The sequence below is a fragment of the Anopheles maculipalpis genome, chromosome 2RL (assembly GCF_943734695.1).
Source record: "Anopheles maculipalpis chromosome 2RL, idAnoMacuDA_375_x, whole genome shotgun sequence".
Classification (NCBI taxonomy): Eukaryota; Metazoa; Arthropoda; class Insecta; order Diptera; family Culicidae; genus Anopheles; species Anopheles maculipalpis.
Genome location: NC_064871.1, coordinates 83,487,628 through 83,548,575, shown reverse-complemented (window position 1 = coordinate 83,548,575; position 60,948 = coordinate 83,487,628). Strand labels below are relative to the sequence as shown.

The window sequence follows — 60,948 nt, the reverse complement described above, 5'->3', positions numbered from 1 at the left end:
TTTGCTTCATCAAACGCTACTAGATTAAAAATTCGATTTTTGCCGCCTGAAAGTATGCAACAGCTACGAATTTTCTTTAGCTTGTAAATAATGAAACTTTAGATTGCATACCTTTAAGTGCTTACTGTCGAAGCGCACTCATAGGATGGGGCTTTAAGAGAAATAATATTATTATTTCCTTATTTCTTTCCTAGAAAACGCTTCTGCAAATTCCATTCTTCTCCTAACAATACAACAAAAATGCATAAAAAATGCTATCAATATCGTAAAGCACGCCCTAAACTTCCTTCAATACATAATGTGCTTTTTTCATTGTGGCGTTTACTAGAATGAATTTAGAATTACAATTTACTGCCTAAAACTCTCCCGTTTCGCAAATTTTCGGTTTGCCCCTTGCAAGCACAATAGCCACACACGCGCACACACACACACGAGCCAGAAGTACTTTTAGTATGTGCCAAGAAGGAAAAATGATTTTGAAAAATCCCCAAAAACCTTGAACCCTAACCTAACGAACTGTATTATTAACGGTCTTCATTTTCCACCTCGCTTGTAAGCACCCTTCACGCGCATCGCAGGCGTAAAGAAAAATACATCCGTCCCCAGCCCTCCACCGTAATACATCATGCGAATAAAAGCTGCTCCATTCTCCAAATGCCATTAGGTAGACAGAAAATTGAAATCATATTCCGGTTGCCATTTGGCAATGACACCGGAGCGTCGTGCGGCCTGGTGTGACACGGCTCGGCAGCGACCACAGCGACCCACCGAGGCGCGCCTTTTAAAGCCTGTCGTTTTATTTTCTATCGCTCTTTTCGCTTTCATTTCGCATTTCTTCAAACACTTCAGCTTCATTACAAAGTTCCACGAACATACGAAAGGAAGGGCAATGTTCCGGGGACTGGGTGGGGTTGACTTCCAAGAATCTCACCCAAAGGAGGCATGGTACTACCAGGAAAGGGAAAAGTGGCAATAACAACAACAGCATCCCGCGATGCTTCGACGAACGCCCCCTTTATTAAGGTCTCTTCTGTTCGTCCTCAGGTATTCCGCCATCTTTTTTACGCAATTTTTTTGTTTGTTTCGGTGTGTTTGCACGTTATACTTGTAATTTTGATTTTCATTGCCCTTTTAAATTCCATCTAACGCACAGGTTGGCACGCGTAGGCGTTAGACATCCCCCTAGCGAGAAAAAACCCCTAAATGGTTGCAATCGGCGCCACAAATTCCTCCAACTATGTAACGTTGACGCGATTTTTAAAATAAAAAAAAACTGTTAGCAAATCTAGCCATCGGAATACCGTTGCGTTACTATGGTAACCGAATCGAACTGCTAACGTGATCCGAGCACGACACAAAATACGACCGGAACGCCCGGCACAGGCTAATGAACGTAAACAATGGCGTGCTGTGGTGCTGGTTTTCCCCAGCTAAAGCCGAGCTGTATTGGAGCTACTTCGGGAAAATAAGGGGAGCGAGCAATTCTTGCAAGCTTGCTCCAAACCAACCCCTCCAAGGAAAAAGCCGGTGGGGAAAAAAGCTATTTTCCCCAACCAACAAACTGCTCTAGTCTGACCTTATGCACATCACACGCACACGCACAAAGTAACAATAGAAGAAAAAAAAAGTGCTTTCGAAACCAATAAAAACTGCACATTAATACCTTAACACCTGTCTGCAGCTAGAGGCACGTGATACAAAGGGAAAAGCCACACAAAGGGTGTGAGAGAAAGAAAGAGAGAAAAAAACTGCACGCTCATGGACAGTTTTCCATTCCGATTCTGACACTTTATTATTGCTTTTGTGGTCATCTATCGCGTGGTTTCTTTCGTTTCAAACATTTTTTTGTCATGCTGTTGTGGTGATTCGCGTCCAGAGCTTTATTGTTGTCGGTATGTGCCATTGTTGCGGTCGTGTAAAATAAAGGAAGACATTAAAAGTGCATCATTAATTCCTCTCCACCTGGCACACCCGACGAACTCTTCCTCGACCACGCTTCCCTTTAGGGTTTTAGACTTCCATCGACGCGAATAAAGGAAAACAATGGTGATAAGATTGTTATTTTATATCGGTTTTCCATCGCGTCTTCAACGGCAACGGTAGGAAGATGCAAGTAGCGCCACGTTGACCTTGAAGAGCATCGAGCACAGGACGAACGGGAACACATAAATTATTCATAACCCGGAATATTAAGCACAAAACCTGTAGCACCCTCTTTACCTCGATAACACACACAAACACACACCTTTCGACACCTAGCTGAGTCCATCTTCCGTACACATTTCACCCGTTCGTACACTATACAAGTCCCCATCTACTCAGTTTTTCCCTTCCAGATAGCAACACAACAACACACATTACTTTCCTTGAACGACCAAAGTGGGCAAAAAATGGGGTAATTCGTATTTGCACCTTCAAAATACAAAACAGACACACACACACGCTCCGATGCTCTTCTTTGTGCTGTGTGGAGAAATAAAAATTTTACTGAGGAAATGATTAAAAAACTTTTGCAACGTTTCGTTGGCTTATTACAATCCGGGCTGACGATGTAAGCCCATACAAAGGCTGCATTGCAGATTCGGAAAGGGACGACATATCTACAACAAACGTGTTGTGTTTGTGCATGTAACGACCTGGATGAGTCTTTCTTTTTTTATGAATGGTAAAATAGGGGAAAACTCATTCAGACCTCCCATACAGAGCAACTTTTTGTAACTATTTTAATGAGCAACAGCACTACGGTTTCACATCATGCACAACGGGAATTGGAGCGGATCGTCCTAATTAACAAATTTGGCTGTTTCATTTCAAGGACCGTTTCGCTGCAGAATAGCACAATGTTGATCAAGCAATGTTGATTGGCAGCAAAAAATTGGACTGTAATCGAATTGTAACTGCAACTTTGCAGCCAGGTATTCTTTGTGGCTTTGTTGTGGCTGGGAGCGTTTTGTAGACTACGCCTGAAAGTATGCAACAAAATCGGATTATTTGCGGTAATTTTAAGTTATATACTAATTTGACCTAGTTGATTCTGGCTTTATGAGAATGACACCAAACAATCGTACTCAATGTTAAAATACAATGCAGGATGCGGATCTCAAAGCAAGCTGGATAAAGGGAATCTTACGTTGGCCATCCTCATTAGATCTATAGACATCGACGGACTAGGTCTCAAAGAATGGCAATATCTGCCAACTAAGGCACTACAAATTAAGGCAAATTTGTATTGAAATAAACTAATATAAAAATGTAGAGAAAATTTGCTAAAAATCCGATTACATGGCATCACGTGGGTAACAAAAATCGGACAGTTAGCGATCTTAGACACAATGTGATAGAAGGCGTCCCAATTTCTACGCTGCTTAGGGGGATTTAGTCGTGCTTAGTGCTTAGGGGAACGAAGTGGGATTTAGTCACTAGTTTGTACTAAATCCCACTTCATTTATTAACTGCCGCTACAGAAGCAACTACTGTATGTTCTACTTTTTCTCAATATAAAATAACACATAACCCGACAATTATTTTTAATATTAAAGACGTAAAATGTATTCTCTAGCCACTCCGTTAAGAAATAAGTCACTCGATATATCAACAACCGTCTACTAATCACTATTACCCATTACTGGTAAGTTTACGAAAGTGAGCCCAGACCCTTTTGACCCTTTTCGCAATCAAAACATCCCCCAGAGATTCATCGCAATCGAGGGCATCATGATGCCGGTCAGGATGGTCGATATCAAGTTGACGCTGTGATTGTCTAAAATACGTACCCCGCTGATGTGACGCACGTGCTTGCCTGGCCTTTCCACAATCATGCCCCGTTCGTTCTGTCCCGAATACTGCAGCGTTGCACCAAGCAGTGAGTCTACCAGCGAACCCAACAATCCCGCCATACCACCGAACACAATTAACGGCCACTGTTCCGGGCTGTTTTGATAAATGTTCGTCTCAACCGTGTATCGGATGGTAAGATAATAAACCAAACCGATCAACGTCCCTCCTAAAAAGCTCACCACCAATCCAACGAACGAAACAGCTCCGTTTGTTCCGCGTGGAACTCGCTTCCGGCTGGTGATGAGAAATGGATCACCACTCCCAATAACCGTCCCGAGCTCACTAGCCCACGTATCTCCGTTGCAGCATGCGAACGATCCCATCACGGCCACCCCAAGCCAGCTTGATCGATAAAGATTCACGAAATCAATCGGCCGTTCACCGTACCCACAGTCGAGCAAATAGAGCAGTGCCAGCTGTGTCGCCATGCCCGCATTACAGATCACCTGGGCCCAGTTACGCTGTCCACCTTCCTTAAAATCTTCCTCAAACTTTCGCTTTGCATGGCCCCGAAATTTGGTCGCCCGGCTCGAGCTGAAGAAGAACGCCGCCAGACAGGCCAGGAATGCGTGTGATGCGATCGAAAGTATTACCGCACACACCAATCCAAATGCGGCACCGGATTTATTCACACCTTTGCGCTTCAATCCGTACACCATGAGAAGTATCGGGACGAGCACGGAAAATAGCCAACGGGTCGGTGGAATAATGCTATCTGGAAGGTGGGAAGAGACCGTTAGTACAATGAATCGAACTTAAACCGGGAATGACTTCGCTCACAACTCACTGGAACCATCGCTTGCGATCTTCGAGTAGGCAACATTGCCGATCCACATGAACATGGACAGTGGTACGGAGAGACCGCACAGCAGCAACGGTAGGATGTTGTAGATCGTACTTTCCTGCATGTTGTCGCTCGATTGTGCTGGTAAAGGGAAAGTAAGGTAAAGAAAGTTCCACCTTAATATAAATGCATCCTAGGGTTTGTGCAAAATCGACTCTGCCGTACGTACTTCGAGAAACACTCCATAAAACACCTAGGACGGTAGAGTGTGAACTCCTTTATCTTCGCGAGTGTTAGCTTAAACTCAATTATTTTTCACCCACCGCACACGATACGCAATGTTGCATAAAAAATATCGAAAACGGCAAGAGAAAGTGGTGTTGTTTACTTTTTTCTGTGTTTTGATTTTCAATCCGCTTGGACTTTGGCATATTGTTGTTCGAAAAGCGTCCGTTTGGTGCTGTTGTTGTTCTTGAGCGTAAATAGTAGCGTTCTCCTGATTATACGGGAGCGTTTGTTTAAAATCTACTGGTTTGTAACTGAAATTAAATTTAAACATTAAAAAACTATTCAAAATTATTATTTTTATTTACAAAATTATTCATATCCGAAAGAACCAATTAAGCAATTCAAATAAATAATAAATTAAATTATTATTCCACAAATAAATAAGCTGCAGCAAACAAAATCTCATTTCTCACTATAGTGAGAATCACAGGAGCAAAATGTCATTTCTCACTATAGCGTTTGACGTTTAGCTGATGACGGCAGTGTTTTTGTAAATATTGCATCGTACACAAATTTCACGATTTTGCAGGCCAATTTTACGGTCACAGGCAAATTTACAAAAACGTACCTTTATTCCTCCACACGAATTGCTAAATATGACTGCAAAGTGTGATAAGAATTAACTTTTTTGTGAGAACTGTCGGGAAAAAACAGTGTGACTAAGCAATAGTTCCGATTAATACCAATAACACTACGCGATACTACGACGACGGCAACAAGGTGGCGAATTTCACCGGATCGAGTACAACGGGTGGAAAGATGAGAAGAACGCAAGGTGGCTACAGCTACCAACCACTACCACAGCAAGCTCCGGGGCCCAGCAACGCCAGTCACGATGCACTGGAGGAGGAAAACGAGCGAATGGCGGAAGAACTGAAAGGGAAAATTGGTGCCCTGAAATCGCTCACGATCGACATCGGGAACGAGGTACGGTACCAGGACCGGCTGTTGCGGGGCATCGACGAGGATATGGACCGGACCGGTGGCTTTATGTCCAACACGATCAATCGAGTCGTCCGGTTGGGTAAGGGTGGCCACCGGAACTATATGTGTTACATGTTTCTCTTTGTGTTGGTTGTGTTTTTTGCACTTTACCTATTACTGAAGTTCCGATAATAGTGAGTGGGTCTCTCGTGCGTGTAATCTGTTTCCTGTCTAACCAACGATACGAATGTTATATTAAAGTAATTATGAATACATGTATCCTTTACTATAAGAAGAAAACAATGTGAATCTTTAATGCTTCTTGGTCTACTTTTCGAATGTTTTTTTTTTTGCTTCAATAATTTGCGCTCCCCTCGGTTAAGTATCTATACATAATTTATTTTCAATCTTTTGCATTGTGTGCCCCAATATTGGCCATTACTTCCACTTAAAAGAACTTAACTAAACATCTCTTAATTAGTTTTGCCTTTTTACACAACTTCATCAGAAAACGAAAGATTTTTCGGGGGTTCTACACTATCACGAATTTACCGCCAATTGATACAAGACAGGTCCGTGTGTTAAACGTTAAAATATTTTACCACTGCCTTTTTGCACAATAGAGGGGAGAGTAGAAAAACGTTGCTCTAGCTCTAAATCGATTCAAACTCTGTCTTGAATCATACTATGCACAGAGAATTCTAAATGTAAAACACGCTTACCAGGAAATATGACACAATGTGAAAGAAAATGCACTTTTTCGGTGCACTGTACTGCAACTATCGCTCCTTGTCCCTCCCGCCATGTTTGCCTTTAGACGATGCCTAGATTAAAATAATCAATTACAATTATTCCACTAGCAAAAAGACGGAGACTCCTCGGAGTTTCTATACACCTACACACACCAAGAGTGTTCTCTTTACCAAGCTGCACTTTGCATTAGATGCAATCCCCGCATCAAAAGAGGAACACGCTGCATTAGATGCAAATTTGAGCTTTTCAAACCCTCCCCCGGCTTGAAAGGGTTCAACCTACCAACCAAAAATACCTATTTGTTTTGCTGCTTTATGTTTTCTCTCGCTTTTTAAAGTTACGCTTCGAAGCGCACCGTAGGATAATGTCCGATACGTGTGGTTTGTGTTGGAAAATTTTCATTATCTGCGTGCGGGCTTCATTGATACCATCGATGATGATTTTACTTCGCTGCATATTGCCCTGTAAAGCGAAGGGAGGAAGAGGAAGCAAACGCGATCGGATCAGTGATCATTAATTCGTTTGAGATAGAACAAAAGCGAACTTACCTTTAATAGTTCATTGATGCGTTCAACATCGGATGATAATTTAACTGTACCGCCGTTAGTACTACTATTACTGCTATTGCTACTACTGCTACCGCTGTTACTACTACTGCTGCCGTGGCTGCTTTCCATTGCACGTAACATTTTTTCCAGCTTGCCGTACGCTTGAGATTCCAGATCGCACTGTAATAGTAAAAAATCATTTAGCTCAAGGAATTCGATTTCAGCGAACGTTGAGCCGCTTACCAGATCCTCTATTTGTGCGCTGAGATGATAAATCTTCCAGCCGTTCAGCTTCTGAAGAATGTGTGATTGATTGGCAATGTCCATCACCGTCGGGCGGCGTTCTTCCCGCTGCTTTACGTCCGTGTATCGCTGGAAATGATTGTTGGCCGATTTCCACGTTTGTTTGTAAGACTGCGAAGGAAGAAATGGAATTTATTGAACACGATTATTTTTCTATCCGATCCACAATTGTGCTGAGCAACGAAGAGATGTCACTATTATTAGCAGAACAAAATATGACCGAAAATTACTGAAGGACTGAAAGGGGGCAGGACTAAGGGAAAAATCTACCACCAGAGATAACGGAATTCCATCCCCACGGACACAACCCTCCTATACTTATAGATACGCACCTGCAACAGACTAATGTTGTGTGGTTTTCGGAGCGTTAGATTTTGCTGTCTTGCCGCCACCACCGAAATGACGGTACTGCTCATCTGCGAACTGGTAGCCGATCCGGAAGAAGGAGGAGGATCCATCCGCACGCTTTTACTGTTGTTCATCACCACCGTCGAACCAACGCTATTACTGTTGTGCTTATTGGTGTGAGGAGTGGAATTGCTTATTCCACCACTGTTGGTTCCCGTTCCGACCGTTCCAAGCACCACCAATCCGGAACCGCTCGTATCCATCCGTTCGTCGTTCAAATAAGGATGTTGCTGCTGCTGCTGCTGCTGCTGCTGCTGACTACCACCACTAACGGTCGTATTCGTTGAGGAAGTTGATGAATTTGTGACCACCGACGACGATGACGATGAGGACGAGGATGAAGAGTTGGATTTAACAGATGACAAATGATGATGGTGCTGATGATGCGCCCCACCGTCCGTCATCGGGAGTAGTTGCTGTTTGCGCGCTTTTTTACGGGGTGATTGTTCGTAACTTCCGGCAGGTCCTGCTCCATTACTGCTACTGCCACCAACTCCTCCAATCGAAACTAAGGATGATGTGTGATTAGACATCGGAACAACCGAAAGTGTTGTGCTGGTGCCGAGGGATGTGGGGAAACTTTCCGTACAGTGGAGGGAAAGAATTTCTCGAAGTTGCTGTTGCTGCTGTTCCTGTTGTTGTTGTTGTTGTTGTTGTTGCTGCTGCTGCTGCTGCTGGAAGAAGGGATGATCATCCTGGACGGGTTTAAAGTGTCCATCACCCGACACTGCATTGCTGGCACGGTTTGCGTATGCTTGTGCACGCAACTCTTCCTCTTCCTGCTCGTCCAACCCAGGGCTGGATGTGGCACTAACGGTCGTTGAACCATCCGTCGATGGTGGCCGTGAATGGTGCAGTGGAGATGCATTAGCTAAATCTCGCAATTCCGCCACTAGATGATGATGTTGTTGCTGCTGCTGCTGTTGTTGAAGTAGCTGAAGTTCGGAACGTTCCCGTTCAACAGCCATTAGTGCTGCGGTTAGATCTTTCCCAACCGGAGTCGCCTTCATCGGACCGGAAGTTGTCTCCACAAGTGTTCTCTTGCGCAAAATGCTCGATTGGGGTGATTCCTGTTGTTTGCTGGTCGCTGTTACAACGGCTGCACCACTCGTACCGACTGGAATAATTGGCACAATACTGCTCGTACCTCCACCGGAACCACCGGAACCTCCGCCGCCACTTGAAACAATAATCTGTTGCGTTTGACCGTTACTATCGATGAGCATTTGGGAGTGATGGAATCGTATCGGTACGATCTGTGCTGTGGTAGCCGAGGAGGATGTACCGCCGGATGTTGGCTGGGACACGGATGATACGGCTGCTACTACCGGAGCCGTTTGTACGGATGCGGGAACAATTCCGTGTACTGGTCCGGTAGCAAGAGTTGCCGTTCGGGTACCGGCAGGAGCAGCTTGTACGATCGCAAACGAACCAGTGGTGCCATAGGGTGTGAGTGTTGGATTGGCTCCCGCTGGTGCTACCGTGACGACTGTTGTATTGCCAGCATTCGCACCAACACTCGCAACACCACTACTGTTGATCACACTGGAAGAAGCCGGAATTGAGAAGACGGGACCACTGATCGCACTTGCGGTTGTGATGGTGCTGGAGGATGCTGATGATGCGGCCACCGCTTGCACAAACGTGGATGACGATACGGGTATGCCGGTGGAAGAAATTGTTGCAGTTGAAGAGGGAACGCACGTGGCCGGTGAGGATGTAAGACGCTCGTAGTAAAACGTGGACGTTGGTAGGAAAGTGGTAGCGGATGTTGCTGATCCAACCGTACCACTGCCAACACCACCCCCAGCTCCCGCCGGTCCAGACGAAACAACGCTCAAGGTGGCACCGGATGCTCCGCCAGCTTTACCAACCGTTCCGGATAAACCTGCCGTACCGCCTGGACGTGTCTGTATGTAGAGCGAAGGGCCGGCTACACTGCCACTGCTCGCAACGGAATAATGTTGCGTGACATTCCCACCACCACTGCCGCCCGATTCCATCGTAACCTGTGGCGTCACTTTAGCAATCGGTAGTACGGACGCAATCGATGTGGCTGTCCCAGCTCCGGTACCAGCCGTCCGTACAATTCCTCCCGTAACGATACTGAGCGGACTGTGAGTGCCAGCGCCCGCTCCACCCACATTCCTAGCACCCGTGAGTGCCAGTGGCAAAGGGATAACTGTTCCGGATGTTCCCGATCCACCACCAGCTTGACTTACAGTCACAATCTGTTGCTGCTGCTGTCCGCTACTAACAGCCGCTGACACAACCGTCGGTTGGCCAGCATTTACGTTAACGATCTGAGTTATCTGCCCTTGGTGGGCTGTTTGTGCGGCGGGATGATTTGCAGCAATTAAATTACCCGCAATAATGGCGGTGGCGGGAGAACCTCCACTACCACCACCACCACCTCCGGGGCCTGCACCACCCGTACTGACGACTATTTGCTGACCGGATGCAGTTTGGAGTGTGGTTGTGGTCGTACCGGAACCGGAACCACCGGTTCCACCACTTCCATCGTTGCCGGATGCTGCTGTGGCGACTTGCGTTAGCTTGCCGACCTGCGCGATCGTTATGCCGGCCGGTTGGAGGGCACTCGGTGGCAATCGACTATTGCTCACAATCAGCGGTTGTATGTTGACCAGATTCGTTGTCTGGAGGCGATTTACGATCTGTGCCGTGCCGGTGCCGGTACCGCTCGGTGGGTTTTGCACCTGGATGATGCGTGCCGGGATGGCATTCGAAATGGCCGTTGCACCGGTTCCGGTTGCTGTGACGGTGCGTTGTTGTTGCTGCTGCTGGCTGTTGGTCACCGTACCGACCGTTCCCGTGTTCGAGGCGATCGTCGTCAGAACCGTCGTGGATGCTAAAACCGGTGAGCGGAAGTTTAAGCTGCCCGTGCTCACACGAATACCCGCCGTTGGTAAGCGTTGAATTGTTGGGCGAATACCGGTCGTTACCGTCGCTTGGGGGCGCTGCGGGGAAAGAGTTGTGGCCAGCGCCAACCGCTGCTGGTTCGGTCCTATCGTGTACTGTTGGGCGTTACTATTGTTTGTGTAGAGTAGCGTCGAAACTTGTCGAGGACCCTGCAGCACCGCCGAAAGTGTCGCTACCAATGCTTGCGATTGACCAGTTCCTGTTCCGGCACCACTCGAAACTACCGTCGATCCACCACCGGATGCGGAACTAATCGCAACCGCCTGCGCTGTACCGCCAGCTCCACCACCTCCAGGTGTAACTACCGTCGTTCCTCCACCAGCACCACCCGCTCCGCCCGTACCCGTCACAACACCCGGCACCTGATGATGGTTAGCGGACAGGGTGGTCTGTGTGACGACACGCGCCCTAGGTGTACCGGCCGCCACCACCTGTTGTCCCGCACCCGCCGCCCCAGCCACTCCTCCTATACTGCTCGCCCGAAACAACGGGGCGGACATTTGAAAGTTCGGCACAAGTGTCGTCGTTGCGCTGCTGGTCTGCGAAATAATCGTAGCAGCTGCTCCGGTACCCGCGGTAACGTTACGCGACGGTACAACGGTTTGCGGTTGACGCTGTACGTACGTGGTCGTGCTATTGTTCGTTCCCACCTGTATCGGTGGCGTCGAGATGCGAATCGGACCGTTAATGGTGGCACGGGACGTTGCCTGCAGGTTTGCCGCCACAACCGGGGTAGCGGAAACACGGTTCGACACATGGTACGAAACTGTGGTGGGTGTGGTTTGTGGTGCACGAGACACGGTAAGCGAGGCGTTCTGGGTCACGGTACGGGCTGCTGGTAGCGTACTGATTTGGGTACGATTCGTTGCCGGATCTGCAAGTAAATGGTTGGAAGAGGTGAAAACTTTTAAATTTTTCAATTTACGTTTGGTGGGGGGAGAGGCGAGTGAGGAGGGGATTTAAGAGCGGGCGCTTCTTCTATATTACCTTGCTTGATGGTGGCTGGTTGACGATAGAACGATTGCTGTGCGGCACTGCTCGGTATTACGACACGCATCTGGCTGCCCGGTGCTGAACCGAACCTATTGGCAGGAAGGAAAGTAAAATGAAAAGAAAACCTTAATGAAAAATGCATTTGTAGGATAGCGGGATTTAATACCCATTTTATAGCAAGCAAACATACGAAGGACGAGTGTAAGTAATTTCGAAAATCGACGCAAAAATTGGACTAAAAATTTTCTGTACTGAATATAGTGGTTTCAGCTGACTAACCTACATGCAAAGATTGTGCAGGGTTTTCCAGTGCGTATTACTTCATGTTCGGAAGTGAACAAAAATCTTCTAGCTTAAAAATTCAATCAAAGAACGCCCAAAAGAAAGAGCCTTATATATTGTTGCTTTTGCTTCATATAAAACTATTTCAAATTTAAACAGATCATAATTCATTTAACGAATCTGTCTATGTTTCCGCGGGAAAAGACTTTGTTCAATCTTGTGACCATTTCCGTTTTGTTCCATTTTTCACCACACAAATTATTTTAAATATTTAATTTCATAAAATTAATTAAAATCTCTGAATCTGAACGGGCCACAGCATGTGGCCTAGCAAACCATATTTGAAAATGACAATATTTTTTTGTTTAATAAAAAACCCTGCAAATCTACTGCAAAATAATAATAAAAATAAATGTCTCGTTTGATAAGAACAATTTTGCACTTTCGAGAATTCGTTCTCTCACTTTCTCTCTCTCTTAGTCTCATTGAAGAATGTGGGAGCATCGGGAAGCGAGCGATGTGTGCGTGTCAACACGGGCTAACAGCTGCCATGGTGTACGTGTTGAACTGCTTTCCATCTCACGCACACTCTCGCAACACACACGACCGTGACGCGATTCGTGGCGGCCAAAATATGCGCCTATATCTACTTCTCGCGTGGCCTAGGTTCTGAATTTTGCAATATATAAACTAACCTGTACGTCGTAGTCGGCATCGTCGTTTTCTCGGGTCGCACCAAAACCTTTGATGCGGATGCCAAATCGATCGGAATCGTTGTGGTGGTCACCGTTGCTCCGCCACCACCACCGCCAACGACAGCAGTTGCACTCAGCTGACCTCCTCCCGTTCCGCTAGCACCTACGGGGAGCGCTGTGATTGCTTTTGTTCCACCGGAAAGGTTCACCGTTCCGGAAGATGTTGACTTATCTCCGCCACTTCCTGTCCCTCCACTCACACCAACGGATCCACCATCCTGTGTGCTCATTCTTTTTTGTGGGGTCACCAGTCAATCTCCCCAACACGAAATTACCAAAACCAAACACGCACACGGGTTTTACACAACCTTCTAATCACTATTCTAGCCAAAACGCACAATTTTCCTGCAATATCCGCTTCCGTACTAGCAGCTAAAAGACACAGCGACAATCCGCGCGCGACACACGCTAGTAAATAAAAATTCTTTCAACGTCCCAACGTCGATCTCACGAACACACACACTCGCACACTCTCTCTCTCTCTCTCCCAGCACAGCAAAATTCGATGCTTGCACATACACCAGCAGATGTCGTTCTCGCGTATTATTCGCAGCGGGTGCTTTCTTCGTTTGGGCACACACAAAGCACGAAAAATGCAACCGCCTCCCCCAACCCCTTTGGATGAGGAAAATTTTTCCTCCCCGTTTTTCTTGACTGTTTTTTTTTTACTGTTTTTGGCCAAAAAGGGAAAACGGTCTAACGGAACAACTAAACACTCACGCATATGCACACACACACAGGCACGCACTGCGGGCTTCAATTCCTTCGCAACTATTACACCATGTAGCTTCCGGTTTTTTCCTGGTAGCAGCACCGACGCAAAACGGGAAAAATCACTTTCTATTCTGCTTTCCGCAAATGGGGGAATGGGGCTAGAAAATTTCTTTAAGAATTTGGGAAGCGATTCACACTTGCACATCACTTTCCTCACAGCACATGAAGAAACGCCGTACTTTCTTTACCGTGAACAATTACTTTACTTTCCTCCGACATTGTTCACTGCTGCTCTGGAGTGTGTTGGTTGGTTTTGAATGCTATTTAGGGAATGCAAACGACATGTCCCTCACGATTCTTCTACATAATATCGCAACAGCAAGAGACGTCCGCTTCATTACACTGACTGAAAGCGTTGGTTCCATTTGACGAAAACTCTACCGTACACACACACACAACCGCACTGTTGGACGAAACCATGTCAATAACATTCTGCACAGTGGGACACTTAATCTCTTTATTTATTTACTTTATTTTATTATTATACAAAATATTCTTTCTTTGCTTTATTTTCTCATATTACATGGTAAATATTGTACGTAAATTTGAAATATATTAAAATAACGGTACTATTTGATCGAAAAAAGGAATCAAAACTGCAGAAATTAAACTAATACAATGTCATTGTCATCCAAGCGGCTCTACATGCTCTGTTCATTTGAAAGTAATTTTGCACTGTCTATGCAATTTTGCAAAATTTTTGTAAATCTTGCTTTATATTTTAGCTGTTTATTCAGTTTTCTTTTGAAAAGAATAGCTTTCCATTATATTGTTGTCGTAAACACTTTTTTTTTTACTCAATTTTCAACAGATATCACGTTCTACTCAATTCCACGTTTAAGCGCAGTGCGCTAGCAATTTCAGTTTTTATTGATAAAATAAACCACCATAATTTCGTAAATAGTTTAATTTGTTTACTAACAAAAATCACATGGAACTGCTACTCGGGTTACACTTTAAGAAAAGAAACAATTAATCTTCCTCACATAGTGTCCATCGCTGATGTACCGCTCGGTTCCCTTCAGTGCTACGCCAACGCCATTGCAAATCGGTTTTGATAGCCGTGGTTTTGTAAAGCTGTTGGCAAAAAAGTTTCCCCAAACTATCTCCTTAACATTCAAGTAGTCTTAAGCAAGGTCCTAAGGTCCTGCTGCGTGAAGCAATATCAAAAAACGAACATTCGAACATTGCGGGTGCCTAGCAAGCAGCTGTGTTTTCAAGAGGACGCGTTCTCCCGCAGAAAAGAAGCGAAGACAACATTGCTCTTTCGAACAATACAAAACACAGCCGGGAGAAGGATCGTTGTTGAATGTGCGAACCCGTACTAAGAGGTAATTGCAATTGCACTTTTCCCCATAGCAAACATGTTCTCGAGTCTATAATGCCCCAGGTAATTGCAGGTGTGAAGTGAAAGTGTGTCCCGCGTGCTTTGTGTGACAGTGTGATTTGTGTGTTTTGAAACGATTTGTCTAGAAGATCCAGAGACACAAAACTCATCCCGAAACGATGGATGCGTCTAGCTTTGTAGTCGCTTGCATCAAAGAGGAACCGGTAGAGGAAAACCCCGATATGGAAACGGAAGACATCAAGCCGGATTTAGCCAGTCTGGTACCTTCCGAACCGACCAGCATGATGGTCCGGTCCGAAATGGCAGGTAAACATAACAACGTTGCCGCTTGGTACGTTTTGGACGGAAGGACGGACATGCCCGGTATGTGTGTTTAAGAAACAATCGACGGTGCCCTAATTATCAGCAACAATCTCATCTGATGGTGGTGTTTTGAGTGTCGAAAATTTGTAATCGAAAAACACACGCATTTTTTGCTAGTCTCTCTCTCTCTCTCTCTCTCTCTCTCTCCCTCGGTTTGACATTTCGTGACGTGCAGTGTGACAATTCTCGCGACCCTTTGTAGCAGGAGGTTCTATTTTTAGCGCTGTCAAGCGCATTTGCGCATTTGATTGCGTTTCAGTGTGCGGAAGGGATTGTTTTCATGTGGCTTGGTTGGAAGTCTTTTTCCTCGCAAGCGACAAGTTGGTGGTTCGAATCTGAATATTAATTATGCTCCCCAAGATTGTGGTTACTTTCCTTACTGGAGTGTTGTAGTGAGTTGTATTTATGCCAATCAGCTGGTGGGTGAACATCTAGCAAGGTTTTGTGTGTGTACGGGGAGGAAAACCAGAGTGAGGGTCGTCCGAAACAGTGAAGTGAGGAAAGTCTGCGTAAGTTCGCCCCAAGCAAGCGAGGTTCCACGTGTTTTCATTTTTGTTTTCGTTCAACCACACCGAAAATTGGTTGCGTTTAAGTTTATTTTTCCGTCGGAAAACGCAAGGAAAAGGGAGAAGAAAGGTCTAGATTCGTATACCCCCACGCAGTAGGGCCCCGCGTTCTAATTCTATTTCTCGTCATTAATCCACAGCCGGCAAGGTGCTTGTTTTGCTGTTGCTACTGCCTACTGCTACCTTCTTGCCCGCAGTTCGTTTTTACGTCATAGTTTACCGTTGCACGACCCTCCAAAGTCCCTCCAGTAAAACAGGGCCCTCCCTGAAGGAACACACACACACGGCACAGTGATAACACAGCACGCTTTGGCTTGAAGAATATCAAAGCGACAACAGCCGCAATGTATACTGAGCCACAAAAAACACAACAACAACAACCGGCTGCAATCACAAGCAGCGGAACAGGTAGCAGCAGCAGCAGCAGCAGTACGCGTTTTCGCCGACAAAAAATAGTTCCCGCAGTGGTGGCTAGAAAAATCGGTGCTAACAGCACGAAAAGCTCAGCAAAACTCACTTCGTTTAAGGAAAGTCCGAAGGAAGCACCTAGTCAAGATGAATCCAAGCAAGTCACAACTCCTAAAGAGGAGTTGGTAGCGGATGTCATCAATTTGCCGCAAGTGGAAGCTGCACAATCGCTCGAAGTTTCATCAGCGTGCCAAGCCGAAGAGTCCCGCAGTGTTTCAGTAAAAGATGATGCACGACAGGATGTCGCCTCCAGCAATGCCTCCAAACCACCAGCCGCATTCCGACGGATAAAGCCAAAAGTTGCGATACCGCAGACACAGAAACCGGTCAAATCTATTTTAAAGAAATCAACACCCATCAAAGACAACCCTACCGAGGCGGCGAAGGTCGAACATGTGCCAAAGGTAGAATATACACTGGCAGCACAAGAGAACAGTAGTGAAGCTACGGTTGAAACCAGGTCCTTCGATCCCACTAGCGAACAATTCTTACCAGAAGATAAAAATCAGCATATGGACGAAATAGTACGGAAGGATACCAATATTGCCTTAAGTCCAACACAGCAGCCAAACTTATCACCCTCTGTTCCAACCATTCTTGCTACATCACACGAAAATGAAGAAAACCAACCAAAACAGGTGGCAGAGCAGAGTAAATCGCCGTCGCCTAAAGATGGTGTATCGGGTCCAACAAATAATGTTCCATCAGTGTCGATTCTTCCGGCTCTTAACAATGCTACAAATCCCAGCAATGCAACAAATCTCACTGTCACCGCTACCAAAACAATAAAACGTAGGATTAAGTTGGATGGTCTTGCGCCGCAAATAGCGGAACTGCTCAAAGGTAGCATCGGTAACAAAAAGTCGACCACCGGTATATCAACGCTAACTAAAGGGAAGAAGCTAGCTGCTGCATCTTTTCCCCCAAGTACATCACATGAGAACGAAAAGAACCTGTCCAATAAGATGGTTGTAGAGCAGAGTCAACCGTTGGTCGAAAATAATAAAACTTCCGATTCAGCTGAAGTAGATAAAGTATCCGTCCAAGAAATGCGTATCGATAACGTACCATCAGCTTCGCCTCTTCCGATCACTAATGTGCCACTTGTGCCATCAGCTAAAAATGTTCCCAGCAATGGGACTAATACCGGTGTTGCTCCAACAAAAATTATCAAAAGGGCCTATAAGTTGGGTGAAATAGCGCAAATAGCGGACTTACTCAAACGTAGCATCGGTAAGAAAATGACCACCAGTAAGCCAATGCAAGGGCGGGTGGCTGCTGTATCGAAACCACCGGACCATAAAGAAGAACTGGAAAATGTATCGTCGTTTCCAAATGTCTTGGATGCAAACCAAGATACCAAGTCATCGGAAGTGGCTGTCGAGGAGAATAAAGCGTCGGTCGCAGAGAGCGTATCGTGTCCAGCTGCAGCAGATAAAGCCGTAGTTGAAGAATTGCGTCTCGATAATAATTCACCCCAAGCAACGATTGTAGCGGATTCTGAAAAAATAGCATCAGCAGTAGCCACCAATGTTCCCGTGCTCGAAACCTGTGGCGAGCATAATTCGCCTACAGAAACTGTCGTTACGAAACCACCATCACCTACGGTGCAAACTCGATCAACAGCACCAGCAGCAAAAATGCCGATTATCGTTGGACAAACGTCCGGAGGTAAACAAATTCAAAAGGTACTTAAGCTTACGCCCGAGCAGTGGCATCAGGCACTGAAAAATGCTAAAAAAGGAAAAGCCTCATCGAAGGCTAAGGACAGCAGTAATGTGTCTGCTCCGCCACAGCCAAACGCAATGCCAGGAAGTACTCCAATTGTGCCTCAAAATGAGTCTCCGATAGTGGCATCAGCAGTACCTGTCAACTCAAGCAATTCGATGGAAGGAAGAAGGCTGGTAAATATTATTTCAAACATAGTTTTGCCTCCGGTAAATGTGCCCCACAGTTCGGACAACAACCTTTTAGCGAATTCTGACGCTTATTGCTCTTTGACTGGAGTACCCAGCCAGCCGAATATTTTCAGCGTGTCTGATGATGCAGTAGCTATAAACATTCCTATGACACCACCCGGCACAACACCAACATACCCGAAGCTGATTATTCTGCATCAACCTGCACCAGCTTCGGGTTCATCGCCGTCTACAGGAAAGTCCAGCAGCAGGTTAAAGTTACCACAAGATTCTTTTAGCGTTACCGTACTACCGAAGCACACCGTTCGGGCAGGACATCCACCCTCATCCACTCCTTCGTCGCAGAAGAGGCCCTTACCAACACCGGACGTAACCGTGCGACAGATTTCCCCGAAAAAGATGCCTTACGCTAGTGCTGCTCGAGTCCCGTTGCCCACACCAATCATTTCAGTCACCGTCACTCCGGCAGCCAATGATGAGGGAAGTAGCTGTGCTTTGGCCAACAATCACCTTAACGTACCAAATGATCCTCGCATCGTTCCCAAGATTGTAATCGATCGCTGCGATACGGCTGAGCCCGACGACAGCCAAGCATCGCACTCGTCCACCTCCTCGTCATCTTCATCGTGCCAGAATTCGGTTCCAAAGCATCAACCGAAGAAACTTACCGATATCTGCACAACAACAGCACAAGCTAAAGATTGTTTGGTCAGCTCGGTAATGGGATGCTCACCCGACATCCGGGATAAGTTACGTGCAAAGTCGTTACAAAATTTGAGGAAGAAAAAAGAGAGCGAAAACCGGGGACAATTGCCACGACAATATGCTGGTCCTGCAGCGAAGCACCTGCACCAAGGGAGCAAGGATGCAAATGTACTTCAACACATCGAAACATTTGGTGATGGAGACACAACTGTTAATCCTACGAAAACGGATGGTAGCGCCGGTACTGATTTAGCACTCAGCAATGTCTCCAACATTGCTTCTAATGCCACTCTACATTCTAAAACTCCCAACTTAGATGTACAGTGCGTGATTACTGAGGTGGCCGGACAATCTGAAGCAGCAGTAGCAGCAGTTCCATCGAGTGTACCGAAATCGGATAAACCGAAAAAGGATCGTGGACCAGCAACCGCAAGCAACTCGAAGCATGCTGAAACACAAGAACTCAGTGCTCCAAATAACGGCTCCTTACACTATGATCAGCAGCATGATGAGCCATTGGTCCAAAGTGGTTGCTCCGATGGTAATGCGCCGTTAGCAGGATCAACAGTCTCTCCCAATACGCAAATCCCCCAAGCTCCGGTTGGTGATTCGATTCGTGAGGAGAAAAAGGATTGTGAATCGAATGCATTTTTCGGATTTTCCAGTGCGTCCATTGATCGCACGGAACGAGATTTTGAGGACAGGGCACGCACCATTGATTTGATGCTAGCAAAAAGACAATCCGAAGAAGGTACGAGCGAGAAAGAAGAAACAAGCGAACCACCTTCCCCCCCTATGAAGGAAACTACAGACGATTCATGCTTTAACACGATTGAGATTACAGAAACGGCAGTACCTTTAGTACCTGATCAAACTGACAATACTCAACAAATAGAAGAACCTCGGGAAGTTGGCGTGAACCTAACAGAAATCCAACCGGAAACAGCTTTGACCGACAACGGCATTGGGATATCGGGGAAATATCGCGAGAATATAATCCTGACCGAGATCACACCGGAAACGGCAGCAAAGGACACTATCCTGGTTTTATCGAAAAACCCCCTGGGGAATGCGCACCAGACAGAGGTTCCACCAGAATCAAATCAGCACAACAGCGTCAGGGTGATACCGAGCAGTGATGAAATGATTGAAAATGAGCAACAAAATGACATGCGTAACATATCTGCTGAGAAACTGAAGGACTGTTTGGAAGCTGAAAACTTCGAAGAAGAACTGAAAGCTCCAGATCCTGTCTCTCATGATCCCGATTTCCGAGTTCCACCAGCGGTACACCACGATTGTCTTTATCAGCCAGCAACCGGAGTCGATTTGATCGTCGCAGTAGCTGCAATGAGGCGTGATAAGCGTATTTTTTCTGTTGATGATTTTTCGGATCGGGAGTATGAGATTGGCTCGAGGGAACAAGCATCTGTAAAAATTCAACCCTCCTCAACACAAACACCATCCACTTCATCTCGGTGTGGTGGTATTCCGCTTGGCCATAGAAAGGAACGGAACAGGCGTAAAAGGTGGAAAGACGAGCTCATTAAACTGTTGTGGAAGCACGTGAATCATGAAACTCTCGTAGCGGATTTAGTGAGTCAAGAGAAACGACGCTTCAATTACCAGTCGTCATCCGATGTGGAATCAGAATCGAATGAGCAGTCAGAATCGGAGGAGCTTACACATTCGTCTGCTGAATCAATGGTGGAAGAAACGATTTTAAAGCGAGTTCTTGCTAATGTCAAGAAACCGGCAGTCGAATGTGGCCAACAACAAACAACACAAAATGACCAAAGAGATGAACTGGAGCCAAGTACCACGTTCGTCGGTGATAAATCTACAGAAGAGAGCAATGAAGTAGTGCCCTCCTGTGAAAGCTTGTCCGGTCGATCGGTTGATCCTGTAGCACAAAGTAATGAGCCATCCTTCGCTCCGGAGCCCATTACTACAGTCTGTGATAAAATCGAAACGAATGTCAAAACCTGTGATACATCGAGCAGTGCTGTAGCAGAACTGAACAATACTCACACCGAACAAGTACAACTTGCACCTGTTAGTAGAAAACGTCGACGCCTGCTGTCCGAAGGGATTAGACCTTTTGCAAAACGAAAACCGCTCGTACAGAAAAGATCAAAGCTTAATAGAAGGGCAGCGATCGATCAGTCGCTCCGCTGGTACGGTAGTTCGGATGGTTCGTGTGACGAGGTAGTTTCGGATTGCTCTACGGATGGATTGTCGACGGTAGAAGTAGCGACAAACAGTAGACAGCCAGCAGCGTCAGTTGAAGCAAAAAGTCTTCCGTCCGAAGTTAAAGAAGAACCGGGCAGAAGTAGGCTAAGCAGAAGAAGATACTCGAGCAGTAGCAACAGCAGCACCGCCGGGAATAGTGTCAGTCTCAGCCGGGAAGGTCATCTGTCCGCTAGGGAAGAATCAAAGTCAGGCATGAGGCGCAAAGTGAGGCGCCGAAAGAAACGAACGACCACTGATGTTGGTACCGTCGATAGCAATGTCCGTCCTTCCACGTCCACTAGTAAGTAGCACCGATACTGATGTAGTCCTCACAATTGCTCCTCCCCAACATTGCTTCTCCTCCCACACACATCAAATTCTAAAGCTTCCAACCTAGATGGACAGTACGTGATCACCGAGGTGGCCGAACAAGCGAAAACATCGCGTGTACTCGACGTTATTAACGTGAGGAACAATCGCATTGTCAAACCCGCAGAAGAACAATCACCCGCCGAGGTGAGAAAAGATGTGCCGAAAAAAGGTCGTGGACGTGGAACGAAGTCGAAGCAGGCAGAAGCTCCAAAGCTCACCGTGTCAAAGAACGATACGGGCGGTAATAACAGTACGTTAAACAATGATCCTGAGGATGAGCCGTTGGTCAAGTGTGGTAACTGTGGTGGTGATGTGGTAGCGGCAGCATGGGACGATCATGCCAACTATCACAATGGAGCAGCGTATCGGGTCGGGGTCGATGCAACGCTGGACATGAAAGACGTTAAAGCGATCTCGACGGCAATTTTACGCTTTATGAAAATTCACAACCGCAAAGAGTTGGCCTGCGAACGGTGCGGAATGGTAAAGAAGTCGGGACTGGGGATGGCATCCCATTACATCTCGTGCGGGCTTACCGAGCTAGAGCTGGAGCAGAGCAAAGCGGCCTGTGTGCACTGTGGACGGAAGATGAAAGCTGTGAGTCTGCTGGTACATCAGCAGCAGCACTGCCGGGTGCTGAAGGAGCAACAGCGTCAGCTTGCTCTCGGCGAACGGGACGCTATTGCTGCTGCTGGCGATAAGGATACAAATGCAAGTGGCCGGAAGAAGCGAAAATCGGTTGCCAGGTAGCTTACTTCTTGTACCGATGCAAGGCTGCAGTGAAGTTTGCTCATTCTTTGTGTGTATGTTCATTTCTAGCGCCGAACGAATGATTAAAAAGATGTCCAAGGAAATCAATGAAGACCCGATCCGTGAGGTATGTCTGGTACAATTCGAATTGTTCCGAAGATTCCTATTACTATTGTTATTACTACTTTCTATTAATTTTAACCCGAGTTTGTCATCTTCTTCCCCTCTGTTCAGTTGATGGTGGAAGTAACAGCCGATGGAGTTAGCAACACCATCCTCCAGTGCTGGCAGTCACATCTGAAACAATCGGATGCAGCCGTCTGCGATTCAAACGGCTGTCCGTTCTTTGGCATGACATCGGAACACATGCGCCGGGAGCATAGTACTGAGGACGGATCCGCACGGAAACCACTGTACCAGTGTGGCAAATGTACTTACATGTCAACGAATCAGGAAGGGATCAAGACACATCTTACCGCCGAGCACCCGCAATTGATGCGAGAGATTGCAGCTCAACTGCGCCAAATGCCGCATATGACCAGTGGTAACGATTCCGATGCTTACGCCGGGTATAGCAGCACCACGGATGATTATGATAGCTTTGCGCCAGAGGATGAGGATGAAGGGAAAGGCACCAAAGGGGGCAAAGGAAAGAAGAGCAAATCGAAGGCGAAAAAGACACCAAGTAAGGCGGGCAGTAAGATCTCGACGGAACTGTTGTTGGATTCTTCTATAGTTTCGACCGGCACGGAGGAAACAGATGTGTACAAAGAAAGTAAGTTTAAACAGGTTTTGTCCGTTTTATCCGTGTTCTTTAAAAAACACGCCTTTGCTTTTGTTTTCTTGCTGTATCTTCCTACAGTGGTCCTCCAAGAGTCGATTGAATTCAAGCAGGATAAGCACAAGTATCACATCATGTCCGCAAAATGGACGCAAGAGTTCCGCCGGACACATTACGTGACACGGTTACTTTTCGCCGACTTACGCCCGGACCTGGACACATCGTATCTCCGATCGATTGCTTTCCTCCATAGCTATCTGCCACAAACAACACACTCCATTCGGTACGTGCAATGTAACTCCGGTCAATACGATCCGGGATACACGTCGGAAAAGTTCGCGCATCGGTGGCAGCAGAAGGCAACGTTCGAAGGTGAAGCCCTTGGATGCGAATCGTTATTCTTCTGCGGTGGACCAGTTGTATCACTCGACTGGTTACCATTGCCGGACGAAGCTGGGAACGATTGTGATCAGTTTCTGGCAATTGCTTGTAAGCAGCGGTACGAAGAGTATTACAGCTGTGATCAACTCGCCCTGCCCCGGTCACAAAAGGGTTTGGTACAGATCTGGAACGTTGGTCCCATACAAAACATTGGGTAAGTGTAATACGAGCTGGAAGGAGTTGTGCAATTCAAATTTTTTAAACCATTTTTAAAACATTCACAAAACGGTTATTTTTGCATTTATTCTTTCTGGGACTGTTTAATAAATAATCAGTAATAATAAGCGCAAAATGACATTGAAAGCAAGGTTCAAGTATGAACAGCTTAATGTGGGCAGCAACGCTGGTCCTAATTTCCGCCCTATGTTTCTGCGATTACTGGAAGGAAAGTAGCTTGCAAATAATTATTATATGTATAAAGATCTGCTCTGCTCTGCAGTTCATCAGTTGAGTTTTGAACCTGCGTCGTCTGAGGTAAAAGCTTGATGAGCGCCTTCAGCGCGTTTGCATGGTGCGCTATGCTTGCATGCCGCGAGTTGCTGCTCAAATCTGTATTTGACAAGGGCAATGGTGATCTCCTCTTCATCGCAATTGGTTCATTATGGAAAAAATGTTTAAAACACTTCTTTTTAATAAATATTTTAAACATTAATATAATTTTTTTCACATCTTACTGTTAACAGTACCTCCCAGAAACCCGGGTGTAATTCATTTTCAAAATCAAATACATTTTTACACACTTAATTTAGTTTTATAACTTTTTTGCACGTTTAAATGTTGATAATTGGTCATTCATTTCTTCACACGCACACGCCTTTTTTATCTTCTCATAGATCATCGAAGATTACGCTTCGCTGTCCTCAACTAGCGTTCGCCATCGCATGTGACTATGGGCCCATCTGGCAGGTAGCTTTCTGCCCTAGCGGATGCTATAATGATGCCGCCCAAGACCTTGACCGGCTAGGACTGCTGGCGGTAGCCGGTTCGGACGGGGACGTCCATTTGTACGCATTAAGCCGAAGCATGGCAGGAAATGAACACGATTCGTCGTCACTTCGAATTTTACCACTTCGACCAGCATTGCTACTATCGCTTAGTTTCTCCATTGATCCGCACCACGAACCCGCCTCCGACTTTACCGGACGGAGCGTGCAACGGATTTCGTGGTCGCGGGAAAAGGGACACAACGTACTAGCGGCCGGCTACTCGAATGGTGTCGTGGCAGTGTGGAATCTATCCGTCAAATCACCATTGCTCGCCGGGACGAAAAATGGTATCCGAACACTGTTGCCCGTGCACAAGATTCTGCACTCTAGCAGCAGCTCCATAACCGCACTGGATCTACACTACAGTTCCGGCTCAAGGTTTCTAGTGGTTTGTAATGCTGACCGCCGGCTGAAGGTGTACGATCTCGGTTGCGGTCTGTACCAACCGTTAGAAACGTTGAGCATGGTGGTGCGTAGTCGAATCTCGGCCATCCGTTGGATGCTACACTTCCCGGTGCTGGTGATCGCGTACGATGATGCACTGTATATTGACCGGTGTGCGTACAGTGTGCACCAGCCGCGTGATATTGGTTTGCGAATGTTTAACATATTTACGGTGGGGTCGGAAATGACCGATCTTGGTACGAACGATTGGCACAGTATGAATGCGGTGGCGACCAGTGGCGGTGATTTGGTGGGCCATCGGCCGGTGCCGTTTGTGCACGGTATGAACTACAAGAAGCTACCTCAGGTAAGATGGGGATTGATTCAACGCATGTTATGTTGAAGAAAAAGAAGAAAATATACAAAAGGGAAGGAAGAAGTGGGGTGGGGGCGGTGAACATGAAAAACTGTTGGATGAAAGGCTGTCATAAAAGAGGAGGAAATGTATGGTGTGAATATGATTATAAATGCAACATTTAGCTTTTTTTAGCATGGAAAACGGTATTGATGAAGAAAACAAACAAACCGGGGGGAAAGAGAGATTCAGAAACTAAATTCTGTTCAAGGTCAGTCACTATATCTTTGAAAATTTTTGAAGGTTGTCGGGGAATAGGAATCGAACTCGGGTCTGTCAGCACGGCAAGCGGGTACATCACCGTGTTGACTATTTAGACCAGTTCGATGAGGGGTGTTAAATACTGTTTAGTTCTAATCTCGACATCTCTTTTAAATTATTAATGGGAAAGTTCCATCGTTTTCGGAACGCAAGGAACGCCTGGTAGGTAGTTCAACGAAAACAGAAAAGTTCCACAGTGTTTATCGTGAATTAGTGGTCAGCCTAATATCCCGGCTGCATGACTAAACCGTGGATCAAGCACAGCCATTAGAGATGATTGCAAGTTTTTCAAAAAATAATTCCTCAGTAGATTTTTTAAATAAACAAACAGTCAAGCCGGGATGAGACAAAGAATAAGGAGGAAATGTTCATATAATTTAGTCATCACAAGCGATGTTTTGACAATAAGGCATTGTACCGTCATAATTAATTGTAAGCGTTGCTATCGTAGTAATATAATAGTGTAAAAGACATGAAAAAAAGGAGTTTGAGTGCACATTCTCATACATTCAGAACAGTAAAATGTAGATGCGAAAACCCTCTTTATGATTTTATTTTAATGTCCTTTCTGAACGTACGAAACAAACCTAATAGGTATGGCACGAAATTCTCATTACTATTCTAAACCTTGTTTGGGCTTTTACATTTTCTCAGATTTTAACGACGACAATCCCGCTAAAACTGAACGCGATTGACGATTCTGTTGACGTTTCGTATTATGGTGCGTTCGCCAAAGAGTATGGCATTATATTTTCTGACACTGATAAGGTTAGTGTAATTGGATCAATTTGTACTATATTCAATATTATATTTCTTTAATTTATTTATGTTTTTTAAAACATTAACATTCAAACCTCAATTCCTTTTATTATTGCCAACTTCAGGTTCCCACCGCTATGGACACAACGGCGCTGCACTTGAAAACGTGGCGTCGGGCTAAATTCAACCATTATCCTTCTGTGCGCCTAAACCAAATCCGATGGAATCCAAACTGTAACTCCTACACATACTACGCCATCGGCTACCAGGCAGGATTCGTGCGCGTACGAGTGCTACGAACCTAGAGTGTTCCCCTCAACTTCGTCTGCCAACGCCATTCCATTGCATATTTTTTTTAGCTTAAGTTTTAGCAACAAATTTTTACGTTAATTAAATGTAGTGTTTTTAATTGGTAATAAAAACGAAAACATGTGTGTGTGTAATTAATGTCCAAACTGGGCTAGCATTTTAGGACGCAGCACCCTCTTCCGGGTCGCCACCCGTTTTTTCGGGTGAATTCTGAGAGGAAGAGGTCGTTTCACCTTCCTCACCGGTAGAACCTTCCCCGATCGTACCCAACTCTCCCTGCCCGTCGGCGCCCGGTTCAGCTGACGGTGTAGTCGAGACGGCTGAATCGGCAGCGGACGATACCGACGTGTCACTCTTCTTGCCGCGCCGTTTCTTTTTGTGCTTTTTCTTCTCCACCTCACCGGTTTCATTTTCTTCCTCAACAAAGTTGTAGTTCGGTGGAAATAGGGCGGCACACTCTTCCTGGCCCTCGACCGCGTTTTGGCTAACGTAGCAAGGACCCATCGCGGTCAGGGCAAGCATCGCGTGGCTCGTTGCCTTCGACACCTTCATGATTAGCTTGTCGTTAACGTTCGGACGCTTGGTCATGTAGCGTTCGGTTGTTTTGGCAATCAGTTCCGCCGTTTTCGGATCACCGGTGCTAAAGTATCCGAAAGCCATAACCTGCGTTTTGTACTTCTCGTTCATCGCTACCTCGAGCACGTCCCGCTTTTTGTACGCATCAAACACCATGCATATGTGGGGTGGTTCCGGAACCGGATCCGGTGGTAGAAAGTGCTCCGTCAGCTGCGGGTGTGCATGAGAAAGAAAAGGCAAAGAGATAATCAATTGGTACGTCCCCGAAACGGTACCTAACAAGGCTTACATGGCGAAACAGTAGATAGAACAAGGCCGCATTTGCACGTCGATTCGTTGGAGTCCACACGCCCGGAATGATCAGCCGTGGACAAGTCTCCTCATCGAACGTTTCCTTCGAAGCGTTCTGGGACGATTCGGACGAGTTCGTTGTCGCGATCGAACTAGCGCTCTTTTGTGGCGGCAATTTCGACACCATCTTCCACGTTCCATCGTTCGCATTGTACATCAGCTCGAGTGGTTCGATCATGCGAGGTATCACCTTCTCCACGTTACCGTCCGCATCCAGCACCTCGACCGGTTCGGTGATGATCTTCACAAACGCACCAATCACTTCCTCCGGCGAGCGTGTTTCACCCTCGGTAAGCTTCCACACGTACGCCTGAATGTCTTTGTAGTAGATCTGCTCAAAAACATCATCCGCAAGGCGATTTTCGCACTCGAAATGGAGCACTTCCAGCATTTTTGGATTTAGATGGACCAATCGCTTCTCTTTCATGTGCAGATCATGCTTTTCGGCGTGATCGTGCAGCTTCTTGAACACATCCTTGTGTACGTGCGGCATAAAGAGCGTAATGCCCATGTCCGGGATGTTGGTCATGATCTCGTCCGTCACGTGCGTAATGTAATCGAGCCGCTTCTTGGCGGCTGCTTCCTTCTCGATACGGGCCACCTCTTCTTCCCGCTCTTGGCGCACATCTTCCCGCTCCTGCTCTTCGGGCGTGAGTTCCCAAAGTTCGTAGTAGGAGCGTTCAAGTTCGCCCGCGCGACATTTTAACTCAATATCCAGCTCCTCGGTGATGAGATTGATCAGCTTCGGTACGTTGGTGCCGAACATCAGGTTCACGATCTTGCCATGCTGTTTTGGAGAAGAATGTGATGCAGTATATGTGATGACTTTAAGCAATCTTGAATTTCCTTGACGGAAACCCCCCAATTTTTACGAAAACGGAGAACACAAACATCGTAACTCTGAAGCTATTAGGGAATATATTTTTATGATCAGTCACGGCAAATGAAAACAACGACCGGAAAGTATGCGGTCCAAAACAGCATGTTATTGTATTGATTTAATTGATTGTATTGTTCCTACTTTATTAGTTTGCATTCCGAGGTTTTGGTTGCTTTTGCATGATGTCCACCAGAATTTAGGACCAAACCACCAAGGAAAGGAAAAAAAATTACCGTCCCCGTGGAACGGCTTGTGATGTTGCTGCACGCTGATTTCGGTCGTCCCTAGTTTATGGACGTTATCGTAAACGTCTTTTTATGTCCTCCGCGCTCGTACGCGCTTAAGGATAGGATGGAAGAAAATATTTACTTTCCCTCCCATCTCCCCCCTCCTCCCCAAAACATGTCTGTATCGATTAGTATTGGGAGCAGCAGCGGCAAGTCATGTCTGCCACATCACCCGTACCCGCTGGTGGTGACCGGATGCGTGACCGATTTCGATAAAAATTGAAACGATTTGTTTGCGAAAGCGTTGGGTTTTGTGGCCTGTGGTTCGCGTGGTAAAAATAGACCCATTCTGCCATTTTGCACTGCTGGCCGGGTTTCGCTACGGTACGGTGGGTGTGTACGTTAATTTGTAATTTTCTCCTCCATCGTTCGTGCCTCAATTAAAATGGGAGTTTTTTTTTTGTAATCCACCTTCTAAACATGCCATGACAGCCGCCGAACTGATGCCGATAGACCTGTACCTGACCTTCAACCTTTTCACTGTTGCAACAAACAATCTTTACAGCCTTACCTTACTCGAGCCGCCTATAAAAAGAGGCGGAAAAGCTAAATCAGGTCAAAGTCTGACGGGTTGAAAATTGAAAATGAGAAACTTTTTGGTTCCATTACTTGCTGCTGACTAGTTTTTGTGTTGCATATTGCATACATTTAGGCGCATTACAGCGACCATGCATTTACGATCGGTATTTAAAGTAAGTTGGGTTAAACTAGTTAAACTATAACCTCATCAATATCTGTTAGCATCATATTCAGCGGTCAGCTTTAACTTCCGATAAGAACCTTGGGAACGGATCGCGTGCTGTGTCAGCAGCTTGGAATGCATTTCTTTACCACTCGTCGAAAGAAAGGGCCATAATATAGTCAACTCTGTGGGACAGTAAACCTGTCGTTACTGATTTGCTATTCGACGGGCAAGTTGTGTTCAAGGTTTATGTGTTCAGACCTAGGTTTCAGCTCTTGCTTTAGTTCTGTGAAGCGATTTGGGTTGGTGGGCTTGACTCAGACTTTGAAGACTTATGGTCATAATTTATCAAAATTTAAGAATTAGATGAGAATAATGGAGGCGACTCCACACGGCAGGACCGGAGTTGAAATTCCAACCCAGAGAGAACTGATTAAAGAACTAAGTAGTATCAACAAGTATAGTAAGCCATTCGAAGACCGGCATGATTTAGTAGTTGGTTAAGCCAAAAATATGAAGAACACTTCGTTTTGCTTGCTTAGAACCTAGTCGATTTTTCAACTAATTTTCTTGGTGAATGATTTGCTCTCAAGCAAATTTAATTCTCTCGAAAAACACATCAAAAAAGCTCTTTTTAAACATTTTCTTAAATAAGTCCCATTTTACAACTTTCACTTACCGAAGCAAACAGCCACGTCGGTTCACTTTTGTTGCGGAACCGTTTCAGCGCGCCTATTTCGTCCGATTTGCACTGTACAGAAAGCAGAAATTGAAACTTCAACTACAAGGAACAATACCAACAACAAAAAAACACGACTTCTCAACATACGATGGCCAGCTGCAAGTTGTCTCCGCCAAGTTCCAGCTTGATTTTCTTCAAGCTTCCAATCATGCCTACGCACGGTCCGCACCATTCCGTGTACACATCCATAACTGTTGCGAAAGTAAGGTAATTTTTAGTGGGAGTTTCATTTTTTCTTCAAACGCAACCCATAACCTGCTTTTACTAACCAAGCAACCCGTCACGTTCAAGAAATTTTTCAAACTCATCATCCGTACTGATCTCCGTCTGGAGCTGCTGAACTCCTCCTTTTTTCGCCATTTATAAAGAACTTACGACCAATATATGGTGCACAAAACAATTTAGATAAAATGACTAGAATTTAGGTTCTGTTTTAGGTAGATTTTCACGACAACATTTACTTCCGAAAAGAGATTTGCACAAAAAATATCGACCCCCCCGAAAAAGGAATGCCTGTGTCAGCACGTTCCGAAAGGTTAGGCAAGACTGAGACACGTCGCAGCAAACAAACAACGCATTCACAGTGCAACCAGCAGGTCGGCTCGACCGTGTGTTGCCTAAGTAACGGTAGCTAAGCAGTTTTTACCCCGTAGCAACTAAAGCCCCCCCTTTCGCCTGATCATAGTTTTCGGCTTCCGTACACACTTGACAGGTTGCACACCGTTTGACAGTTCCGGTAAGCTACCAGGCGTCCGCTTTTTGTTTACGTCGTGGAAGCATAGAACAAATGGTGTGGGTTAAGAATGGTTTGAAGCAACAAGAAACGATTTCACGCCACCGAATGATTGTTGTATGTGCCTGGTTTCGTCGCATCATTCGACCGCTGCACTGATTTATGAATGCAACACGAAACGTGGTACGTGTCTGCGATCGGTTATTGTTTCATCAGAATTTTCGATGCCGCAGTACAACTTCAAAGGCTTTTCGCCAAAGGGTGTTGATTTATGGTTGAGGCCGGCACGTTCTCACACATTTGGAAGCTCTGCGGTGTTAGAAGAAGACCGAACAGAACATGTGTGTGTTTAGCTAATGTTGAGGTATTGATTCGAACGGTTTGAAAAAAACGGCAACTTGTTGCGCTATCTGAGCGAGTTTCTGCGATTCATTTATTGTTTAAGATTTTCAAATAGCCTCCCAATAGTTGCCACATGCATAAAAAGGTACCACAAAAATGGTGAAGTGGTGTACTTATCTAGGGAAAAAAGTGCGTTTGGAGATACCGAAGGAGAAGCCATCTTCAGTGTCCTCGGCAAATCATTCCAAGATCGCAAACAATTTCAAAAGAAAATTCTCTCTAAATAAATGCATGTTCAAAGTCAGGGATGGATTGTTGAAATAGGCTGCCTTTAAACAGAAAAAGGTCAACAAAAGTATGTTTTGACACTTACATAGTTCTTAAGTGCCGACAAAAGACCGCAAGATGACGAGGCAAAAATTCGATACTTTTTTCTTAATTTAAAAATTTATTATTCAATTCAATTTGATTGGAAACAGAATCTTTCACCGTATAATTAAACAATGCATATGAAAAAGTTGCCTTTTTAATGCTTACGCTATGTCACGGTACTCCTTGATCATGCTTAGTGAACAACCTCCTAACGACAGTTAGCTTACATGTGCGGCTAAAGCTGACATAGGGATGAAAAGTTGGATTCGAACTTTTTGAACACCCTGGGCTTTTTAAGAATTTCAGCATTTCTTTTTGCGCCAAAAACGGGCTCAATCTACGCCTCTTTTGTACAAGAAAGGATTCAAAAATTTAAATCAAACGTTAGAAAATTTAACAATAAATGCTGTACTGAAAATTTGACACCGATTTTTCCAAGCGCCTAAAACTATGCAATCCTGGTACGTAAACATGTTTTCCACTAGAAGAAATTAACGCCACCCTCAAACCAAAGGTTCGAATCTCGATTGAATTCTCATTTTAAAATCTACTACCTGTAAGGGGCCCGATCCAACCTTCCACCTTCCCAAAAACGTTTTCAATAGCCTTATCAAACGCGTACCCCTTCCCGCCTAGAAGCTTCCGCACCTTTTGATAACGCGTCCGATTGCGTTTGGGTGGGGAGATGCAATAAAAGTGATACTTTGCCCGATTCGGCTGTCGTTTTGGTCAATCAAATGGGGTGAGAAGCAACCCGAATAGGCGCATGATAAGATGTTTCGATTGTTTTGTTCAAGGCACTGGGCATCCTACCCTTTCCTGGTGCTTCCTCAAGGCGCCAAATCATGGGCCGGTCGATGTTTTGAGCAGTTCGAATTTAGCCGGCCAGTTTTATCGATTCGCTGTGGTCTCGAACGTACCGATCTTAGACGGTTTTTTCGTACGGTATTCGAGACCTTCACGAGTTAAATCCCAGTTAGGTTTTTATCTTTTTGTCCCCTGCCGGTCATTTTCGAGCTGATCACACCGGCATCTCATCTCTGATGTGTTTTTTTCTTCTTCCTTTCTTCCTTTTCCATTCGATCCAATCTGCTGATCGGAGAGGTTTTGGTTGGGGTGATTATCGGTATCGGTTGCACCTTTGCATCAGCGGTTTCGCTTATTAAAACTGTTGAGAACATTTCAAATTGACAGTTGCGATTTGAATATAAACTTTGTTTTTCCACGAGTTTTGAGGGGGAGAATGTTTTATTCCAAAATGCGCTCCTATAGACATTCAACTTGAGTAATAAACACCTCTGATTACGGTAAAGAAAATTTGAAAACCCATAAAACTACATTGAATTGACACATTGAATTGACCCACATAGCAGTGTGACGGAACTGAATACGGCCATGCAGCGGTACATGCGCTCAACTGTTGTGAGTTCAGTGATAAAGAGTGATCGGATGCAGGAAGCTTGTTTGAAAAACCTGTTTCGCATTCAGCATTCGCAAAACGTTTGCCCTTCAATGCTGTCTAGAATAGAATTCAAACACCAGTCTGATTGACAACGCTCGCTACAAACGGGGGATCACTTGCAGGTTCAAAACGGTACAGTACAGACGTTCATTAACAGTGAAACTTTGAGTTCTCCCCGATCGGATTAGATTCCTCAGTTGAGGGAAGTTTTTGGTGTAGAGTGATGTACTCAAATCTAGGAATACTGCTACTACTCTTTGGCTTGCTGTGCTTTGTGTCTCAAGCAACTGGCCAAGAGAGTCGTCTAACGTGTGGCAGACGTAGAGTGAAGTCGGTTTATCTCATCCATAATGGCATTGATGCGAAGGCAGGCCATTGGCCGTGGCATGCGGCCATCTTTCATCAAAACATCGGCAGAAGCGATTATGCCTGCGGAGGATCCGTTCTCGATGAGAATACTATTCTGACAGGTGATGAAGGAATTTAAATCGGTTGTTGAAATTGCTTGGGAAAATGAAATTGAACTCTTTCTGTCATTTATAGCTGCTCACTGTGTGCACACAAGTAGGGGAGTTCTTAAAGCGAATCGATTATTGGTCTATGTTGGACGCATTCATCTGGAAGAAGAGGGCGAATTCTCACAAACGCACAGCGTACGGGAGGTTGTAGTCCATCCGGGATTCAGCAGAACCAGCATCATAAACGATATTACCATTTTAAAACTGGCAACAAATATTACGATGACAAAGTACGTGCAGCCCGTTTGTCTGTGGACTATGGAGAGTGATCAGGAGATGATCGTTGGCAGAAATGGTACGATCGTTGGATTCGGTCTGAACGAGGAGGATGTAGTATCGAAACAGCTTAAGCAAGCTCTTATCGGTGTTGTGGATGCGTTGACATGCATCGCGAGTGATCGTTCAGTGTTCGGAACTCATCTGACCTCGGATATGTATTGTGCCAAAGGCCAGGCGGGTGTCAGTGCATGTAATGGGGACAGTGGTGGTGGAATGTTCTTTGAAGTCGGTGGCAAATGGTTCGTGAGAGGCTTGGTATCGTTTACTCCGCTGCGTGGAAATACGAGCATTTGCGATCCGTTGAAGTACACCGCGTACACCGATGTGGCAAAGTATCTTGGCTGGATAACGCAGTACGTGGACAACCGTGTACTGACGTTCGAGACCGACGTGCTGGAGATCGATTACGAGGAGAAGCTGCGACTCTTCAACTTCAACACCTGTGGTGTGAAGACTGCTACGTTTGTTAGCGATAGAGTTAACTGGACACTACCATGGCTTGGGTTCGTTAGAGCATCGAACGAATTCTACTCGAGATGTGCGGTGACGCTGATCAGCGAATGGTATGCCGTAGGTCCAGCGCTGTGCTTCGAAAACGATGGTGTTGAGTAAGTAGTTTAAGTCTCATCTTCAACAAGCGGTTTCAACAACGGTTTCTATTTTCTTCTTAAGGGCTTTTGTGTTAATAGGAAATGGAATCGAACAGACCAAACCCGAATGTTTCGATCGCAACGGAACGACGATATGTACCGCGACAACGCAAAAGTTGCGCATCCAGCGCGTGATCATCCATCCCAAGTTTGGCACAAACAGTTCGGCAGACAATATTGCACTGATTGAGTTTCTCAATCCGGCAGACACCACGCAGCCGAATGTTAAACCTATCTGTTTGCCCGTTACGTCCGAGCTGAGGGCAAACCCCAAAGCGAACCTTCACGTTGCGTCCATTTCCCGCGTAGACCAGTCTTACAAAAACATCCCCGTTAGCTATCTGAGTTCAGACGACTGTATGCGTCAGTATGCTGATCGCGATATAACGCTCAACCTCGAAAACAAACGGCTCTGTGCGGAAATCGCAAACAGAGAGGATGAACAAAGTTGCAGCGCCCTAATCGCCGGTGCACCGCTTCAGGAGAGGAAAATGTTGGGCGCGAAGGAGCAGTACTTTCTGCGCGGGTTCGAATTGCTTGGTTTAGCGTGCCATTCGCAGGCACCACCCGTTTATAATAACTTGGAAACGTATCTGGACTGGATACTGTACAACATGCGGTACAACGAACCGGACGCGGTAGATGCGGATGGTGTGATAGGACCTGCCAATGGTACGCTGAAATCACAGTGGCTAAAGCTACAGCAGGAGGTGGGAAATGAAAAGCTAGGGCTATTTAATATGAGCTCTTGTGGGATGACTACAACAAGAGACGGCCCTTCAGGCCAAATCACCATCTTTCCCTGGGCAGTGTTGGTGTTTGGTGTGGACGGGATAGTTAGCGGCGAACTTAAGGTGCACGGTATGGGAGTTTTGATAAGCGAATGGTACTTCCTGACAAGCGCATATGTTGTGCAACAGAAAGCTTCATGGTAAGTGTTTTTTTTTTGCTCTCTTACTAAGCGGTTCAATCGTACTGAACACATCAGTTTAACTATTCCAGGCGTCATGTAGTATTCGGACTGTACAACGTATTGCTCCAAGCAGAATGTACGGGTGATTCTTGCTTACCGTACCAGGAAGCAGTAATTAGACGCATGCTCGTACATCCGAACTACAGAAAGGATCCTAGAAATAATAACATTGCCCTGGTTGAACTTGAAAATCCGGCCAACTTTACGTACCCGCACATAGGTCCCATATGTATGCCATTCATCAAGGAACTTCAGCGCAGTAAGCCGTTGGAGTTGGTAGTAACGTCGGAAGAGTTTTTTGACCTGCGAAGCAAGCAGCTAGCGGAGCTTCCTCCAGCCGTCTGTCAACGGCAGTTGGCTCAAGAAGGTTTCCTAACCTCCGCTAAGAACTTACCATGGTGTGCCGTGGATTCGGATAATCGTGGTCAATCTCCGCTACTGCTAAATGCCGGTGCTACCCTGCAAGCGTTACTGCAATTCGATGAGGAGCAGCGTTATTTTCTGCGTGGCATCAACTTGCGCAATAGTTTGCCGAACGAGTTTCCGTACCTGCCGGAGCTGTTTACTAATGTCGATCGGTTTCTCGAATGGGTTGTGGATAGTATGAAGTTTAAGGAGCCGGAACCGCTGTGGCCTACCGAAACGAGACGTGCTACGGCAAGACAAGTGCGGCTGAACCCGATACGAAACACTTCCAAGAGGAGATTGTTTGACTTTGAGCACTGTGGAAAGGTGTCAAAATTGAACGAAACGGTGGAAAGCGCCGCAATACCATGGATGGGATATTTATCTTCAGATCAAACCTCTCTAAATGCTAGCAAAGACAATAGGTGTGCAGTTACTTTAATCAGCGAATGGTATGCCGTTGGCTTGGCGGCTTGTTTTAGTGGCAATAGTACGGAGTAAGTAGTGTAGTGTGTGGGGATGTTTGATGTGAGGATTAACTGATTCTTTATCATTTTCAGGTTTTCTGTACTGTTTGGCATTAATAGTGTAAATGGCCTTCAGGACTGTACCGAATGTAAGCATCCAACTCAACGAATAACAGTGGAAAAGATCCTCATCCATCCACGGTACAACAACTCCACCTACAGGAACGATATAGCACTAGTAAAGCTGGCAAACCCTGTGGACACATCGCAACGACACGTGAAACCAATCTGCCTTCCCTTGATGGATGAGGTACGCAGCTACGATACATCGAGCATGGTTGCGGTTTCAGAAAATGAAGCAGGCTCCCTTTATCTCTTAAACACCGTAGACGATCGATACGTAGAATCAAGCGAGTGTCAAAAACGTTGGAACGAAATGGGGCTCGAGTTTGCGATAGAAAACGAGAAAATATGTATCCAGCTGGAACGAGCGCCTAACAATGAGTGTTACGATTTGCTTACTGGCGCTTCGCTGCAGACGATTCAGCAGATCAACGCAGAGGATAGACACTTTTTGCGTGGTATTGTAGAGTTCAAATCTAAAGTTTGCACTGCATACCTCCCGGTTGTGTATACTGATACGGACGTCCATCTGGATTGGATATTAGACAATATGGAAGATGCCAGCTATCCACTGGGATTATCTTACGACTTGAGAGAGAAGCTCATTTTTACTCAGAAATAGGAGGATTTGTAACGGGGTTTATTCAACGCCAACGTTTTGGATTAGTATACTGGAAATCCCTTAAAAAACCAGGTTTACGATCACAGTACTATCATGGCGATTTGGTTCACAACAGTCTTACTTAATAAAGCTTGACCAACTACATTCGTAATCGTCATCTTACAGCGCTTGCTCTTGACCTCTGAAATCCAAAGTAATCTAGAGATCTGTTAACCTGTTTCTGGATTTACCACATCACGCTTTTTTCCGCGCGCAAAACCCGTTTGAACCGGGTGAAGGTTTTTGCAGTATTGCGCACACAAACACTGATATAGCTCCCTTTGCGGCATTTTTTTTATAGTGCATTGATTACCTACCGCCATCTCCAACGATCGCTACAAACCGGGGATCACTTGCATATTTGAAGCGATACAGTACAGACGCGCATCAGCAGTAGAACCTTCGGCTTGATACGATACGACATTAGATACCCCTGTGGGAAGGAGGAATTATGTGCTCTGGAAGACTGCTTCTGTTATTTGGCCTATGGTGCTTGGTGTCTCATACAACCGGTCAACAGAGTCGTCTAACGTGTGGCAGACGTCGAGTGAAATCGGTCTATCTCATCCATAATGGCATCGACGCTAAGGCCGGTCATTGGCCGTGGCATGCGGCCATCTTTCATCGCAAGCAGGGGAAGATGGAATACGCCTGCGGAGGAGTGATCATTGACGAGAGTACTATACTTACAGGTAGGTGTCAAATTGGCTGGCGTTGATGGCGCTAATGGCAATCGGTGTGAATTTCCCTTCTTACAGCTGCTCACTGTATCTACACAACGAGCGGGAAAATCCCTCCGAACCGGATTGCGGTGAGTGTCGGACAGATCGATCTGAAGGAGGAGAACAACGAGTATACGCAGAAGCATAATGTGCAAGAAACGATCGTACATCCGAAGTACGGTTCAGCGAGTATTATCAATGACATTGCTCTTTTGAAGCTGTCAACTTTTATTACGATGACAAAGTACGTGCAGCCCGTTTGTCTGTGGACTATGGAGAGTGATCAGGAGATGATCGTTGGCAGAAATGGTACGATCGTTGGATTCGGTCTGAACGAGGAGGATGTAGTATCGAAACAACTTAAGCAAGCTCTTATCGGTGTTGTGGATGCGTTGACATGCATCGCGAGTGATCGTTCAGTGTTCGGGACGCATCTGACCTCGGACATATACTGTGGCCGGGGACAGACGGGTGTTAGTGCGTGCAATGGGGATAGTGGTGGAGGAATGTTCTTTGAAGTCGGTGGCAAATGGTTCGTGAGAGGCTTGGTGTCGTTTACTCCGCTGCGTGGAAATACAGGACTCTGCGATCCGCTGAAGTACACCGCGTACACCGATGTGGCAAAGCATTTTGAGTGGATTGTACAGTATGTAGATCAACGAGTACTTTCCTTCGAGTCGGATATTTTGGATATAGATTATGAGGAAAAGTTACGGCTGTTTAAGTTTGACACCTGTGGTGCGATGTCCTCAACACTGCTTAGCGATGGAAATAGTTGGACACTACCCTGGCTAGGATTTGTCATCTTTGCCCACGGGTCGGACAGTGCACCGAGTACACCAAGGTGTACGGTAACGTTGATAAGCGATTGGTATGCCATTGGTCCGGCACATTGTTTTGATAACGATGGTATAGAGTAAGTACAATTCTTGATTCTCTACCCTTCCGATGTTGCAACCGTTCTTCCATTTCTTCCAGACGCTGGATTCTACTTGGAGGTGATTCCGAATCATCCTCGGCGGAGTGTACGGATCGCAATGGAACATCTCGGTGCACGTACCCAACACAAACGCTACAAATTGAACGCATCATCACCCATCCCAAGTACGACAGTAACACTCTCGGTGATAATATCGTACTAATCGAGCTGCTAAAAGCTGCCAACACGTCACTCCCGAATGTGAGACCCATCTGCATCGCTGCTACACCTGAACTCCGAACGACTCAGATGACCAACCTATCAGTAGCATCCCTTTCTACGCAAACGAATTCTTATCGAAGCGAAGCTGTTAGCCTTGCGAACACCGACGTTTGCAAGACACAGTACGCTGATTTGGGGTTCACAATTAGCTGGCAAAAGAAGCGATTCTGTGCCCAAATACCGGAAGCTGCTGTTTGCGGATCGCTGAAAAGTGGCGCACCACTTCAAGAGTTGCGATCGTTCGGCGATACTAGCCGATACTTCCTACAAGGATTCGAACTGTTTGGACGAGCATGTGGAATGGACATACCGCCCGTGTACAACAACATTGATGACTATCTGGACTGGATACTGTACAACATGAGATACAGTGTTGTGGATAAAGGTGGACCTATTGCATCTGTATCGGTTGCCACCGACCCAAAGGAAAGTCTGGACAAGGAATGGGACGCACTGCAGCAGCAACCAGGGAAGGAAAAATTGCACCTATTCAATATGACCACGTGCGGTTTGCCGACTTCGCGCAAACAAAACCTGGGCAGGGTTACAATTCTACCATGGGTAGGGTTTTTTCAAGGTGCCGAAAACGTGACCGATGAGGCTTCCTGGACGAAAAGTTTAGCCGTACTGATAAGCGAATGGTATGCGATAGTCCCCAGAAGAAGTGTTACGAGCAATATAACTTGGTGGGTAATAATTGTGTTTCCTCTCACATTTCAATTGTGATATGTATGTTTCATCATTACAGGCGGCTACTGATACTGGGAAAGTACAATCCGGACGATCCAACCAACTGCTACACCAGCACCTGCGAAATAACGCACCAAATGGTGGAAATTAAACGCGTCATCACTCCACCCGCCGATCAACCGAGACAAACGTTGGCATTGGTAGAGCTGCTGGAGCCGGCAAACCTGAACATTCCCTACATAAGCCCCATATGCTTGCCCTTCATGCAGCAACTGTATCGCAACAAACCGTCCGAGGTAACGATATCATCCAACCGACAGTTTACCATCGTAAGCAAGAAGCTCACGATGATCGACTATCTCAACTGTCAGCAGCGGTTGCTGCTGGCCACACACCTTGTTACGTTCGATGGAGATTTTCCTTGCGCGATCGAGGCGGAAAAGTTGCGGCAGGTGTCTTTATCCTCCAGCTTGGGCAGTCCTTTGCAGAGGCCTGTACGGATGGGTGGACGTACGCGTTACTTTCTCTACGGGATGGATATGAACGAGGAGAACATTTTCTCCGACCTGGTGTACGGACCGTACCTGTTCAGTACGCTTCAGCTGGCCGATCTGGATTGGATTGTGGAAAATATGCAGCCTAGGGAGCGCAATGTATCTGCGGCGCCCATCGAAACGAGACGTGCCGATCGGGTTGAAGTTAGTTTACCACCCGTTCCGGACAGCTTCAAGAGGAATTTGTTCAACTTTAATACGTGCGGTTTGAACACACTGCTGAGCGAGTCGTCGAGTAGGTATCCTATCCCGTGGACGGGGAATGTTTTTTCAAACGCACCGTTTTTCAATGTGAGCAGATGTTCGGTGACGCTTGTTAGCGAATGGTATGCTGTAGGTCCTGCGTATTGTTACGGTGATGTGACACAAAAGTAAGAAGGATCAGCTCTAGATCTCTCTCTACATACATAAAGCCATATTAAAAATCCTCTCTTCTACTTGCTTTCAGGCACTACATATTGTTTGGTTTTAGTGGTGATTCTACGAATAGGGAATGCGCAGAGTCCAACACAACTGCTGCACCATGTGAGCTTCCAACGCAACGAATTCTGGTGGAAAAGATCATCCTTCATCCACAGTACGATCGGGCTAGTTACAGTAATGATATAGCGCTGGCAAAATTCGCCACCCCTGTGGACACTTCGCAACCACACGTGAAACCTATCTGTCTTCCCCTGTTGGATGAAGTTCGCAGCTATGATCTATCGAATCTGATGATATCTTCTACCACTGCAAAAGCCTCCGACTATACTGTGACGAGTGCAGAAACGATATACATACCTCAGGACGACTGTCAACGACGCTGGACCGGTTTGGCTGTAAGCTTTACCGTAGACAGCACGAAGAGCTGCTTCATTACCAGACGATCGTTGGAGGAAAATTGTATTGGAGTGTTTGCCGGTGCTGCACTGCATACGCTTCAAGGCGTTCGATCGAGCAAAAGACACTTTTTACGTGGCTTCGCTGCGATCCTGCCAAGAGGCTGTAGTGTTTACTATCCGGCAGTTTACACCAATACTGATCATTATTTGGGCTGGATATTAGAAAACATGGATGAACCACTGTACCCGTCTGACGGTTCAACTGACATGCGTGAGAGGCTTATCTTCAACTAACCTGTTTATTAATTTGTAGGAAAAAAAATTCTTAGTAAATACGAAAAAAGCAGAAGGTTTTACATGTGACAACACTTCTCGTACGCCTCGCACCGACAAGTGCAGCCAGAATTGACGTAATCTTAGCGTGCGCGCCCTTCAGCCATCCGCCCATCCCTTCCACCGTTTTGCAAACTTTCCTCCCTTTCATCCGCACTCCAATGCAATCTGATAGTGCACGGCCACTTGCAGTAGATCGCATTTTAAACTGCAGTCTTATCGTGTTTGAAATGGTCTCGCCAACTACAGCGTTTGCAAAAGTGCCCATTCTGCTGCCACTGTCGCTTCGTTTGCTGCAAACCATGCGATGCAAAGGTTCGAATGTGCATCGCGACTATTACTAACGGGGAAATAGGGAAAAGAAACGGTTGCAAATCCCAAAGCGAATGCGAACTTGGTTGGCTTAGTAGAAAAATATGTTTCCTGGGGTGCGTAGTTTCGAGACCACTGCAAACCATTGCCGATTGTGACGCTGTATGCAAATGATTATGATGCGTACGGCCGATTAATCTTTAATGTTGCTTGTTTATAATTTTCTTATAATTTCTAAACCAAAATTGCCTTCAAAATGCGAAAAAAAAACTATATTTCTAAGTAAGTTTAGAATAAAAATAGTTCGAAAAAAAAAACACCAACCTAACTGCATTTTCATGCATCAATTGCTTTCATCCCGTACCAACTGGTGTCATATTGTCCCATATCTCGAGTCTCAGATCCGATGAACTATCGACGCCACTGCTGCTGATAAGGCGCGAAGACGCTGGGTGGCTATTAATAGAATGAATCAAGCAATCAACGCAGCGCATGAACATCGTAATCACCGTATTTAGCCACAATACAGTGACGGTCTTGTGTTCATCACCATTACATAGATTCTATCAGGAACAAAATATTATTTCTTAATAAACTAAATTTCTTACATTTATTGGAGAATCACAAATGAATTATATTATTTGTCCAATAAAATACAGTGTGGAAAAAGGTGTTTAAAAGTTAGCAAAGCTTCTGAAATGTGCCTGTCGTTGAGCCATTCCTTATGGCCTTTAGCTGATTGGTATGAATTTAGCATCGTCAAAAACCAGTTTGATTCAAACTAGAGATGAGAATAACTACTCGTTTCAAGGAATCAATTTATGGATTTACTCCTTTCCTATTGGGATTCAACTCTTATAACTTAATTATAATGAAACTCACCATGAAAGAGTTGATAGTCACCAGAGAGTGCACAAAAGTTTATAAAATCTCTTTGTGAAGAGTTTTTGCAGTTCATTCATCGGAAAGATTTCAAACCCCTCACTCACTTACGCACCAACGCGGACCAACACTGGTACAAACGAGATCGAATTGTTTTCAATTTCAAGGTTAAACTTTGTGCGCTTCGATCTGAAGTTATTTTTTTCTATCATCTTCTCCGACGGTTAATTCAGTTCTGACAGCCCGAACGAAGCTGCAACTTTCAATGGAATTAAAAGTGTGTGTGTGTGTGTGTGTGTGTGTGTGTGTGTGTGTGTGTGTGTGTGTGTGTGTGTGTGTGTGATCATATTTTGTTACGAAAAATAATGTTGTCCGCAAGTATTCTTACATCGTGCTGTGCTTGTGAATGCAGCCATCATTCGAAGTGTTCCAACAAAAGAATTGGTAAGGTTTGATTAAGAATTGGTTTGGAATCAACTAGTTGCTTTTTTAGGACGAGGACCGCGTGTAAATGCGGTGCAGTTAAGTGATTAAATCAGTGACAGCTACACAACATTTTCCATCCAAAAAGATTACTGTTTAATTGTTTCTACGATCGTTTGCCGCTGCGCCTACGAAGACCGCTGAACTAATGAATATTTATGATAAGATTAGTAAAATTTTACATAATCGTTGAAATGATGGCTACAAATATTTTAAAATGTCATACTACTGCGATAATACACATACGGGTGACCGATCGAATCGCTCCAGTTGTATCAGTTACTGGAATTTGTCTTCACCTCAAGAAGCCTGTGTGTGTGGCCGATCAGGAATACTGTAAAAAAAACTCCCTTTTTCTATCTAGTCAAATATATTTTAGGTCAAGTCTTGCTATATGATACTGTATGAACAAGGGGTGGACATTTTTCTTCTCACCTTAATGACCTCCGGCTATCGAATGGCATACTAGACTTATTATTACCACGTATTAGTTGACGAAGATCAGCGCCGCCTCTATCCCTGGACTGACTGGAGTCCTGGACTGAATTCTTGCTCTACCCACAATTTTTTTTGAGCTCAACGCATGGCTCAAGGCGGACTTATACAAATCTCCCACGGCATATAAAATTGTTTGTTGGGATTTCGAGCTATTTCCCAATATCCTCAAGCAAAGCTTTCACTATTCTCCTGCAGATGACATTAGCATACTTCCTTCACCATGGCAGGTTGTATTTTCCCACCCATTCTACTGAATGAGATTTCTATTACCAAAAAAAAGCAACAAAAAAGAGATACCCACGTGAAAGTGAGTGTAAAATATGGCCGCCTGTGATTTATCTTCACTGCTTCGCTTCAGTGTAATGAGCAAACGAAGCAAAACCGTCCACTACCAACACTGTTGCAGGTAGTGTTGTACATGGAGCTGCTGAGTGCAGACGAAATGAGTGCCTTTTGAGCAGACAAGCCCGTGTATGGGTGTGCGTGAGTACACAACTCGAAAGGACGATGGTTATACGTGAGGGAAAAACAGCAATTAACTAGTTGTTCCCCCGTCTTGGTGTGCGTACCGTGGGCACTCACCTGCATACGCGCACGCTCACGAATGTCCGTGGAAAATTGCTATCGAAGACCATAAAACCAAATAAAAAAAGCATAGCTCCCTCCCATTCTTACCACCCACCCAGACGCGCCTGGAAGTTGCTTCCTTCGCAGTCGGGACAGCGGACAACGAAGGTATGCGTAACCCTCCGAAAAGGGCATATGCGTTGGTGTGTTCGGCCGTTGATAAGCGAGGTGAAAGGTAGGAAAGATGTGGGCAGTGTCGAAGGAGGGTTTTGACGTCGTCGTAGGCCGGAATTTGTATCGCCGTAAAATCGATTTTCACGCAACGCTACGCGAACCGGAGTACTAAAAACTGCCTCCACGGCGAGCCGCTTTGCCTATTTTGTCTCTGCCGACGGCCAGACCGACCGACCCGATTACCAACACGATTAAACCCCGCACCGAGGAGTCTGCTGAGTAGCTGCTGCTGCAGTAAAGTGCAACAAACACGAAGAAATGCACCTCGAGGCAACAACGGTGCGCTTGTAGCGTAGCGTAACGTAGTGGTTAATGGGGGAGAAAAAATAATTACAAACCTGCATGCTTGGGCCTTTTTATTCCATTTCACGTTGTTCGTGATAAGATTGTTCATTCATTTTCCAAATTAATTAGAACGTTGGGAAAGCAATCGACGAAGAAGACTGTAATATGATACATCTTCTCTAATGAGAGATAAGAAAAAAGGAGTGATTCAAAAGATTTATTTGAAATAAATCATCCCTTCCTTTGATATACTTTTGGCGATAAGTCGTCAAAAAAAGGTAAAATTCTTGTTTTCCTTATAAAATATTTATTAGGAAACAAATAAGTATAAAAACAAACCATAGTACGGTTAATATGCGTTCTTTATCATAAGTAGGTCACACTATTCTTTCTTATATAATAAGTTTTGCAAAGCAAAAAATCAAGAAAACTACTGAAGAACAATTAAAACAGTAGCCTGAAGAACTTTGTTTGTGCAAAAGCAAATTATTACCATTTTACCATCACGCATAAAAAAGAAAACAACAAACGTTTGCATGCTTTTTTGTCCTTCCTTTCCAATGATTCCGCCATGAGATTGGCCTGATTGTTTGGTGAGATTTCCTTTACTTGCTCCTGTGCCACCCTCGCCACCAAAAGCTGCACAAATCCATCGTTTTATGTCGAGAGAATTTACGAGAAAATCCCTACCCGAATCCACTCATCATCATCAACCATCATGATGATCATCATTCAACCACGGCTCGCACCCATCACACGCTCACCTCACCGCTTTCAACCCGCGTGGATGAAATTTTGCATTTTCATTCACACAACTCACATACACCCACGGCCGCCGACGGTCTGAGTGACCACCCGTACAGCGCATGGAGACGCCCGGTAGGCCATGCTGTGTGTAAAACTTCACACACCGAGTGGAGAAGAAACGCACTTTTTGCTTCTCATTTTTCTTTCACCAATACAAACATGGTTGGGATGAAGCGCGTTTTTGTGTGAGTGTGAGAAACGTTAGTTTATCACAGTTGTTGTGTACGATGCGTAAGGACATGCGCACTGGTGAGACACTCGCAGATGAGTGCCCTTAACCGCTGACAGTACGGGGCATCACTCGAACAAGCTCTCTTTCACCGCGCGTCCTACACTTGTGATTCCGGAAAAAAATTGCCTCACATCGCACAACGCTTCGGATTTTCCGGCCTAGTCTCAGTGTCGGTCACAAACTCGGTGAAGTCGTTTCATAACGTTGTTCCCACGCACGGCTAAACCGTGTGACCGTGCGTTCTTCTCTTCAGCACTGGTGTGTTTTACCTTCCGTTTTCGCGCTTGTTCGCGAATTGAAAAGTGATTGCAGCTGAATGGTACGTTACTAAGGAAAGTGGGATCGCATAGAAAAGCGCCATGGTGGATTTCGTTGTTTGCTCAGTGTAGAAAGCGAGCAGCAATCAGTGATGAATAATCAGTGCCTGTAATTGAAACGGAAAACAATAATGTGGCCGTGTTTGCTCGTGTTAGTTTCAATTTTACTCAATTCATTACATTAAAAAATAAATTGGAGAAGCAAATTCTACCAAAAAGGATTCTTTGCTCCTCACCGCACAAAAAAAAAACCTGACCTTTACAGCAATTCTACATTGTTGTGGTGCGCAAATTTTTTATAGCAAACGATAACAATTCTTGCAGAAAACGTTAAACTTAACATTTGCAATTAAATGTACGCACAAGCCTCCTGCGATCGGTGAGGAATTGTTTTAGAGCCTTTCGTTTGACACTTTTGTGTAGTACTTTTATCGATTTTTCCTCCACATTCTGACGGCTGTCCTGTGGCTTCTTTCGAATCAAACGGTGTGCGTGTGTATGTGTGACATTTCTGCGTGTTTGTGCTGTGTGTGTGTGTGTGTGTGTATGTGTTTTCTGCTTGCAAGAAACAAAAATCCCGACTGACACAGTGCGACAAGCAGTGGATTTAATTGTAAGCGAAAAAATCTCCCGTTTCTTGGTAAAAGATTTTTCCCCGTAAAAGAAAACCTAGCTTCAAATTCGTTTGTCGTTTTGTATGATAATGTGTGGTTGTGTGCGGGCGTGTGTGTGTGTGAGTACGATTGTTGGTCATGTGGGTGTTGGTGTGATACAGTACTACACCATCGACCAAGGCTGATAGCATACAGTTCGGGCGGCAGAATTTGCACAAACAACAGGAAAATTATCTTTCCCAAGAAGAAAACGATACACAATTTCTCGTAATGTAAAAGAAAACCAGTGATGAACCATGGAAACGATCAAAGGAAGCTTGGTCATTTCTAAAAACCTAGTGCATTAAAATGAAAAGTTTATGGGGTTAGCTTCATCAGTATGTTAACGCAGGTGAGTTCCCAGTACAAATGTTGTTTGTATGTGTATGTGTGTTTGTTTCTGTTTTCATTTTTCCTTTTTTGAATGTATAACCCACACAGAAAGCGTCTACTGTTACTATTTCCACTACCACTAGCGCAGTTGCATTGTTAAGAAGCGCTAGGTACAAGAGAAATCAAAAGACAAAAGGAAAATTCAATTTATTGGCAAAGACTTGATTATATGCATATTTTACCATTGCTAGCTTAATGAAAGTATATTTTGTTTATTTTGTTCCTTAATTTATAACTCAATCATAAGCTTTTCATACACTTTTATATTTTTAATTTATTTTATACAAAAAGAGACTGGCAAACATGAAACAGAACAACTACCTTTTCCCATTGTTAAAATAAAACTAAAAACTAGCTCGAACGTTCCCAAAATGAGAGCAAGATGGCAATGAAACTGGAACAAGATCCAGTTTCCCAGAAAAGGATTGCCAGCGTCTGCACCTGTGTGCGTGTGACAGAAGTGAGTGCGTCCTTGCATATCCCTCGCAAGAAGCGAACCGAGTGGCAACACAGGAAAGGGAGAGCGAATCAGAACCAAAAGTCTCCTGAGAGACGTCCTGCTGGTGCACCCGAGGCGATGGCCCGAAATCATGTGAGCACTTCCTTTTCCCGGTGGTTCTGTGTTTGCGTGTGTGTGTGTGTCCATCACCAAACGGGTGGAACAAAAAAAAACAGAACTACCACTCCACCTTCATGGGAAATGGGTTTGCTAGCGTAGAATAGAAGAGCAAAACCGAGCAGGAAACAAATGACAAATGATGTACACGGGTACACGGGTACACGGCTTCCATTCCCGGCGGCGGAAACGAGACAAAAACTCATTAAAATTATTGAGCAGAACCGCTTTGCTGTGTCACCCGTATTCATCTCCGTTGCTTGGTCGGTTTTGGTGGAAATTGAATAAAAATCGAATATGGCCAATTCAATTGTGGCATGGTAGGATTTTCCTGCCACGATCTCGATGCAGTCCGGCGTATCGGCAGTTTTAGGACAATAAAAGCATAAATCTTGAAACTACCTCAAGCTAACAAGCTTATAATTGCTTTCCATAGATCATCTTGTGCGTAACAGCATGCGACTACATGCGTAATAAACATTCATTATTCATTATTCACCCGTTGAAAGGCGCGCAAAGCGGAAAATGAGTGGCCAAATTGTGAGAGGGTAAAGGATGGAGTTTGGAAGGAAGTTGGCTACGTTTTCTTCCGGCAGCGAATGCTAAATGGGGCTCTCATTTCCATGGTTTCCTTCGGTAATGTTTGTGTCGTGTCACGGTTTTTTCTTTTCTGGTGGTAGTGTCTTTTAGTCCTTTCGACATCGTTTAGCTTTTTGGAGTACAGCTTTTAACTGGTAAAAAGCGGTGAGCAATGGTAGAATTTGGAGAACGGTGAAAATGTGGTCTAATTATTAACAAAAACAACAATACCTTCTTGTGATGGATTCGGGAAAGTTCAATTTGCAAAATAAAAATGGAAAAAAATATTACGAAACGAAAAAATCAAAGAAAAGCAGAATAAACACAAAATGACAAAAGATGAAAAGCAATTTTGCTACATAAAAATAAGAAAAATGATGAAAAAAGACAACAAAAAAGGATTATGAAAATCAGAGTATATTGTCGATGGTAAAGTTACAAAAAAAAGACACTAAATAGAGAAAAAGAGAATAAATATAAATAATCAAAAGGGACATGACACAGGCAAAACAATTTAGAATGTAAGCCAACAAAAACAATCAAAAATTAATGAAACAAGAGAAACTAGTAATTTTATGATATTAAATGCAATAAAAAAAGAAGCATAAAGAGTAAAAGAGAATGAATTAAACCAGTTTCTCAAAAATTTATCCACTTGCCCACGTCCTTTTTGCGGTGGCTGGTAAATCATTGGAATTTGACAGATTCTTGCGAATTTTTTCACTCATTTCCAAAAACACGTTCACGTAAACTGATGTATGTTACACTTTTCCCGATAGTTTCTCGTGTCATTCCCAAGATTTATCTATCCCAAGTGCCGGCGAGTTTTTCATTACAAATCGATCTGATGTGGAAATCGATCCACTACATGAAATTCTGACGATACACTTGATTTGACCACATACATATAATCTACTAAGAAAAGAGAAAAGCAGTAGAACTGAGCTATGTGAGTCAGGCCGTTGCAGCTGGCCGTTTGCAAAATGCTACCTGGGCAATAAGAATTTACCATCTGCCATACACAAAAATCCAACGACAGGTGAATAAGACGAGCAAAAATACACACCCACAGAACTCGCTCGAGCTCGTCTCATCTCAAGCCCTCGATCTTCCCAGAACCACTTGGTCGAGGTCATATTTTATTCAAATTTCCACCTGTTTCCCCAGAAGCTGTGGGAACCTGAAACGAACCCCAAGAGCCTCAAACCTCAAAAACACGGGAAAGAACACTTTCACGTGCACGACGAGTTGAAATGTAGTTTTAATTACCGAAAAGCACACACATACGGTCCCGTTGCGTGTCGAGCATCCTCCGAGACAGAGAGAGCTGACAAGATGTACTGGGAAAACAGGATTCTCGGGGTTCGTTTTTCCGTCCGGACGCCTTTATGAAGGGGCGTTCCTGTGGGATGAATATTGTGAGGGAAATTTGTGCAACCACCGAGCACAAATTTGATACAAACTGCATTAGTGGTGTGCCTGCTACATCCAAGGACAAACCATTTTGCTCGGTACTTGGGTACGGGAAAATGTGGAACAGTTTTTCCCGAAAAAGAAACAGAAAACTTACGCGTCTTGTTTGTGTGGCTTTTGGTTACAAGTGTTCTCAGTAACACAGTTTGTTTGACTGTGTTTTGCTCTAATTATTAAGCACACACACTCAGAAAAAAACAGTGCACTACAAAACAGCACAATATAGTAGGCTTTGGACATTTCTGTCAACTTGACAAGCGTCACTTTTCGTGTCAGCTTTATTTATCTTTATCTATACAGAGCTGTTGAAGCACGCATTAGCAATTATTCACTGGCAAAAAATAATTTACCATTTAGCACAAAGTATGCCAGCAGAACACAGCACATCCACAGCAGAAGTCGAAGAAAGCACAAACGAGAACTGTTTGGCGGTACTGGTAAAACACGAACACAAAGACCTACACCGCAGTACTCCAAAAGCTCCACTCTGCTAGGGTTGCAAAACTTAATAAAAAAAAAACCCCCTACCGAACCAAAGGATCCTTCTCTACTTCACGATCTCTCTCGGCACTTCGCATAAATATTTGCATTTCAATAGAGTAAAACACACTCAGCGCGAGCGCATTGTTACGCGCTTGTTTCGGGTCCATTTTTCGGGTGCAACCCGAGGTTCATAATTATACGCTTCAAGGGCTGCACCAGAGCGGGCTGGCTCGTTTCAAGTGACCTGTCGAGTTAACACAACAATTTGCTTCGCCGCCATCCCCGAGCTGCCCCCTTGAAGTGAATGATTAACATATTTCAAGTTTTCGGGAGAGCCCTCAGGGATACCGTTTAGAATGTGCACGTGGTTTCCACCAGCGAGTGAGGGCGTCCTTGAAATGTTGGTGACTTGCGATGGAATGGATGCGAGTGCGATGCACACCAACAGTGTGCTTTGTGTGCTAGTAGTAAAACTAGTACGCGTGTGAAGCAAAAAAAAAGCTACCCAAAAATTTTGAAGCACACTGTGTACGGGTTTAGGGCGGGCGTAAGTTGAACCAGCACAAAGATGACACCAGGAAACGGGACGGCAAAAACCCACTACCGAACTTATTGACAACGCTGAACTCTGCTAGAACTTACCACTTTGCCGGACACAGTTTGTGGCATCTTTCGTGAGTTATGGTGTCCAACGAAAAGTTTTCGCGCGAAGTTTATTTGCTCGTCAGGTTCGAGTCATTTTTTTTTCTCGATTTTGATCTTGTGCGGAACGAACAAAAGAAAGATAACTTATTCCGGTGTGAAAAAAAAAGTTCTTTAAAGGTGTATTGGATGGATGGATGGATGGATGGATTAGAAGTAAAACCCTCCCCGATATTTATTTAATGAGCTTTCTATTGAACCGAAGCTCGGAGTTGATGTACAGTTTCTTTTCGGAACACATTGAATTGCTATATGTTTTCCACCTTCCTTTTCCAACACATCAAGTGTAGCTTATTATAAAGTTTTAACGTCTATCAAATGTGTTACCAGTCGAACATGGTGACAGCGTTACGTGGTTACAATAGCCTAGGTATCGTGAATCGAATCTTTCTTCCGCGTGCGCGGGTTAAATTTTAAATTTATTCGCGCCCAAAGGTATGCAATATGCATGATAGCGAATCTTTTCCACAAAGAAGGAAGAAATAATTATGCTCCATGTACTGTCGCAATTTAATTCACTTTAAAAAGTTCGCTTTAAAACACGGTCCTACACCAGCAATTAAATGATTGACAACGCCAAAGCAAAACAAACAACAAACTGCTATAATTTACCAAAAAGCAATCGAAAATTTGCTGTTCCTAACCTCTTCTTCTCAAACGTCGTCGTCATCTCGTTCACCAGAAGAAACTTCCCCAATAATACCGCGCCCACCCCGAGGCCAAGCGGGCGCTCGACTCGCCTAGTTAAGACTTTCCATCAAACTTTTTTCCCCGCCAAAGCTTCAAGAAAGTGTAGGCGCGAATGAGAAACGAGAGACAGCAACTTTAAGAGAAGCAAACTTAGCGTCTCATGTTGTGCGGCCCATTGTTTGCAAGAATGCGCTCGGCTGCGATCGATCCACTCCCACCAGTGCCAGACTTAAAAAGAGGCGGGGAAAACGAAGAGTAAGCGGATAAACGCGCACCAGGAAGCGATTGTGCAATGCAAAAGACGGACCGATTCGTAACCGGTCCAGGTGTGTGTAACCGAGCGATCTAAATAAGTAGTGACTACTAGCATCATCTTCTCTACGTCTACGTACATTACAGCCAAGGCTTCAGGTCTAGCTCTACTGCTCCGTATCAACACTCGGTCGGGCCCGGTTATCGGCTTAAAATTTACCACGCGAAAGATATTGCTCGCGTCGGGTCGCCACCGGTCTCAGGCTGGTGCTCTGCTGTCACAAACAATTACCAGATACGCCTCGCTGTCCCTGGCAGGTTGGGCGTATCGTCGCGGGTTTGCTTTTGCTTGGCTTGGTTGGCAAAATGGCAAAGTTTAACCAAGAAACCAAGCACCACCAGTACTACACATTGTTGCGAATCTGCTGCGTCTTATTGTTGCGCTGGCGCTCGATCGGTGCGATATGAAGGTACACACACACACCTGCAGATACATATCGTCTTATAAACCCATGCCCATCTTACAGCGATTCCTTCGCTCGTACTAGAGACGATGGGAAACGCTTATCGATTGTGATGGTACGTCCCATACTCACAGCGCGAACTCTAAATGCGCTATTGAATAAGGTGAACCACATACACCTGCCCGCCTCTCGAGTGGTGGCCATTTGTAAGCTAAGTCTATTCGGTAGGTGAAGCAGGCTCAGAAGTGGGTTAAATTATACCGACCATAGCAGTGCCAGCTTCCCAAAGAAGTCCACTACTGCTCACGACAGAAAAAGAACGCTCCACACGAAAGGCTATTCCTGCTTCCTGTTGCCCCTCGTGCGACTTCACTTTGTTAGTTTATTCGGCTTCATCTGCTCTGTCCTGTATTGCTGTCGGGTGCGGGTTTTCATTGTTCTGTGGGCTGGATGACTAAGGCAGAGAGCAAATGAGACTGTCCTATTGTTTTGTGACTAATGACGCTAAGTACGTGAATGCATTATTACACTCTTTTTTAGGCGTTTCTAATTATCTACTGACGGTTTCTCACCTGGAAAAACAGGGAACTTGTGCGGTTTTGTTAATTTATTGTGATAGTGCCACAGACGTTTCGTGCTGTATATATGGAATGGTTACACTGTGTAATTTATCAAAACACAGTTTTTGTATTGAATTAACGACTTCTTCGGTCGTGCTTGCCATCAACTGGCTTACTAAACTTGCTGATAACATGTAGTTATATAGTCAGTCCTCAAAACGGAGGAAAGATCCGGAAGGGACTATCACTACGGTCCTGGCGTGTAAAAATGGGCGCCAAAGTCCTGTCTCAGCCTGATCGTATGCAATATTCGTCCTTTTAGTATTCTGAATACTAAGAAAGAGTCTCATAACTGATGAATAGCACAAATTGCATACCTTTAGGCGCACGCTTTTCTCCTTAGTAAGCTGATTCGGAAAGCAAACAAAATATATTTATTTGAGCAGCGTTTTCAACCACCTTTCATGCTAATAATAATTTACACGCTTCAACGATAATGATGATGAATAAATAGTCTAATATTTGTACTTTCTCTCTCTCTTCCTTTCTCTTCCAGGCCCTGGGACTTAGTACCAACCATTACATTGAAATTTTGTCACCACGCAGCATGCTACTTGATGCCCATAGAATTCAATTGAAGGCAAATATCTATTACACCAGCTCAAAACATTTAACATAATCGATCGTTATTTAAATTAAACACCTGCGGCATTCAACAAATAGTAAAAATTTAATCAACCCCCGCTGGTACACCAACCGGCAGCACTACTCTAATGGAGGGATAACGACACATTACCCACGCCTGTGCGATAGTAGAAAAAGATGGCCTGAATTTACTTTTAACCTTCGCTTTGAAAGTCCCTGAGGCGTTTCCCAAAACAAAAAAAAAAAGAGCAACGACTCTCCCCTGCAAGCAGACTCCTGCACAGATTTGCTCCTTAATAATCACATTCTAGCAAACAACGTGTGAATGAATTATTGTCCTGACGTGATTTCCCGGTCCCGGGGTTCCGAATTGGAAGATAGACCAGCAGAAAAACCCAAAAAAAAAAAGGAAACGGAATTCATCTCCGCCATGGGAGTGCAAAAAATCATTCCTCTCATCAGGGGACCTCATGTTACGGGGTGTGTCTGTGTGTGTCTGGTCAGTTCATTAGCTCGATGGTGAAACCAACGCACGTAAACATAACCATGTTTTGCCACCTTGCCTTCTCCCAATCCCCAAGAACAACAAGAAACGGACCGACCGACACACACACAGCGCACCTGTGCAGGAAGACCACTTTTGACAAACAAACCGAACCAAACCGAAGCCTGTCAGGGGGAAAAAAGGGAAAAAGATTCACCCGGCAGTGAACCTTCATCACCGAATCGGATGCTTCACCCGGTGCGTTGCGTGTTGCGTCCTCCTGGGCTTGGGCAAGAAGTAATTTCAATTTCAACGGAACTTAATTGAATTCGGCGACGCCTACTAGATCCACTGGTAGTCTCATCAGTGCCTTCTGTGTGTGTGTGTGTGTGTGTGTGTGTGTGTGTGTGTTTGAATGAGTTTGTGTGTGGGTGTGTGTGCAAATGGGTCCAGTTTCCGATCTAATGGAGCACCCACCTGAGAGGACATCATCCAACTTACCGATCATCAGCTTCCATGAAGTCAACGCGGCCAGGAAGAAATCACCCGCCAGTAGAAGTAGTATACATGGTAGAGAAAATCAATTTTCCATGCAATTTATTTTAAATTTCGTGTATGCGTGCCGGGACCGATTCCCCCAATGTGGCATCCCCGCTGCTCTAGTGCTGACCTCTGGTGGTGTCAAAAACGGAACAGGTACAGAAACTGATAGTGGAACTAATAAAAAAAAAACATACATTGGCGAAGGTTTTGCCAGGGCGAATGATAACAAAGGCACGCAAATCAATTAGCGTTCGGTTGCATATGTGTGTATGTGTGGGTTTGGGGGATTTTGTTCATCCAGTGCTGTTCGTAATTATCTCAGCAAGCGTATGCGTGTTTTTGTTTACTTTTTAAAGTTTTCTGTTACCATATGTAATTTAGCTTGTTTGTTTGTTTTTTATTTTGTTATTAATTTACATGGAATTGAATTTACGTTCTGTAAAATAAAGCAAATAATAAAGCAACAGACACCCCAAAACAAGTGAAAACAAATTCAAAAACTGACAGTTTCCTCTTACTTTTTTCTGGTGTTTACTTTCGCCGTTTATACTGACGCCTTCACATTTTCAACGCTATCGAAATGTCAATTCAGACCATCCGCTTTGGTTAGCTTTTTATCCCCAGCTCAGAATTCACTTTAAACTGATCTTTTAATTAACCTTGACGATTACTATTGCCCGATAAATTATTCACCGGTTTGACATTTACTTCCACAGTGTGCAAGTGTTAATTAATCTTTTCGAGTGACAGCTGTGACCCCTAACTACTATGACAATGTGTGTGATGAGCATGTGCGGTGGTGAATGAGTATCGGAGTGTCCGAGCTACTTGTGTTCTTTTTTTTTGCGTGCAAAAAGTATGAGCAATTATGAAGTTTCGAGGTGTACTGCCGTTTGCCCCAGCAAAAAGGCACCAAAGTGATCGCGCAGTGATCCACTAAGCCAGTGACGGGCTCGAGAAACGTCAAGAAAAAAGAAACACACGCACACAGTATGGCCGCAACGTCGGAAGTGACGTCCTGTGGTCCTGGGAGACCACCACCATTAATACGAAAGCGGACACCGAGCCGGGGGAGATCATGCCAGAACCGATGGATGCAGCTCGGTGTGGTTTGGGTGGCGTATCTGCTAGCGTTACTCACCGTTGGACAGTTTGGCAGTGTGCAGGGCGAGAAAACGAAGACATGTAAGTACTGGCAGCGATGCTATATTTTGGAAACACACTTCCAGGGAAAAAAAGATCGCTTACGGACGCATGCGAATGAGTTTCGCAGTTCTTCATATATCTGTATCGGCAGCAATAAATGATTTTAACTGGAAACCCTTCAAGTTTACGAGAAAGTTACGATGTTACGAGAAGTAACATCAATTGCGTTAAAAATAGTAACAATTCCACTGAAAGAGCATCAAAAATAGAAGCGATATTCATCTATTTTTCACTCTCAACATAAAATTGACCAAAATGCGAACCCAGGTCAATTAAATAAGTTTAAATTAAAGCCCAACAAATCGGTGCGGGCTCCCCTTTTCGGTTCGGAAAACCGGAATTGCATTGCTGTAAACAGTTCAAAAGTACAGCGCGATCCCTCACGACCGGCGCCGGAAACACGCGAAACCCCTTCGATTGACTGGAGGGAACGGGTTTATTGACGGTGGTCTGCTGCTGCTGGTTTCGTTTTCCTTCTTCCGGTAGACGACAGACTCGATGCAGACATTCGTGTACGACAAACGACGACCACGGAACGTCGTGGTACATACATTTTTCTGAAACACCCCCCCCCCCTCCTCCTGTTAGTCACCTCCAATCACCATCATTACCGCTTATTATTAGCTGGGCGTGCGACCCCGCTAGCACGACGGCACACAGCCTTTCATGTCACAGACCAATAAAACATACAAACGCTCCCCAGTACAGTGGACATGAATGGTTGGGTATTATGGGATGGAAAGGGGGGCATCGAATGTAGTACAAGTCGTCAGCAACACAGTAAACCTTCATTCTTTTCGTTGGTCGTGTAGCGTAGGGTGACTGCAAGCAAGGAGGGCTCCCTTGCTGCCGGTTTAGGTGAAGAAATCATTGTACACAGTGGGTCACTTTGTGGTAACGAACTTGTATTGTTCCGGGGAAAACTTCATCAATCGTTGACCGTTGACATGGAAGCCAGAAAGGGGTTTTTAAGGTTTTAATTTAAAACTTTCTGTTTTATTGTTAACTGAAGGAATTATTTGAAAGGAAACTTTCACCTCTTTTATGTTTATTTTGAGAAGCAGAAGCGATTGAGAAAGTTTCAATAAATATTGGCACAGATTTTGACGTTGTTCGATTTTCTTATGATTTTTGATAGAGTAGGCCGAAAACCACTGTGCTATAAAATTGGAAATTATTGCTATAATCTGGAACTTCCAGATCCCCTAGTGTAAACACTCAGCGGTTAAGTGTGATGATTTTCATTTCAATTTTCAATAGGAATTTTTAATCGTAAGGCGTTCTACATTGTTGCAACATCTTGAAAAAATAATTTAAAAAAGCAAAATATTCAAAATTGTGTGTCAAAATTTGTTTAAAAAATAACTCTCGTGCTCACTCTGCATTTTGGAACTTTTAAACCATCCTGTATAAATACAGGAAGCAGCAAATTCCAATTAAACCCTACCACCACGCCCAAAATCTGTTGCTCATACCATTGAACAATGAACAAAATGGCACAACATCAACAACAACAGTAGCAAACACTCACGAGAAGCTTCCTTTTTTCACCATTTTTAAACAAAGCTGCGGCATCAAACAATTCAATTTGAGAATTAAAAAACAGCCACACAAAAAAGCCCAATTCAAAGTCAAAATTATTCGTTGTAATTTCGGAACTTTCACTGGCAACTCTGGCCTTAGGACGAAATTGCCCCACACCGACAACCGATCCGTACCGGAAGCAAGCGTATCTCGTGCCAAAGGCTCGACGAGGGGCTCGGTGCCCGGTGCAATTAATTTTGGGAAAGGGAAAAAAGTTGTGCTTCCCTTTACCCGGGCATGGAACCGGCACCGGAAGAGCGGACCGCCTGTAATATGTAATTGTATGTTGGTGTATTTAATTAGCATGCCACGGACGGATGTGGGCGGATGTGTGAAAAGTGGACGAAGCAGGTGGGCTGATGATGACTTCGAAAAGGAAATGGGGCCGCAATTCATGGCCGATTTGGTTGTGGTGCTCTAAGACTTGCGTGTGGCTGTAGCAAGCCCATGATTTCCATCTGTCCTGACCGAGAGCCCCAACAAGTGCAAAGGGGTTAAGGTTTTATGGAGCTGTAATCTACTCGTTCGTGCTACATCGACCACACACGCGCGCGCACGACAGAGCGACCGAATGCAGTGCTTACATCCTAGCTTAATGTACCATTCGACTCGACTCGCCAGCACAACAGTTCGCTTAAGTGCTGGCCATTAAATATGTTCTTCCAACAGGGCAACAGGAAAGCACGCTTGCTTGAGATGAATGTGTCCGGCGGCATCCTTCTTCCGTCGGTGTCTTCTCGGTGCCACAAAGTTCTAGGACAGAAGAGTTTTTGGAGCCTCAATCCAACCGCCATACGTAACCTCGGCGAAGAAGAAGCGAATGAGAAACCGAAATAGTGTAACCGATTGGCTTTGGACTTGTTGATACGTGTCTTGGGCGAGGAAACTGGTGGCTGGGTTTTGTTTATTGAGCGTGCTTTTATTTGTTTATGCACTCGCACTAAATCACGACGACTCCACTTTCCACCTTCCGTACACTTCCGGCCTAGCGTGCCTAGAACGTTGCACAAAGTGGCAATAAAGTAATGATGTATTGGGGCAGCCTATCGAAGTACGCAGATCACGTACCGTACTCGTCGCAAGGGTCGGGTGGAGCTAATTGTGAGATCTCGGGTGCTCGGGTGCAGAAATAAATCTTCCCAATGTCGCAAAACAGGCTGCACCTTTGGTACGTGTTTTAGCGTAAAATCGTTCCCACAAACACCACCCCGAAGACCCGGGGAAAACATTACCATTGTCATCATCATCATCATCTAGATCGGGGCCAGGAGGCTCCTCATCCTCAAGCACAGGAACAATAAAAGCACATTTGCCAATTGCGTTCGAACAATCAATACGTTTCTATCCTGCCCCGAGGCAAGGTAGACACTCTAGTGTCTTGCTCCAATTTCCAATGTTCAGTACCGTAAGGTACGTCCGCTTCGAAAGCACCCGAACGATGCGATGCGTGCTTCACTTTCAAGTTGAACATCTCCAACGAATCTCCCTGGAGAAATACTGGCCTGATTCTGGTCCCAACTCCACAAGGGATATAAAGGGAACCGGAACCGGTTGTTACGTTAACGTTTGCATCGTGTATGTGTGTGTCCCTAAAGTGCTGTAGTTTTTCCTTTTCCCAACCCCCATCACCTTTTTTCTTTTTGGTCAAGGTACAGAGTGCATTTCCCAGCCCAACAGATGCAACCGTGGGCGTTTGTTTGTTTGTCGTTTGTCGCAAAATGAATCCCCCTACCGGGTCTCTTCCGCCTGCCAACAAAGCGAGCGAGTCAAGATGTGAGATACTGTGTGGACTTCCCCCTTTTTTTTTCCTTTTCTCCATTTTTCCCAGTGCTGATTGTAGCGAGGGAGAGCTGGGACAGGAACCTGGGCAAACAATCGTACAAACAACATGCGCTCCAACCATCGTATCCCCGCATACTGCTGTTGCTGGACACAGCTCCACTGCTCCACCGGAAACATGTGTGATCTTTCCGGAAGAGTCATTAAACGGATGAAAGGTAGCATCAAGTGTTGTCGTTCCGGCTGGAACCGGAACTGATACGTATGTACTTGTTTCCATCGCTGGAGTGAGTGACCTCGTGTTGGTACATATCTCGTTCCTCCGGCTCGTGTGTGTGTGTGACTATGATGTCATTGTTACGGTACGCAAAAGTACCGACACCAGAGTAGACACCAGAGGACATCATACAAGGTCCTTTCTGTGAGGATTTGCAAAATTTCCAACTCATGCAACGACCTGATACTACTTTGGTGCTTCTTGGAAGTTTGACAGCTTACGCTTAGTATCTCCCACAGGGGACGGCACACACACACACACACGGATTCGGTAAACAGCCGAATTAATGTTATTTTGGTGTTTTCCCCAAAAAGCGAGACACACCTGGTCGTCGTCCCGGGAGAGCACTGTCCATGATTTGACTGCGAACCTTCTTGGTGGTGATGATGATGGTCATTGCAGTGATGACAAGTGTTTTCTGTTGCCCCCTGTTGCCTACGGACTACACTATCCAGTGTACTAAGAGCGACAGCTCCAGCTAACGTAGCGCGCTTGATGAGGTAGATACCGGTGTAGTGCAGCTGTCGCACACCACACAGACACACACATCTCCGGGTTTTGTAGCAATCTCCCGAGGACACAAATCCTCTCGAGAACACTCGCCGACGCAAGCAACGAAAAATGGGCACTTTAAAGAGATAATATAATTATAATGAAAATAAATTCCTTTTGCCCAGTGTCTCCGTACGATAGTAGACGAATAGATACCGTTCCTTGGAACTGGCCTGGTATGACGGTACGGTTCGTGTTCGACCAATCGACCTAGATCGAAGAATTCTTTTCGGTGTCGCGCTGGAAAATCTGGAGCACAAGTTTATCGCAAGTGTCGATGAAATGTTGCATCTTGCCTGCTCAAGAGCGCAACCCACTGCCGTTAAGTTCAATATGTGCCCGAAAGACGAAGATGAACGATTCTCTGTGGTGTGTGTGTGAGCTTGTGTTCCTTGCAAAGCGCTTTCCTAACCAAACGAGATTGTCTTTGCAGCTCCCAGGACCCTCCAAAACCCCGTTGGGAGCTTTAGATGCAGTACACTGTGGTGGTGGTGCAAAGATCATCGGAGAAGCGGTGGTGCGGGTTTCTTTTCTGAAGTGTGTCCTCCCCCCCCTGTTACCCGTACCCGGGAAGCCACAAATGCTTTTCATTTGCATATAAATTAGATAAGAGCAGTGCAATTTTCGAATGCACTCCCGGTGTCTCTGCGACCCGGTCCCTTACGGCTGTGTCTCGGAGCGATGATGCAAATCAAGGTGCAATGATGATGATGATGATGCTCGTTCCCTGCTCGCCGTGATGCTGCACTGCTCTGATTCAATTTCTAGCCATTTTCTGTGCAGATTTTGTGCTCCAACTTTCGAACAGATTCATCAATTTCAGCGCGCGAAGAATGTGAAACATTTCCTTTCACACAGAGGTGCAGTTGGAGGCAGAACCCTTCTCTGCACGCTGATGCTAGATAATGAACACATTGTGATGCA

The 60,948-nt window shown here is 45.1% G+C and overlaps 7 protein-coding genes across 7 annotated transcripts in view; 4 read left to right on the top strand and 3 right to left on the bottom strand.

The window, feature by feature from the left end:
* Nucleotides 1–3,668: 3,668 nt before the first annotated feature.
* On the bottom strand, nt 3,669–4,866 carry LOC126568351 (transmembrane protein 19). Its single transcript, XM_050224812.1, has 3 exons — nt 4,851–4,866; nt 4,625–4,762; nt 3,669–4,552 (listed from the first exon to the last, which is right to left on the bottom strand). The coding sequence occupies exons 2-3, from the start codon at nt 4,743–4,745 to the stop codon at nt 3,675–3,677; spliced, it is 999 nt and encodes a 332-aa protein (XP_050080769.1). The 5' UTR covers nt 4,746–4,762; nt 4,851–4,866; the 3' UTR covers nt 3,669–3,674.
* Nucleotides 4,867–5,612: 746 nt separating this feature from the next.
* LOC126568600 (BET1 homolog) lies at nt 5,613–6,029 on the top strand. Its single transcript, XM_050225100.1, has one exon. It carries the CDS (start codon nt 5,669–5,671, stop codon nt 6,023–6,025), a length of 357 nt encoding a protein of 118 aa, XP_050081057.1. The 5' UTR covers nt 5,613–5,668; the 3' UTR covers nt 6,026–6,029.
* Nucleotides 6,030–6,898: 869 nt separating this feature from the next.
* Nucleotides 6,899–13,045, bottom strand: LOC126567756 (mucin-19). Its single transcript, XM_050224037.1, has 6 exons — nt 12,756–13,045; nt 11,773–11,867; nt 7,770–11,689; nt 7,378–7,548; nt 7,135–7,314; nt 6,899–7,048 (listed from the first exon to the last, which is right to left on the bottom strand). The coding sequence occupies exons 1-6, from the start codon at nt 13,043–13,045 to the stop codon at nt 6,899–6,901; spliced, it is 4,806 nt and encodes a 1,601-aa protein (XP_050079994.1).
* A 3,165-nt stretch (nt 13,046–16,210) lies between these two features.
* Nucleotides 16,211–26,644, top strand: LOC126567552 (uncharacterized). The gene is made up of 10 exons (XM_050223770.1): nt 16,211–17,824; nt 17,894–19,903; nt 20,039–21,491; nt 21,576–22,308; nt 22,382–22,439; nt 22,547–23,087; nt 23,175–23,688; nt 24,368–25,271; nt 26,235–26,348; nt 26,465–26,644. Exons 1-10 carry the CDS (start codon nt 16,211–16,213, stop codon nt 26,642–26,644), a joined length of 8,121 nt encoding a protein of 2,706 aa, XP_050079727.1.
* A 163-nt stretch (nt 26,645–26,807) lies between these two features.
* On the bottom strand, nt 26,808–30,526 carry LOC126568697 (uncharacterized). Its single transcript, XM_050225214.1, has 5 exons — nt 30,436–30,526; nt 30,254–30,357; nt 30,104–30,175; nt 27,514–28,362; nt 26,808–27,434 (listed from the first exon to the last, which is right to left on the bottom strand). The coding sequence occupies exons 1-5, from the start codon at nt 30,524–30,526 to the stop codon at nt 26,808–26,810; spliced, it is 1,743 nt and encodes a 580-aa protein (XP_050081171.1).
* Nucleotides 30,527–33,298: 2,772 nt separating this feature from the next.
* Nucleotides 33,299–41,433, top strand: LOC126567551 (uncharacterized). Its single transcript, XM_050223769.1, has 10 exons — nt 33,299–33,545; nt 33,619–34,480; nt 34,545–35,453; nt 35,525–36,397; nt 36,461–37,100; nt 37,579–37,843; nt 37,910–38,789; nt 38,852–39,760; nt 39,823–40,689; nt 40,767–41,433. Exons 1-10 carry the CDS (start codon nt 33,299–33,301, stop codon nt 41,431–41,433), a joined length of 7,119 nt encoding a protein of 2,372 aa, XP_050079726.1.
* A 14,071-nt stretch (nt 41,434–55,504) lies between these two features.
* Nucleotides 55,505–60,948, top strand: part of LOC126568333 (uncharacterized) — a 39,706-nt gene continuing 34,262 nt past the window's right edge. The window contains exon 1 of the mRNA XM_050224794.1: nt 55,505–55,811. Coding sequence (XP_050080751.1) covers nt 55,619–55,811 — 193 coding nt within the window. The 5' untranslated portion in view covers nt 55,505–55,618. The remainder of the gene's footprint in view (nt 55,812–60,948) is intronic.

Bases quoted from the DNA above. Each gene is read 5' to 3' on its own strand.
- LOC126568600 (XM_050225100.1), top strand. From the start codon at position 5,669: ATGAGAAGAACGCAAGGTGGCTACAGCTACCAACCACTACCACAGCAA.
- LOC126567756 (XM_050224037.1), bottom strand. From the start codon at position 13,045: ATGAGCACACAGGATGGTGGATCCGTTGGTGTGAGTGGAGGGACAGGA. The intron at 11,690-11,772 runs GTAATATAGAAG...AAAATTTAAAAG, and splicing joins ACCAGCCACCATCAAGCAAG to TTTTCACCTCTTCCAACCAT. The intron at 7,315-7,377 runs GTAAGCGGCTCA...TTACTATTACAG, and splicing joins GCGCACAAATAGAGGATCTG to TGCGATCTGGAATCTCAAGC.
- LOC126567551 (XM_050223769.1), top strand. From the start codon at position 33,299: ATGTACTCAAATCTAGGAATACTGCTACTACTCTTTGGCTTGCTGTGC. The intron at 37,844-37,909 runs GTAGGTGTCAAA...CCCTTCTTACAG, and splicing joins CGAGAGTACTATACTTACAG to CTGCTCACTGTATCTACACA. The intron at 40,690-40,766 runs GTAAGAAGGATC...ACTTGCTTTCAG, and splicing joins TACGGTGATGTGACACAAAA to GCACTACATATTGTTTGGTT.
- LOC126568697 (XM_050225214.1), bottom strand. From the start codon at position 30,526: ATGGCGAAAAAAGGAGGAGTTCAGCAGCTCCAGACGGAGATCAGTACG. The intron at 30,176-30,253 runs GTATGTTGAGAA...CTTTCTGTACAG, and splicing joins ACAACTTGCAGCTGGCCATC to TGCAAATCGGACGAAATAGG. The intron at 28,363-30,103 runs GTAAGTGAAAGT...TCTCCAAAACAG, and splicing joins CGACGTGGCTGTTTGCTTCG to CATGGCAAGATCGTGAACCT.
- LOC126567552 (XM_050223770.1), top strand. From the start codon at position 16,211: ATGTATACTGAGCCACAAAAAACACAACAACAACAACCGGCTGCAATC. The intron at 17,825-17,893 runs GTAGCGGATTCT...ACCTGTGGCGAG, and splicing joins ATTCACCCCAAGCAACGATT to CATAATTCGCCTACAGAAAC. The intron at 22,309-22,381 runs GTAGCTTACTTC...GTTCATTTCTAG, and splicing joins AAGCGAAAATCGGTTGCCAG to CGCCGAACGAATGATTAAAA.
- LOC126568351 (XM_050224812.1), bottom strand. From the start codon at position 4,745: ATGCAGGAAAGTACGATCTACAACATCCTACCGTTGCTGCTGTGCGGT. The intron at 4,553-4,624 runs GTGAGTTGTGAG...CCCACCTTCCAG, and splicing joins GATCGCAAGCGATGGTTCCA to ATAGCATTATTCCACCGACC.